Here is a 61,481-nt window from a genome sequence, read left to right as displayed (position 1 = left end):
AACAGATTTGTGCTTAGTTCACTACAACAGAGATGAAGATACACTAGGACTCCTCATATTTGCAAGCTTACATGTAGAAGATGTGCCAAAGGTTTCTAAGTAATGCTAGATGGTACTTGGGAATCACTGGATAGTCATCCCTGCAGCTAAATTCATGATACTGCTTTTGCTTAAACAACCACAGATTTTGACAAGTTCTATGCATACTGTTTTTCTTCATAAATTTATGAATCCGAGTTCTTTGCCTCCTCTTATTTTAAGCACTGCTAAGTCCATTAGAGTTTAATGGCTTAGATTTTGCTCAGTTATATCTGATTCATTTTCAACTGGGGAAGGAGGTAGTTGTGGACTGTAGAAATACGTACCTTCTAATCACTGGGTTATAGAAAGAACCCAGAGGGGAACGGCGGGCCCCCGGTTTCTGGACAGGGGCAAATGGCGAGCAAGCACAAACCCGGCACTTGCTTTATGAGCTCCCAAGATAACAAGTATCGCAGAGACTGTAGTACTACAAAAATCAGAACGTGGAGGTTGCTGAGTGATTCTCAGATAAAGTTTTTCTTGGAAAACCTGGTTTCCTCAGAATTTATGCAATGTTTGTGTCTCAGCATTTTCAGCTTTGCATCTGCCTTAGAAAGTACTTTTTGTTTGAATATACAGTTTGACACAAATGGTTTCAGCTGTAAGTTGACATTTCAATTTACTATTTCCTTTCACAATACTGAAGTGCTTCGATCTGACCATAAATGTCCGAAAGCTTTTTCCCCCACATCATTTTTTTCCATGAAAAATTTCTTTCCTTGACACTTTCTAATATTTTGTCTTTATCCCTGAATTTCAGATGACAATAGCATCAAAATACTCTAACTTTTCCACTGAGTTGAAACTCCATTTTCTAAACAGCTCTATCATCATCTTCCATCTCATAGGAATGAGAGCTCTTTGAGAGAGGACAGCAAGAGAAACTTCTCCTTTACCAACTCACTCCACATGTGTCTATGTGAGTGCCAAGGAGATGACAGCCACAAGAGAACACCCAGACCCCATTACAACTCCTGACTAAAACAAAGCCCAGGAAGACCAGTGTTAAGTGAGTGAAAGTCTTTGTGGGGTCCCTACCACCTCTCTCTAGTTTTTCCATCCTCGAGGCAACATCATTTCTTATTTCTAGGATCGTTTTACTAAAAAGAAAGGAATATTAACAATATGCCGCCTTCTGACTTGCTTGGCACTCTGAAGGTCACAATGCAGGAATAAAAGTTTCTTCAACATTCCACAGTTAAGTATTGTTTTATAGACATCATGTGGAGAGAGATTTCCTTCCTTTCCCTTCCATGCAGGTACTGAAGCGCTAGCTTCAACTTGGCCTTCTCTTGAGCTGCTCCAACACACCGAAAAATGTATCTGCAGCTAGCACAGTGTGGCCATATCTGAACAGGAACCCTCATCTTCCACGTATACTAACATCTTGAAATAAAATCCACCTCACCCTGAACGAGTGTGGTTAATGGGTCAATACCACATGTGCTGGGCCTGGACCCTGTGTTGAGCTTGGAAGGGGCAGGAAGCACTGTGCCTCATAGCCGATAATGGTGCGCATGCCGATGGAAACACCTCCAGGCAGCCAGGCTGCATGGGTGGCCCAGGCAGGGAGGTGCTGCCAATATTTTAACAAGTGGCTCCCACAAAATTGTTTCCCTTCAGCAGGTGATAAATTTATGCTTCAGAGATGTGATGTCTGCAGAAAAAAAAAAAAAAAAAAAAAAAAACCTAGGGATTCTGGAATCCATCGCTTTATTTAAAACAATGTAAAGAAAAAATACGCTTCTAGCTAAGGAAGAGGACATTGCTGCTTGGCAAGAAAACATACATTAAGATGCAGTTGGCCAGAAATGCACTGAGTCATGCCGAGCAGTGTTTGACCAGAGTAATTTATGGGGGTGGGGGATGCAAGAGGGGAGCTGAATGCATTGCCCAGGAGTCCCACAGCATCCTACTTCAGGAAAGATTATTGAAAATACCTAATGCTGAGCAGAGTATTATTACAACTCTGATAAACAGCCAATGTTAATAGGATGCAGGGCAAGGTGATGATGGAAAGTGAGGCTTTCACACCTTCTCTCTGTAGTCTAGCAGAGAAAACACAACTACAGGCTCCCAAACAAAAAGCTTCTGAAGGAGTATTTAGCAACTTCGTTACAGTCCCTTGTACAAACAAACTCCACATCGAGTCTCTGTAGGGGAAAACACTGAAACTCTAGGTCCTTCAAATGGGCCTCTATATGGGGATCCTGCTTTTTGCACAGTCTGTCAATGCAATCACAAGAGATTCCCAGCCTTCCATTTCATAGGTTTTCCATTTACACATAGGAAATGGCACCTTTTACTACTATCCTGTTTCTGAGCCATATTAATAAGTTCAAATGCTTTATGAATTACCAGTTTCAACACTGTTCTGCTTTTCAAATCACAACTGTTTTCATGTCAGCAAAAGAATTTCAAACCACAGGAAATTCTGGGGATGGAGTGCAAATATATGTTTAGAAAGGCCTATCAGGAAGCAAACTGAGTTGAAAAAATATGAAAACCTGTTACTTTATTCATACTGCACTTTTAATGTCATCGTTCTTTAAATACATAAATGAAGATGATTAATAATTTAGCAAGTGAAGGAATTTCTGTTCAGCTTCTGAAAATCCCTGAATAATTCATCTGTTCTGACATCAGATAGCCTTTGTAACACTGACACATCCACGCTGACTAAAATGCCGCAGAGAGACCAAAATGACTGACTCATTCTCTCACAACCCTCTCACATTACAGCTTATGAACAACAAAACCCTCTAAATCAGCAGCTCACAAAAAGACAGGAGGCAGCTCATGATCACCTGTTGTCTTTGCCAGAAAGATGATTAGAAAAGAGAAACAGGAGCATTTTGTTTGCTCCTTAAAAACAGTGTTAAAACTACGACACCTAGTCTGGAAGTGGATCAACTCCGTCCCCAGGTTTTAGCCATAGGGTATATGAAAAGTTTAAGAAATTCAAAAGATACGCAGCATGCAAAAGCCATTTTAAAAGCAGAATGTTGGTATTTATAAAACTAGAACTGAGCCTGAAAAATGCATAAACATATTTTCTTCTATCAAGCAACACTTATATATATATGTATAGAGACAATTTTTATGTTCTATAGTACATAACATGCATTGGCCTTGCCAATTCATCTGAAATTAAAATTTTTCAGCAGCATAATGATATTGAACTACTCCCTTCACCTCTTTCACCACTTTTGCAGTTCTGGATGTTGATTTGGGTTACAGACTATGCTGAGGGATACTGCAGAAAAAAATGTGTGGCAAACTAAATAAGTACAATCTCCTTAAGAATTAATATTTGTCATTTCTACTAGGACTCTTGGCATAAAACATTCCAGTATCAAAATTAGCAGGACCTTCCTAGCAAGTCTGCTACTTCACTGGCTTTAGTGTTTGGGCTTCAGCCCCTTACAAACATTTTGCAGCTAGTCCTTTACAGAGAAAGTACATTCAGGAAAGATCTGTTTCCAGCAAGGAAGGAAGTCTCATCTGTGTTAAGACTTCCACCACCACAGCAACACTCAGAAGAGCATGCAGAGAGACAAAGGAACACAGCTGTAGGTCAGTAGGCGTTACTCAGCTTGAGATTTTAGCAAGCAGTAGGATCCTGCAGTGAGACGTCCCTTGCCCATCCTTAAGCATCTACAGGATAGGTATCTCTGACTAAACTGGTTGTCTAACATCTCTTTGTAATCAACAGAGACTCCAAATTTCTGGAAAAGAGAGAGAGCAAACTGGAGCTCCCTGAACAGGCTCCTCAAGGTCTGCCCACCTGCACTGCCATAAGGATGACTTTATCCAGTATTTTGGGCTTTGAGTTTCCACAGACTTTGGAACAAGGACAGAGCATTCATTCATATTACAAACATTTTAGCCATTAGAATTTGCTGTCCTCCCTATGAGCACAATAGAAAGACGTTTAAGCCCTTAGCTGGAGCATGTACCACAGCTTTAGAAGAGGATCAAAGCAGCTCTTAAACATCATCAGCTACTTCATTCAGGGTATTTATACTTAGTAACTGTGATAGACTTCTGAGGGCAGAAAGAAGATTGACAAACACTTTTTATAAATTCTTTCTTATAAGTTCTGTAAAACAGAAAGTGAGAGTGAGGATTCCAGTATTTAGACTAAAGGATTTAAATGTCAATCCTATCCATGGCTGCAGCTAGAGAAGGCAAGGAAAAACTTTTTTCTAACTATGTAATGTATGTCTTTCTAGTGCTGAAGGATACTCACACCATTAGCTTCTACAGCATACTTCAATAGGATCAGTAAGGGAAGCAAGCATCTCTCCAGCAGAGGAAGAGAACTTAGGTTCGGATCTTCAGGGTGCCTTTCCAGCAAAGTTCTACATACAAGCCTCTGTGGGCATGGCAATATTTCAAACTACCAATAGGTCTCTTTTGCAGAACACAGCCCACATATGTGCCAGACAGCCACTGTTGGCTAACTTACACCCTCTCCTTGCATGACCACAAATTCCTATGTTACAGAGGCTGTAATGGAAACGTCTAGAAACAGGCCTTGCTACCTGCTGCTTCCCATGAGTTTCAATAGCCCAGCACCTCTCCTGCAATTAAACTAAAAGAAGAATTCCCAAAGACTATTGCCATGTAAGCCATATACATTGACAGGTATTTACACGTGGCTAGCATGGAGGGGTGTGAAGGCTATGCTGTTATATGACAGATGAGAAAAGTCAAATGACAGTTCTGTGTTTGTCTAAAATGCTGCTGTATCATCCACCTCCTTGAGTACCCAGTGAGACAGACAAGTTGCTGAGATGACGATGACTACAGCCTTCTTGAAGAAAACTGTGTTCCAGTCACTTTGTTGCTCTCTCAAGGAGTAAGCAGGCAAATGACCCAATTCTGCAGCTGTGGAGAGAATTTACATTTCAGAAAACCTACTCTGCTCTAGTAAGCTTGATTTTCTTCCATCGAGCTAATTATCTACCAAAAACTCAAGCAAGAACCTCTTGAATTACCAAAGACAATTCTTAGAGGACAACAGATATTTGAGTACTGCACTTCATACCCTAATACCATGTGGGTTCTACAGTTTTCTTTATTTTAATCCTTTTTGCAAAAAATGGATGCCTTTCCACCACATCCTTCAGTTTGCTTCCCTGTATCTATTATAGACCTAGACTCCGCATGTTGGAAAACTTCAGTTCAGCGTCTTAAATCGAATCTCACTTCAAACGACACAAAGTTACTTAAAAAATGTTAACCTGCCTTATTTTTATGATGTGTTTAAAATTAAATGTTCTCATATGGGTACAACAGGGCAAATAATGTCCTCCCATTTCAATAGCCTGCTTACTTTAAAATTTGAAACTAGATGCAAATTTAAACCCTTTTTAGTTTTTGTCCACCTGGAAAAAATTAAGAAGTTCTTAAGTGTGTATTGTAAAAGGAGCAAACGCTGAAGAGTGTGAATTCTAAGGTTTCAATATCTATTTTTAAATTGTTTTTCATGTAAGCTTTTAATTTAGATTTAATATGATTCTAGTTGCACTTTAAAGAAAAAAAAACGATTATTGAAGACATATTTCTGGAGGATTAGCTTACATAACTTTAACTTTTAAAATATTTTTTTAAATAATTTAGCTTTTTATAATTTATGCTACCAAATCTAGATGGCAAGAAATAAACTTACTGAGGATTATCCATTTTATAAGACCACACATCTCCTGCATAATTATTCCACATCAGGAAGTGTCTTCAGAAATGCATGATGAGTGATTAGTTATATTTTGTGTAATTAAAGCCAATTGAACATTTTGCCATTTGCTGTACAGCTCAGAAACAGGAAAAAAATATATTAGCATGCTAAATGAAATGAGCTGTACAGTATGGTTCTCAGGTCTGCTCCAGCTGCCTTTGCCACTTCAGCAGTACAAAAGAGCCAGAAAGACAGCAATCTTGCTGTCCTGGTGGAATATAGGATAATTCAAAGCAGCAATAGCAACTGTATGCCACCTTCCATTCTCCAGCTAGAAGGTGCAGTTTCAATACTGCATCCTCCCTTGCTACCAGATGTACTTTGAGCTCACAGGTAGCTAAGATTCACATATAACAGTTTTACAGCAGCCTGAAGATCTATAAAGTCATTTTTGCCTTGCTAATCTGGCACTGCTTGCTATAGTGGTTCTGGGCACTTAAGCACAGGAAGGTTTTATTTAACTGTAGTCTTAGGCTAACTGCAAGCTTTAGATCTGGATTGAGAAGGCATTAAAGTCACCTGGAATCCATCCCTTGCTCTTGCTGAGAGACACTCAGGCCTTCAACATTTTGCACACTTCTTGGAGACACCTCTCTCCTGGTAGGCAGAAATCACCTGGAATAGTTATTACAATATGCATAACAGGAAGGTCTGCACTAGCAGAGATGTTAATGAAATGAACTGTTTTTTTAATTTAATTAATTTATTTTTACATTCTCATAAGTACCTCTTCTGACTCCTTTTAGTGTGATGATGAAAATTCACAATACATTATACAGAGTACTCTCTTCAGGGGTTTTAGGATAGAAATTGCTTTCCCACTGTGTTTCACTCTGCTTAGTTTAAGTGATGTGTTTTGATTTTTACTGCAACCTTGATGTATAAAACCAGAGAAAACTCAACCAACCAACAACATAGTCTAACATTCAAGAGACACGGAGCAGTGAAACTGAAAAAATATAGTATCTAATTATGTATTCACATGTATGTACACAATTTACAATATATAGAAATAAAGTTTCTTAGTTGTGTGTAAAGAACGCTTTGAGTAGTATGAAGTAATCTTCTACACAGTTCTTCTAAGTGTCATCCCAAAAACAAACAATTCCCTCACTCAGATGACGGGATCCCATGATAAATGAGAAAGAATTGTATTAGATACAGATCATTTCAAGCAAGAAATTCTTGATTCTGAAGTTTTATTTGCTTCCCTTTTCTCCCCAGACCCTGATTTTACTGATTGCTTGTAAATCACTATCTGTTTCCACAAAAGTCTACAGAGTGAAGCTGACTGACTGGAAGAGGGTTGTGAAAAAATACAGTCTGTGTGGTATAAGCAGACTATCAAGGTTCGTAATTTTAATTTAGATAGTAAATAGCATAGGGTTTTTTTCTAATTTAAGAATATATTAGGGTTTGATTTGGGGAAGGAAGGAGAATTTTTTTCAATCAACACTAGGGTTTAGACTTGAAGATCTGTATTGCCTTCTAGGCAACACTAGGGAGGATTTTGATGCACCCTCCTGACATATCTGATGGCTATGTTCATTCTTGATAGATGCATATTCAAAGAACTACTCTTACCTGTGGTACTCTTGTCTGAGATATCAAGAATTTCGTATATGTTTTCTCAATACTTAACCCAGGGAAAAATTATCTTGTTACCAGGCTCATCCACACAGAGAATACTACAGTTAATCCACTTTTAGAAGTGTGTTCACTTCTACACCACATGAGTCTTTTTTGGATAAGCATGGCCTATGCGCATGTCTGTACCACATTTTCAGTAAATGCTACAACTTCCATGGGAACTAGAAAACGTCTGAGACTTTCAAAACATGATATATTTTGCTTAGAATATCCAGTCTGGATGATTTCCCAGACCACTAAACACTCTCTAGACTTGGGTAGCATTTTCTGCATGATCTCCTTCTGCATTTCCTGAAACTATCTAGAATATGGGATTGAAGTATCAGTAAAACCACAAGTCATTTGCAATGTACTTATAGCCAGGAAGGAAAAAGAATAAAGCATTCTAAATACAACTTAAAAGTGAATAACTTCTTATAGTATATCCAGGGCAGTTTTGCCAGCTTTGCACCTTCACTGCTATTTTCATCTGGTAGGACAGTTTTGAATTAATAATATTTAAACTGTGAAATTTAGTTAGTTCAGAGGAAACTCTGGGTACAAATACAAATTTTTGCATTTTTTTCTGTATTTTTTCAAGCAAACTCGGTCTGCACAGACTGTAGACCTTCAGCAGGTGCGAATCAGCACATCCCTACTGCAACCATCTTTACCAGCAGCTGGGATTCTGGCATGGATAAAGCTTTCCTGGTTGAATTAATAGTACTTTTTGTCATCTTCTCCCTCCCAGGCAGTCCTTCTCAAGAGCTCTGATGGTGGATGCTCAGATACTTTGTGATTACCATTGATAATGACAGGCCATGTGGTCACCATATTTCTTTCACCATTTATGTCTTCTTTTTGTTTCAAGGAACAAGTGCACCCAAGTCCCAATCCCATATTTCATCAATGTTGTCATTTAAAGTAGCAAAAGAGGCAACCCTTAATTCTCCTGAGAACCCTGAAATTCAAATGCATGCACTTTGGGAAACAGGAAAAGCCTTCTGGTAGGATTGCTTGTAAATAAAGTAATAGTCTTCCTGTAGAAATTACAGAACTTCCTTCATGGGCATCCTTAATAACAGGAAAGAAGCCCATCAGGAGCAACAAAGCTACAGTGCACCTTCATCTGGACATGACAATAAACCAGGAGACATCTTAAGATCCTTCTTGTCTTATTTTTCTGATCCAGTAATTTTACCAATTATCTTCCAGTGTATGAAAATACAACATCTCTTTTCTACACAATGTCATAACATTTATTACTAATTCAGCTCTTCCTGACATTGCAGTAACACATCCAGTCCTTATTTACAGTTAGTTGTAATACAAATCTGTGATCCATTTACAACATCTTTTCCAAAATTTCTAAAAACCATAAATCTATTAATTCAAACTTTCAAGGAGTCCAAAATGTTTTTCTGAAATAACCAGAATTAAGGATTTGCTAGAAAGCACCACACAATCAGATGTGAAACAGCAACTCAAAGCAGAATTGATAGTTAGCTGTGTGTGTGGTCACAGATATCATGACCCAGCAAATGACCCAGCCTTCCTCTAAGGAGGTTATATGTAGGAATCCCTGCACAGTTCTGGGTACTTCAACATCAAAAAGAGAAAAAATGTAATAATGGCTGCATGAAAGAAAAAAAAAAAAGACTGTTAGAGGAGCTGATTTGTGATGACAGATTAAAGAAATGACATTTATTGTCTGTACAGTGACCAACAGCCATATGTTAACTACTTCAACTACTTCAAGTATCTGAAGAGTGTAATCACCAATGAAAGGAATAAATAACCAGGCTGGAAAAAGAATACATACAATGAAAGTGCTAGGGGAAATGCGTAACAATAAGCTTTCTCACTTGAAGAGAAGCATCCAGGTCGGATGGGGCCTTGGGCAGCCCAATCTGGTGGATGGCAGACCTGCCCATGGCATTGGGTTGGAACTCGGTGAACTTTAACATCCCTTCCAACCCAAGCCATTCTGTGATTCTATGGTCTGAAGGAAAGTACCAGGAGCCTTATTGTTCCTAGCATCTTTGAGAGCAAACAGGAAAAATCACTGAAGAAAAAAAACCAAACATTATGGATTTATCTGAGGCTGTCTGGCAAGAGAGTTTGCCATTTACTATTGTTTGATAATTTCTTCCCTTATAATATTTATAAAACAGAATGCAAAACAGAGGTCATGATTCATTAAAATGAATTAGTAATTTATGTCGCTTAACCTGACTTGTCTAAAATGGTTAAGCAAACAACGCACAGCTCTTATGTGTACTTTCATCATAAAAACTCCCTGATGGTATTTTCTGTCAGATATTTCCAACATGTATAAAACTGCATTGCACTGCATATTAAAAAAAAAGACAACATTGTTTAGGAAGCGTACAATCTTGGAATTACTAACAGAAAACCACTGTCTTCCGCTCTTTTATTCTCATGTCTCTACCTAATGAATGTATAAATCACTGCGGTTTTTATCCAGAGGTCAGGGATACATTTTCCTTCAATAAATGTTATTTTGTACCTTTCCTTTGCTGCTCAGCTTTCTTGTTACAACAAGAAAAAATTCTTCCATGTTAAAAAGCTGGAATTCCCATTTATTTTCAAAAGAGAAACTCGATATTCCCACTACTCATGCACAAAGCCATATCATTATTTACTAATTCCCTTTTAGTCTTACTTCTGTGTTTTAGAGATGGATTAGAAGGTGAAACAGATAAAAATGTACTCAAGACAGACTCCAGGGAAAGTTCCCCAGCAAAGCCTTGTCCCACATATATATCTGTTTTGGAAATAATTAGACTCAAGCTCACCCACGTAAAGGGGCATGGACTTTAATGTACATCAGGTAGGTGCTCAGCAGTGTAGGAAAGAAGCTTATACTAAGAGCTGGCTCATTTGAGAAGAAAATCCCAGAAGTAAACCAGTGCCTCTCCTTGTGTGAACAGCGGGAAAGCCATGGCCTGCAGCTGAAAGATGGTACCAGCCACAAGAATTTTGCTAATGCTCCAATGTGGCCTTGAGCACGTGCTCACAGTTTCATCTAAGAAGCACAGACATCAAACCATAAGATATTTGTATGAATATCTAACATAAATGAGGAAATAATTTTTCCCTAAAGACATTTTTAACACACACTGGGAACTATTGCCTCAATACTATTATGAAGGTTAGAGCTCCCAATGTTTTCTACTCAAAGCATTTCTAAAGATGAGAGGCTTCTTTTCCAAATTAAAAGATCTGTGGTTTTCACAGTTTTCCTTTTTTCAGCTTTTTGCTTCCTTTCCTGTTGTCTTTCTTTTCCATGTTATCTTGGAAGGAAGGAATCTAAAAAGTAAAAGAATGGAAGGTAGAGAGGAAGAAAAAGGGAAAGGAAGACAAAGAAAGATTTACAGAGAAAAAATCCAGACACACAAAAAAAGGATCACTGAAAATGCATTTCAAAATCTCAGAGAAAGCAAAAAAAAACTCAGACAGCTCTCATCAGGATCCAACGGGGTACTTTCAGTTGACAATGAATGGATATAACCCATCCCCTAGTGAAAATGCTTACAACAAGCCATTAAAACTCCTGCAGCAATTAGTCAGCTAATGAGCCTTCCTGCCAACCTGGCATGAGCAACATGACCTACTGGATCTGGCTGCCTGCACAGTATAAACCCACAGCCTTAAAAGTAATAAGTGTTATTCATATGAGTCAGTGGAAATGAGACATCTACATGGGAAGTCTGTAGGGAGACCTCATTGCAGCCTTCCAGTGTTTAGAGGGAGATTATAAACATGAAGGAAATCAACTTTTTACACAAGGAGACGGTGACAGGACAAGGGGAAATGGTTTTAAACTAAGAGGGTAGATTTAGATTAGATATCAGGGAGAAGTTTTTCACTGAGAGGATGATGAGGTGATGGAACAGGTTGCCCAGAGAGGTTGTGGATGCCCCATCCGTGGAGGTGTTCAAGACCAGGTTGGATGGGGCCCTGGGCAGCCTGATCTAGCACTTGATCTAGTGACTGGCAAGCCTGCCTGCAACAGGGGGTTGGAACTTGACGATCCTTGAGGTCCCTTCCAACGCAGGCCATTCTATGATTCTATAACAGTTAGTCACGTAAATACCTTTGCAGATCAGGGTCTTATTTCAGTGAAGGGTACTATGGAGCATTTTTTGTCATGGAAATTGGGATTTGCCACAATACAAGAGACAGAAATTCCCACAGAAGTTCTCCAGCCAAACAGCTTTATTTGGAAATGACCACGAATGCAGCAGGAGTCACTTTTCTGAGCAAATGTGCAAATTTCCTCTTGGTTCACACGGAAACATTTACAAGAACTCCAAAATATGGAAAGATTTTTGCCATATCATGTGTTTTCATATTAGGAATTTTGTCCACAAATGCAGTCTTCCAAAAAAAAAGAAAAAAAAAAAAGTGTGATTCAAGGAAAATGGTATCCAAGTCAGAACACGAAGCAAGCTGACAGCACTGTGAACCCAAAACAGCCCCCAAGAAGATCTGTCTGCCAGCAGAGCCAGCAGCGGCGTCAGCCAGAGAAGTCAGCCACAAAACCAGACACGGCTGCTGGAAAAACACATTCCAGGTCCTACATAATGCTGCCAAGTCCACCCCATGATTATAGCCACGGACTTCGGAGAACCCAGAGGAAGAAGGTGAAAAGGAATAGGTTCAACATTGCCTAGATCAGGAAGAGGCAGAGCCAAGGCAACACTAAAATTACTGGTAAGTCCCATTTCACTTTGTTCCTGCACTATTTTAACGCAGATTCTAGCTATAGACTTTCAAAGCTTAAAGGAGATTTTGTCATTTTTGGCACAAAACTCAGCTTTCTTAGCAAACATGATAATGGCCTTACATTGCATGGCCTTTGCCCCAAAGGATTTCAAAGTGTTTTACAAACTTAAACTGCTATGTGGCCAATGTACACAGGAACCTCTTCATCTACCGCTGAAATGTGCTCAGCCTCAGGACAACCTGTCATAAATGCTTACCAAAGCACAGAAACTCTCTACAGTATTTTAGACTAAGGATGTGATGAATGCTCTATGCTACTGAATCTGAATGCGAAGGTGGAACATAATTATGCCAGCAGACATTCAATCACACACAGCACTTTAGCTCCTACTCCTTCTACTCTACACGTACAGTCCAGCTCCCACCACAGTGCCTTTCAGTGGTACAGTTTGATTACAAACTTTGTTTTTCCAGTCTCCCTCAGTAATGTCCCCAGCTACATGGCTGAATTCCCCTTCCTTTCTGACTGGGTGCATCTAGTGAACCCACACCACCAGTTCTCCCTTCATGTAGGTGTTCCACCACAATTTTCCACACGGATTTCACTTCTTCGGGGACATCAATATATCAAGGCCAGGTGAAGCCTTGCAGATCTCTTCCAGTACAGTTATTTGCTGCACAGTGCTAAATTGCCACACACTGTGCTTTCTTTCATTTGTTTCTCTGAAAAGGATAACTGCTGCTGGTTTTATTTCTTTCCTCCTCAAATAAAAGCATTTTAATAGTAGCACAAACTTTTGAGGCTCAGTAGCTACCTGTTCACAGTGGAAGAAATACTCCCAGTTACAATTTGCTTCCCTTTCCTAACTCTACAATAAAATTATCATTTTGACCCTAAAATCCTTATTAAGCCACTTAATTCTCATGGCCTTTCCAAGGTCAGGGGAATACCAGATTACTTAATCCTTAAAAAAAAAAAAAAGATTTATAGAGCAAAACAGATTTGTACCAAGTGCACATGGAGACTGTAGGGTTTTAAATAAAAATTTTCCGACGTAAAGCTATCACCAGCTCATGCAATACTGTCTGTGGCTGCCACTATAAAAGCATCAGCAGGATCCCAGATATTCTGAACATCACAGCTCTAAACAATGCTATCAGCCCTGGCAGAAGAGATGACATTTCTGAGCTCTAAGCACTACCACTAAAACATTTCTTGTGAGCAATGAAGTGGTGGAATAGGCACAATGTACCAATAAATAAAACCAAACACATTTTTAAATTTCACCTCCAAGGCAGGGATACGGCCACAGGTTTCTCTTCAACGGATGTTAGGGGGAAAAACTACTTTCTGATTCTAGTTGTTTTCAGTGCATGCATATCTATTTTTCATAATTACCTCCCTAATTATTTTCTCCAGCAGCAGGGCTGGCTCTTCCAGCTGTCCCTCACATTACATGTAATTCTGGCTTGTTCAGAGCCCCTGGACTTGTCTCAGAATAATCACCATGAGAAGGGCAAAGTGGGATCATCAGATTTTAAGCTTTTGAAAACAAATGATATCTTCCACACGTAAAATGTTTCTGATAATGTATAAGCAACAAATATTCATTGCCACTCTGACTCTAAAATTTTCAATATAATTAATACTCAGGGCCCAATCCCATCCATTTTGGTATAACTGAGTGTTTCACCTGGCACTGCAGAGCACACCTAAGCACAGTGGCTTTGTTCAGCTGAGAAACCATCAGTTCACAAGGAACAGGTAGCAAATCTGCTATGCTCTAGCACAAGCAATAAAAATTATGACAAAATTGACTACATTTGCTTTAGGAAATGTCTATAAATCAAGTAAATGCTAGCCCTGACAAACTGCTTTCAAAAGCTCACGCACCTCAGCAGGCTGTAAATAGAACTATTTACTGTACCTTTTAACTACAGCATTACACATCTTGTAAAAGCAAATATGTAATAGAGGTGAGCCTGTTGATCTCAACCTGGGCTGAATTTCAGCGCTCTTACTTTTCTTGTGAAGTGCCTTACATTCAGAAGGATAGGGGGATGCACTGGAACTGGTTCACATAGCCAGCCCTTCCAAAGCTCTAAATCACATCCAGTTACTCCTATGCTGAGATCAGGAGGTTATGCTGGGCTCAGAAACTTGCAACCAGTTTTTCTTAGGCCAGCAGTGCCAGACAGCATACAACATAGCATAAACGGGGCTCTGCTCTGACTTGAAGATGTCCAGAGATGGAGACGCTAACATTCCCTGCAGCAGTGTTTTCCAACAGCTAATCTTTTCCCTGTTGAAGACTCATGTCTTATTTCCAACATGACTTTGTCTGGCTCCAGTTTCAGGCCATTGGTTTTCATTATTCCTTGGACAAATAAACCTGTTTGTAATCATACCCACAGACATCCAGCCCTGACATTCCTATCCTGTCTTCCCTCAGCTCCCAGAGATCCGAATGGGGGGATATAGAGATCTGAAAAGGGGAAAGTCCAGCTAGAAAAGACACTGCAAAACAAATATATATAAATATATAATTTTAAAGACAACAGATTTCACAAAGGGATGCAGTGTTTCAAGGCTGCAGCCTTTCCTTGAACTTCTCACCACTAGCCCCTTGCAGGAGAACCCCCTCTGCAGAATCGCCACCCACAGCAACTAGTGGTGAAAATACTTTTCCAGCCTTTTTTGGTTTGGAGATCTCATTTCATTTCTTGGTTTGCCACATTTCAGGAAGAGACATACAATGCCAATCTCCTCCAGCACTTCTTTGTTGGACTGCTACTCTCTGCTGAGGTAGAAAACACACCAGCAGTTTAATGAGGAGTTCAGGGAAGTTAAAAGACCTTTCCATTTGTGTTCAAATCTCACACAAACAGCAGGCTGCAGCTGAAGTCTTTGCTGCCTATGGATAAGTGTATTATTTTAGAACATGGCCAGGACCTCCTTGTAGGAGGTCCTGCAGGAGTAGAGCCAACGAGTCATTATGAAAGGCAGCCTAAAGAACATTTGACACTGTTTTCTGCCTACGCTTAACAAGCACCTCGTAGTTTGGGCTGCAGTTTGCACGATTTTGGCTTATAGAAAATATGAAACACCTTAGTAGATGGATTTTACGTCTAGGAGATTCCATCTGAGGCACTGAACCCACCCAATTTTATTGCTTATGCTTTCAAAAGGTTGGGAAAAGCTTCAAAGTCACATCTGAAGAATTCATGAACTTATCCTAAAAAAATATCTGGAACTCTGGCATGCATGCAATTTTTTAAATATCAGCACAGACAAAAATCTTCAAATAAATCTTACCAGGCTTATTTTCTTAAGCAAAGATCAATGGACTTTATTAGTTGTCTTATATTTCATTTCCTTTGAACAAACAATCTTATTTACTACTTGTTGAGACACCATTTGGTAAGTCACATGCAGCCCTAGCCTGCCTGGCAGTTAAGGTACTGGGCTGGAAGAACCACCTGGTGACTGAGAGAGTTTGAATTAAACAAAACAAAGAGCGGAAGCTACTGATGGGGCAGAGCTACACAGGTGAAGAGATGGACATCTTCCATGTCTGAAGAGAAAATGGGACCACTGTTAGGAACACGCTTCTTTCTGAGGACTGGAGACTGCTTGCTTCCCTTTGTACCTCTGTTCTCATCACTTTACAAAGACACTCACAAAGGGACTCAGGCAAGCAATAGCAAGCACCACAATAGCCACTTTATATGTTGCATGGCCTTTGGTCTCCAATCCTGCAGCAGTGTACAGTCCACCCATGCTTTCTATGCCATGCATGGGAGTGTCAGGCAGGGAAGCCAGCAGAAAATCTTTCAGAGAATTGTTTTATAGCCTGTCCATTTGAGATTCTGATTTTGGGTAAAATAGTGTAAACAATCCTAAAAGAACAGACTAGAGCCTGGCTCTGGGTCCTACTGGTTTGGCCTAAAGGGACTACAGGCGCTTCTGAGTGCTGAGCTTCTCCCAAGGTGAGAGTAAAAGATGCCACCTTGAACCTATTTAATACAAAAGTTCCTCTTTATAAGGAGCCCAATTTCATTAAATTGTTTGTTTGTTTTTATTTTTCCTGTACCCTTTCTGAGGCAGGAGGCTAACCAGAGCCTGTAATGAGAGCACCTGCACAAGCCTACTGCCAACTTCAACCCTATCACATGCAACTTCATGGACTTAATGAAAGTGAACGTGCCACCCAAAATATTCCCCAGATTTCCATAAATAATAGTTTCAAAATGAAAACATTTATGTGAATAAGTTATTTGAGCTTTCAGCCTTCTGCTCCAGTTTCCCTGGATGTGTTACCAAAACTTATTACAGTTGAAGATAAACTGAAATGACTGTTAGGTTGTGGTAGTGAAATTAAAAGCAACTGAGCATATCTTGTAAAGTAAGGTCAATAATTTATGGAGCAATTTAGGTCAAGTATGCTTGACAATTCTCCACTGGAGTGCTAAGAATGTTACTTATTACACTCTTCACAACTAGTTGCCAGCTTACCTCGTTCCCACTTCTTTATTTACTTTTCCACCTGATGTCTCCCAGGAAACACAGTGTTTTCAGGTTTGGAGAGGGGATAAGAAAGCTTTTTTGTGCATGTACATAATATCTAAAGCAGAGCTGTAATGGAAACTGCGGTTAAAATATTTTCTAGTGGAGAAGGTCAACCTAAGTATAAAAGAAGGATGATCTCATATATCTGACAGTTCAGATACATGCAAATCTTAGCACCAATAAGTTATGTCATCTGTTAAATTCACATAAGCAGAATGCCTCTGTACTTTTTGCACTGTTATGACAAGACTGTGCAGAGCAGGGGTAAATATTCCATATGAAACTGTTATCTATAAAGAATTTCTTGCATCTATTCTTATCTTCAGATAAATCAGCTGAGAATTAAACACAGCATGGTTTTCTCTTCTGTCTTCAGAGACGTAAACTGTGCCACATTAAACAACATAGCAAGCATGAATTTATACTTGGACAGAATGACACTGAAAGTTATATCCTAGCATCTTGCTCAGTGAGATACCATCCATCCTGACCTTGGCTAGAGCTTCATATTTTACACACCATTACTGTCATAGTAAAAGACATAGCCAACAATAATTTGCTCATACAATTTACAATATATTGTCTTCCAGCCACACTGAGGCTTCCTTAACCATCAGCAGATGTGTTGCTTGTATTAGCTACATTTGAACAAAGCCGAATTTATTCAGCCCAAAAGTCTCTATGGCTGCTTGGCTGTATCTTCAGCTGAGTGCATAGCTAATTCAGTGTTCATACCACTGTAAATAATTAAAGCACAGCTGAAGACTTTCAGAACTTTTATCCCACAACCTGCTCCCTAAATCTCATGCATTTTCCCCTTTCCTGGTATCCAAATTCTAGAAGTCAGCCCTTGAAGAGGTTAATCAGCACTTAATCCTGTAGCTGCTTTGTGATGTTCAGCCCTCTAAATTGTTTATATGTGAACATCATCCAAAGCTTCTTTCACCATAGCACTACAAAGATTAAAGTCTACTCATTTTAATAACCAGTACCTGTATTTTATTACTGAGTCATCAAATCTTTTCTGAATCTATATATTTATATTAACATTCCCTAAAATAAACTAATGTAAAGGGCATAAAACACCATAGCTTCTTTTCCACATGAATAGAAGGGCTGTGGGGTTTATTAAGGTGTAAGTATGGACCTATATCTGCAGGCAAAGGCAATAAGAGGAAACTTGCAGGAAAAAAAGAGGCAACTCCTTAGTTTCAGGTTTAACTCACTGAAATAGCAGTACAAATGTATCCAGCACAGTGTAATAACATAGCCATCATTAATTTTGTTTTTCCAGGTACAGAGCCATCCTGACCCGGCAAAAACATTCGGCTAGGATCAACAAATAACTTAAATCTCTTGTCCATGAGCTCAGATTCATTTGGGCAGAAAATCTGCCTGGCTTCAGAGAGATTAGTAGGCTGAGAGCTACAACTACTATTTTTAACAGTAAATTAGGCAAAGAATTGCCTTCCCAGAAAGTTTCCTTAACAGCTGTCATTTTGTAGTAAAAGAATATGAAGGGTAAACAGCTCAGAATGCTGCAAGGTTTTACTTTAGTTACTGATTTTTGCCCCTTTGTTTTTCAGAATAAGAACTAAAGTGAGAGGAAGAAGGCAACTCTGAAGTATCTGGGGTTCATTTATCCAGCCCATAATTTCCTTTGCCTATTTCCCCTTTTCCTATCAGTAGCTCCTTCACATCTTGCCCAGTATAAACTCTCATCCTTTAATATCTTCATCCTGTCAGTTATTTCCCTTCCTACTACTCAAAATACCACCCCTTAACATCTGGTTATTAAACCTATTCTGGTAGCACAGGGCAGAACATGGTGTTTATAAAGTTTGTTGCCCACTTTCTCACTGTGGCTTCATGACCCAAAGATGTTGCTCTTAAGCCCAACATAGCCAGCCTGCAAGGAAGTAGTATAGCTAGAAAGGAGTCCTCTAATATTCACTAGAAAATGAGAATTTAGGTTCAGAATTTACCCTTCTTTGTAGTGCTTCCACAGGAGATAGCATTTCTCTAAGCTGATCCCTGGCTGCTCAGTTGGGCCCTTGAGTTCATTGCCAGAAAATACATAACCCCAAACAGCCTGAAGGTTGCTGGAAGTTCCTCCAAGGTCTGGATACAGGAACACAGCCTTCTAGAAAAGGCAGCTTTGCACATCCTCCTCTGGATGTTCTTTCTGTTCCCTGAACTCAGCAGAGTATTTCTGGATTTCATAATTCATTTCTTTCTGCTTCTTCCTTCAGCAGTCCTGAGGCATGTCAGGCATCCTGCCTCTGCAAAATCCAGGTGAATGTGCTTAAAATTAGAAGTTGGTCAAACTACTGCAGCTTGGATGTTTAATCCTTCCACGGCTTCTGTTTCAAGGATCACAATGCCTGTGCTGTCAAGTGTTGGCAATGCTTCCTCAGGACTTTTTGTTCTTCTGTAATAATACCCATCCTAGTTGGGGGGGGATTATGAAATGAAAAACCTTACCCCTTTTCCTAAGCTGGTTTTGCTTAGCTCCAATGTGCCTCCAAATTTTCTAAACTTCAGGGTAGTAATTGTCATCAAAACAGATAATTTTATTTTTATACAGCTCTTCATTGTTCTTCCAGACTGTCTGTAAAAAAAACATTGCTGAGTTTGATAATTCTGGAAACTGAAAACTACATATCCTAGCTTGAGCCAAGGCTGTTTGTGCTCCTGCTCTATAAGATCTTTATGTAATACAATCAAAATGTAAGGACTGTGTGAGTGATGGATCAATATTTCCACATTTTTGTGATTTTCAGCATATCTAGGAATGCCGTAAATCCTGTCATTGCTTCTCCTTCGAGCGTTTTCTAAATCATCACATTCTACTCTTCGGAGCCTGTTCTGTTTTAGCAGGAAAAATGAGATGTGTTCCCTGCAAAAGGTTAATCAATAAAATCTTTGCAATCTCCTCTCATCTGGCCAGGCTTGCTTTAATTTCAGTAACAATGCAAGTCAACTCACTAAAAGAGGCAGTTTAACCTTTCTGAAGCCTTTCTGCTTCATTTTGATGTTCTTTTGTTCATTATTGTTAAACTTTTTGAATGTATTATCAAAGTTTCTGATTTCCAGGAGTTTCCACAAAGCCCAAGTTCTTCAAGTTGTGTTACCTGATGAAAATCTGAGTTTTTAAAGGAGCACCAGTTTTTTCTCAAGGATGTGGAAGAAAACTGTAAATACATTCATAACATGTAGTAAAGATTCAAAGAACAGGATACAAATAGCTCCAGATATTCACTATTTCTAAAAATTCTCCTTTTCTTCCTAATCTTGTGATTCCTGGGGCCTGATTCATAATTTTGGAATGTTTTAGATTGGCAGAACTATTTGTGACCAAAAGTGTAACACGTTTTCTTTTTGGCCAGCTGACTATCTCAGGAGAGTTCTGGACTAGATTCTTCATATACTGCATTGCTTGAGCCAGTTACCTTCCCTTGCCATACTTAATACCGTACATATTTCCCCTCCCTTCCTTTCTGATGTGAGAATCTTAGTGTTCCCAGTACTTTTACGTCTATTTTTATGGCATCCAAATTGTTCAAATGGATAAAATGAAGAAGGCAACATTTTTAAAAATATGCTCTGCAATGTCAAGGTCCCATTTACATACACATATCTTCACTGGCAGTGCCCCTATCACTCATTCCCTCTTGCATGCCCCATCCTGTAACAACATCACTCTATGCATGTACTTATAGAGAAACATATCAGTAAGCTGGGTGCCCAGGCATAATATGGCATTGAGTACTTGGGGCAGTTAGGGGATAATCCTGCCAATTTCTTTGGCACTAACATCCAATCCCTCCCCACAGCCTGAAATTTGATGAAGCTGAACATTTTAGAGATCACTGAGGGAAGCTGCCAATACTACCCTTAAAATTAAAAGAATTGATTATATATTATTTCTCATATTCTGATTCTGAGAAAAGTAAGTTATACACACAGGAAAAGCTTTATGACTGCAACACATATTTTTCATTGGAACTTCCACTCTAATTTTTCTAATCTGCCACGATATGGGGGAACAAAAATTGATACAGTGCATAGAATCACACCAAGGTATTATGATTGATTTTATTTGGAATATTAGTGTAGCACAAATACTTACACTTTTTTCTGTCCTGGCACTGTAATATCTGAGGACTCAAGATATTATTGCATACTAGCTTTGAATCAAGGAGATTAAAAATAAGAGTAAATTATGGACACTAAAGGAGTGAAAGTCAGTAAATTAAATATAATTCAAAGGGAATCTTCCTCCTGTCATGGTCTAAATACTGCTGCGTAGGCAGCAGACTCAAGTGTGTTGTAGGTTTTCCAAATGAAAATGACTTTAGATGGATCTGAAGAATGAAAAGCTTAAAACAGTGCAAGCCATAAAGCATGACATTACCTCTAGAATAAGTTGGTAAATAACATTCAAAAATATACACTGAAGCAAACTGGGCATCATTGCAGGGATTTGTAGGATAGGGTAGGAGTGTCTATCCCAAAAAACCGAGGTGAACATACATCTCTTTGTAACATGAAGAAAAGTTCAGCTATGTCAGCTCTCTCCCATCATGCAGAGCCAGGAGCCATTGGAAAATCATAGAATGGTTTGGGTAGGAAGGGACATTAAAGATCATCTAGTTCCACCTCCCTGCCATGGGCAAGGCTGTTAAAACACCAGATCAGGCTGCCCAGGGCCCCATCCAACCTGGCCTTGAACACCTCCAGGGATGAGGCACCCACAACATCTCTGGGCAAGCTGTTCCAGCACCTCATCACCCTCTCAGTAAAGGATCTCTTCCTAACATCTAACCTAAATCTACCCTCTTAGTTTAAAGCCATTTCCCTTTGTCATATCACTATCAGACCATGCAAAAAGTCACTCCCACTCCTGCTTCAGTGTATTTGTCCTGCTCGTCGTCATTCCTAGCTTACAGCCACCATTGGAGGTAGAGGACAACAGAAAGAACCTTTAATCTGCACTGCTGATGTCATTTGAATGCTTTTATGATTTGAATACAGGTATTACACATTTGTATCGACACACTGCACCCCTGAGCAGTATTTTGCCAAAAAAGAAGTAATGGGAATGAGTACCAAACAGATTTTAGATTTTGCAACATCACATGCCTACATTTTTGCTACAAGTTGGAAACAGCTATTATTCCCATAGACATATTACATATTAAAAAATAAAAAAAAAAATTTTAACTCCCAAAATATTCTTTACAGAGAACTATTTTTAATTACAAAAATTCCTCAAAGTGAAATATCTTTCTGTAAGTAAATGAGAGGAGTATTGTGTTTTAAGAATTCCCAGCTCTAATTGTTAAATAAAAAAAATACATAAGAGTTTATTCTTTTTCTGTTCCTGGTTGAATGAAAAAAAATGTAAAAATACTTTTGTGCAGCTGTATTATAATACTGCATATTAGTAATTACACTGTTAGCAGATGCAAGCTTAGCTTTCCCATATGATTAGAGATATATATTACCAAATCATGCTTTGTTTACTTTTCTATCTAATATCTTTAATTGGCACTCTGAATAGAAGTGCTTCAGGTTCCAACTCAAATAACAGCATTTCTTGAAGCTGCAGCCATAAGCACTTTAATCACGTGCTATATGGAACCACTTCTAAATAGTGAGGAGAATAAGAGCTCTAACAACTAAGTAGAAGGCTGGGATCCAGGCAGTATTTCTTTGCAAACACAAACTAAATCTCACTCTCTATGTGACCTTGAGCAAGCTACTTGATCTTTTCGTGCCTTGTCAAGACAATTATTAAAAATTGGACTTCTCTGACCAACAGATGTTACTGTACATCGACACAAAGAATACTAGAGTAAGTGCATTACTGAAAACATTTATGATAACCAAATGATGTGGAACTGAATTTATTTCATATCCTGTGATTTGCATCTTCATAATTCTTACTGCACTCACTGGCAAAGCCATTTAAACCATGAGATCACTTGTTTTCCAGCAAATTAAGTCCCAGTACTTGCCAATCATTCTGCTTCACAGGTCAAGAAAAATAAAGTCCTTCTTTTCCTTGCATAGATCCTCAAGACTATTAGAATTACATCTATTTGTAAGAAATGCTTACAAAACTAACAACTTCCAAATGTTTCCTTTCCTTAAATGCATGTTTGTTTCAAATCACATGTTTTTAATCTGTGTAAACTGACCACATTTTATTTATCTCAAGCAAATGCTGTCCAAAAGATACCATAACTAATACAAGCTAAGCAAATATTTTTAAACGGCCTATCGACACAGAGTGTTGAGCAAGAGAAAAAAACACTAACTTCTCATGAGCTAGTAATGAAACCAGCAGCACCAGTAAATAAAATACAAATTATGGAGAGTACCACTACCAAAACATGCTATTTAAAATAGGCCTAGCCATAGTTAAGTCCAACTACATCACAGTACTAGCTTTCAAATATTTTGGAGTTAAAATTACCTTCTTCCTATACAGCATAGATTCATGCTATGCGATCTCAAGGTGATTATTCAAAAGTCAAATGCTTATTCAAAGATAATTTTAAATTCTAGCTGTGGTGAAAAGGAGGAAGGAGAGTGGTTCTGGAGTGGGACATCTTACCTTAGACCTCCTGCTGAAAACAAGCAAGATGAATCATGTCAGTGCCCATCTCATTGACAAAGGCAGTCTGAGCTAAGCTCCTAGTTGAATTTTTATCCTGCATTCGGGTAAGATCAATCCCAGCCAAAAAGGAGAATAGTCTGTTTAACAGTGCTGGACAAACAATGTCAAAATGAACCAAAGCCAATGAATCTATCTTACACCAAAGTATTTACCAGTCTCTCTTTTTAGGTGTGTTACTTGGTCATTAATGCTCGGAATAAAGGTCTTTGAAGCATTATAAAATTATAAGCTTTGTATTTAACTTATCAAAAAGCGTAACACTTTATGTAATTGCAACACTATATAAGAAAACGGGTACATAAAATGCTTTAGCAATGGTTCAACAGTTCGACTGTAAAAAGAGCAGCGTTGAAAGAGACAACATGCAGACCAGGGTAGAGAAAATACTAATCTTCAAACTCAGAAGTGCTATTCCATAATTGGTGTGACCTGTGATTGAAGTACATTAACACTACTTAGGTTTATGTCAGAGAAACACTCATTAGAGGCTACAGACTTACGATGGTCCCACTAAACTTACTGTCCTAGTAGACATTATAGATATTTTCTTGAGTTTCTTGCTCCCTGCTTCACAGTGCCATTTCCTATAGCTAGCCTCAGTTGCTTCCATACTACATGTCACTCTGCTCATACGTGTAAATAAAGTCACTCTGGTGCTGTCTTACCCTGTGTCTGCGCCAAGTGATGCTTGAAGCTACCTGAGTGCCTTAACAGCACAGTTACTCATTGCAAAAGTTGTAGAGCAAGAAACTGGATTTTACCTTTAGTGATTTCTACTCATACAAATAACGGTGTTCAAAACAGGTAAGAGACAGAGGAGAAAGCAAACCTGTTCTCCACCTCTGAGATTGTGAGGACAGGAAGAGAGAGCTCATAAGTAACAAATCTGTTAATGAAAACCCTTCCAATAGTAAAGACAGACAGTAAAATGTTAGAAAAAATGCTCCCAGAGATATTGCAGAACTAGAGGCCCTTAAGATCCAGGAGGACAGACATCTGAAGTACTGAGAACCCTGATGCAGTTTCATGTGGGATACACCTAAGTAAAAGTGACAATTATTTTCTGAGCTCCTAGCAACAAACCATTCAAAATGGAAAGCCAAAAAAAGCCCCTCAAACCCAAACCTTGCTTACATATTTGTATTTTCAAAACCCTAGGACAAAGCTTATCAATACTGTTAAAAACCCTACATGTTGTTTAAAAACTACAGCTTTAAAAAACAGTTCAGGTAAAATAGGGATAAACAAGACCCTCTCTAGTGTCTTATAATGACACCAGAAGGTTATCCAACAACAGCAATCATGCATTTACCTGCATGTGGCATTTTGTTGTATCACAGCAATAAACTAGTTTGCATCAAAAGGAATCTGAAGAAATTTTGATGAAGAAATTGCAAGAGATCTTCAGGACACATAAGCTGGTGTAGCTCTATTGGCATTCATTCTTCCAGTGAATTCATGGGGACTGGAAGTAGATGCAGACCTGTGAATGAAAGATGAAAGGGTGCTTATGAAACATCTTTGAGTACCTTTGTTGCAATTTTGCTTCCAGTCTGAATCTGGTGGGCAATTCAATGAATTTACCCAAAGAAAGTAAGAAACAATTTCTTTTCCTCTCCTACTGGAGTAACTTCAGCAATTTTGCCCTTGGCTCCTGCTGCAATGTCCTCAGTTTCTCTCTTATATTATTCTTTTAATTTTTAATTAAAAAATTAACAATGTCACGTGCTTGAAAGATGTCTTTATGAGACATATTCTGGCACACAGAACTGTTAAGGCTGACTTTTCTCTCAACCGATCATGTTTTACTGCCACTCTCCTAACCCTCAAAATGTATTTATAAAGAGTATTAACATCCCCTCTAAACCTTTATCAGTCAGTCTATATATCTTTTTTTTTTTATCCCGCTCTCCTGAAGCAGGCTTCTTTTTCCACTGATTATCTTGTCATCATACTCTGCACCTGTTCCACTTTGAATCTTTTGGTGTTTTTTCTTTTTTTTTTTTAAACCAGGCAGACGAAATGCAAGAATTCAGCTAAAGTCATATCAGTACTACATAGAATAAAATCCTCTCTATTTAATTCTTCTGCTAGCAGTATCTTGCCTGAGATTTATATTTACTCTTTTTCCCAGCTGTGTCACATCCTTGGCTCAGACAGAGACCTTTGTCTTTCACTGCTTTCAACTGCAGCTTCCTGCTTCACATAAAATTTAAGAGAAGCAATGGCAATGAATTGAAATGTGTTTAATAACTTCTTGTTTCACTTAATTTAGTCACAATGAAGATTAAAAGTAAAATAGCACTATAAATATCATGTTTAGATTAGAAGAATTTCTTATTCTTGAAATTCTAGTAACTCAAAAATTATGCCAACAATTGTAAACCAAAGGCAGGATGAAGAGCACACATCCGTGCCAGGGTCTGGGACTGCATTTCCAGAAGCTTCAGTTTTACTACTGTCTATTTCAAATCCTGACTGCAGTTTCAAAGATGTCATCATCTCACTGAAAATACTTAGACTATTTTAAGAGGTTCTCTGGCTGTTTATAGGGTTTCAGTTCTCAGCTCAGTTACTTCAAGAAGTGGGAGCACATGTCTGAGGACATCTTTGGACTTCTCAGACATGGGCTAGGCTATCTCTCAGTGCAAGTTCAACATCCTGTAAAGCCTGGCAATTACTAGCAATTACTTGAGCATAGAAAGGCATAGTCATGCTAACTTAACTCTGTCACAACCATTGAAACATGAGGTTCTTTGGGTTCTTTTTCCTATTCCTTGAAAAAATCATTGCAAAATGACTGAAACGCTACTTTTCTGAAAGAGTGGTCAGGCACTGGAATGGGCTGCCCAGGGAGGTGGTTGAGTCACCGTCCCTGGAGGTGTTCAAGAAACATTTAGATATAGCGTTGAGAGACATGGTTTAGTGGGCTTATTTGTGGTAGGTGGATGGTTGGACTGGATGATCTTGTAGGTCTTTTCCAACCTAGCTAATTCTATGATTCTATAATTTCCAGTTAGTTAATCTTTTCTCTAGCTGTTGTTGAAGATCTGCCTCATCCCATGCACATTGCAACCAGTAAAGCATCAGTAGAGCAGCAAGGCCAGGGATCAAGGTCTTTTCTAGATTATGAAACAAGATGGATTATCTGATTTCCTTTTAATACAGTCAATAAATGCTCTTAAATCTACATATAGAAGTATAGAATGGCCTGGGTTGCAAAGGACCTCAAAGATCATCGAGTTTCAACCCCCCTGCTGAGTGCAGGGTCCCCAACCACTAGACCAGGCTGCCCAGAGCCACGTCCAGCCTGGCCTTGAATGCCTCCACAACCCCCCTGGGGAACCTGTTTCAGAGCATCACCACCCTCTGTGTGAAAAACTTCCTCCTAATATCTAACCTACATCTCCCCTGTCTCAGTTTAAAACCATTCCCCCTTGTCCTATCGCTATCCACCCTCATGAACAAAGCGTATCTTGCATCTGAACTAGTTTTATTATTTAATTCCTGTTTAACTTCTCCAGCAAATGCACTATTTCCTCTATTATTTTACCAGCTTACTTTCCTGGAATACATACACATTACAAACCTACCCTTCCAGACCATGTTCTCAATGTGTTTTTATTTTAATTCAGTAACTTGCCATTGAACAGAACAACAGAGGACTGAGAACACAGTCTGGAATCCAAATTCTGCCCTCAGTCTGGATACAGCCTGAAGTACAGGACCAGAGTCAGGCTCCCTCCTGCTCTTCACTCATCACCTCTGACTTCCTGGGCGAGAGCTTTTACCACCAGTCCATCACACAAAAGGCAAATGAAAGCACATCAGATGACAGCAGTTACTCTGCTGACCAGGTCCAGTTTTCAAACCCATCTACAAGACTTCAGCCAGTATCAGATTGCCTAGAATTTGAATAGCAGCCCAGTTTTAAGCAGGAAAATGAATCCTCTCTTGTCAATCAGAAATATCATAAAATCACAGAATATCCCAAGTTGGAAGGGATCTTCAAGGATCAAGTCCAGCTCCAGACTCCACACAGAACTACCCCAAATTCAAACCCTATGTCTGAGAGCATTGTCCAAATGCTCCTTGAATTCTGGCAGCCTGGATCTGAGCCCATTGCCCTGGGCAGATTATTTTAGGGCCTGACCTCCCTCTGGTGAAGAACCTTTTCCCAGTCCCCATAATGACTCTCCCTGACGCAGCTCCACGCCGTTCACGTGGGTCTTGTCACTTTCTCCAGAGAGCAGAGCTCAGTGCTGACCCTCCACTCCCCTCATGAGGAGCTGCAGCCGCCATGAGGTCTCCTGTCAGCCTCCTCTGCTCTGGGCTGAACAAACCCGGGGACATCAGCCACTCCTCACACACCTTGCCCTCAGATCCTTCAACAACTTTGTAGCCCTCCTTTGGATGCTCTCTAATAGCTTTACGTCCTTCTTACATTGTGACACCTAAAACTGTACACAGTGCTTGAGGTGAGGCCATACCAGAGCAGAGATTATACTACATTCTGCCAGACACAACATTCAGAATTTTTCACCAGTGCAAGCTGCACCAGTGTGGCTGCAACCATAATTTAGATCCACGGCTATAACATTTGCAGGAAGAATTAATATGGCAACTAGAGAAATACTTGTCATATTTGACTATGACCACACCATTTTCCTGTACTAATTGTAAGTTCAGTCTATGAAAACATTTTCATTCAGAAGTACAGGGAACACAATGCACAATAAAGTGATCAGAAGAGATTAAAATAGACTCAGACTAACCATGAGTGCCTAAACAGTAACTGTTCAGGCTACCTGGGTTGATGTTTAACAAATCTTTGCACCTATGGGATTGGCAGGGAAGAATTAGGTATGTTGGCTTACTTCCTGAGTTTCGTGGCACGTTCCACAGTATTTCTGCTTTTTATTGTTCCACTGCAAGGGTTAAAGTGACACAAGCTGTAACAAGCTGGCCAGCTCCTGACATGAACAGAAACTGATTGATTATACGTATAGTACACTAACTCTCTGCAGATGATAATGGCCATCCATGTATCATGCATTCAGCAATCACCAACATCTTTAATACAGATGTAAACCTTTGTATTGATGCCAGTTAAGCTACAATGAAGAGAGAAAGAATGTCAGAGAACATTCATTTTCTTTCAAAGGGTCACTCCCAGCAATGCAGCATAGAGCTCCATGCCGTTTTGTGCTGCCGCTATTTCCCAGAAACATAATTCCTGGGAATATACTGTTCATAGTTTCAGAAATAAGGACACAATTAAACTGAGAATTACTGCTTACAGATAAAAGCCATCACAGCACAGCTTACTTCCTTTATGCAATAGTTGAAGTGGAGATGATGACCACCGTTTCTCACTGGACGAGCTGTGTTAATCATTAAATGAGTTTTCAGTTTTTTTCCATCTTCACTTAAATCCATTCTCAGGTATCGACTTAAAAACATTCTAGACATTTTCAAAGGTTCTAAATAATCTCAGATCCTCTTAGAATCAATGGGAGTCAAAGATGGATATCACAGAAGGATTCTGTAGAACAACTCAAGGAGAAATTACTGTAGGGAACAGTAGTTCTAAGTAGTATAGATGGAATGGAGGATAATGTGAAAAGGCAACAAGAAATGTGTCATAGCAACAGTAAAGCAAGAATGGTGAGATACCATATTATGACCTAAGAAATGTGGGTAAAATCTCATAAACATATACAAAACAGACTGGAAACACAGGGAAAAGGACATCAAGGGTACAGACATCAGAAAATGTCTGTATAGGTAAGTTGACAGGAAACACAGAGGGGAGAAAGATAATAGAATCAAATGATGCTCTCACTTTTCAATATAAACTGAGATTAGTATTCCTAAATGCAAGGTCTGCATCATGTTGATAAATCCCAATTTTGTGCCGAGCACAGAACATTGCTAGATATGGACTACCCAGACTTGATGTCAACTTCTTTTCTCCACTCTCAGCTCTTTTCCCTCTCGTGCCAACAGAAATGCACCTAAGAGCATCTTTTCAGGCATTTGCCTGAAAAATTAGGAAAACACAATCATTTCTCACCTGCTACAGTTACCTGATCTCCCAGCTTAACACTGGAGTCAGCAGACAGACTGAGTGTTGAAGCATGCAATAATTTATGCTCTTAATTTTCAGTTTTCTATTTCTGCTTCGTATCTGAAAGAGGACTAGTATGCTTGAAAGCTTGCCTGTGCTATTTCATCAGTTAGACTAATAAGAAATAAGAGAGAAAGCTTAGAATTATGATTTGGAGCAAAATTAACATGATTTTGAAACTAAAAGAGTTGCTTCCTTTAATAATTTGTTTCACAAAGTTACCTCTACTTCATCTCTGTGTTCCTGTATACTAGAAGCCAAGTGCAACAGCAGTTAGAATCAAATCACAGATATGGAACTGCTCAGAAAACAAATGACAAAGTAGAGTAGCTTAAAGGTCAAAAGCCCAAACATTCTTTGAGGAACATTTCCATCCTCTGATGTAGATGGGTGTAACTCTCAGACCTGAAGTCAATGATAGGAGTGGCTGATTGCATCAGGTGCATAAATGCGGTCCCCAAGAGGCCCAAGTATCCCATGACATCAAACTAAATATGAGAGAGTCCTGCTTTCTCTTTCACTCTCCGCCTGGTACTTCTTACTTACTTCCTTTCCCTCTTCAGCCTCCACCAAATGTGTATGTCACGTATTTTTCATTAGCTAATGTCCATCGGGGCTGCTTATTCTTCCAAGATCATTTCACACCATCCAATATGCCATCTCAAATAACGTGAAAGATACTTAGCAGATCTGCAGTTGTCTACGTAAGATTGTACTTGGCCAACATCTTCACAGGGTCCATTTAACACTGGGATGAGTGTGAGGTTCTTAGGTTTTTGCTTATACGAAGATTGAGAAAAAATGTTTGGCACTATTATTATTACACATATGTCATTCTGGCAGATCTGTGTATTATGATAATTAACAGTCTTGCATTTAGAAGACAAAGTGACTACCAATTCAGTTTGTTCAGCAGTTCTTGCTGTGTTAAAACACCAGGAAAAAAGGAAGTGAAAGAATAATTCAATGTGCTGGAAAAGAACAGGCAAGGACTCCAGAAAATAGTTCATTTAAGCATAAGTAATTCACTGGCACTTACACAGGAATTAATCTTTCTTCTTCCCATAAAGTAAAAAGGATGTAAAAAGAAAAGTATAGTAGATGAATCCTTCAAGAAATGTCAAACCTTCCATGAGTACAAGTCAGAAACTCAATTTAATTGGCATAATTAAGAACAAAAACATATTTTAGGACTTACCAGACTTCTCTATCTCTAAAGCTAATTCCTGTGTCTTCAAACTCCTTGAAAAACTATTGGGCCCCCAAACGTCCCATGCACAAATCAGTCAGAATTAAGAGGCTCTTGTGTCCTGAAGAAGTTGTTTCAGGAGGGTAAAATTTGACATTTCAAATCCTCATATAAAGCTTTTAAAGTAAATGAATTTGTATGACCTCTTCAAGAGCAGATGACTGAAAATGTGACCTCTTGCTATTTTTTTTTTTTTTTTTTTTTTTTTTTTAATATCTGCTACAGACATTTCAGGTCGCTGTGTTTCCTCCCCAGGAAACTGTCCCATTCAGACTGGAATTCTGGCATGTTTTTGGTTGCCTGTAGTTCTCTTCACATTCTTATCCCTTCCGCTCAGGTAAAGACTGATACAGCTTTCCTAAAGTTACAAAGTTTACCAGAAATCAGCTTAGCAGCCATCAAGAAAATATATATTGGTCCTATGTATGTAAGAAAACTGTTGATCTCATGGAAACTGATAATACTGCTGATGATGACAGCCAAACCAGATTCAGCTGATCACATGTGGGCATCAATGCAGGAATTTTTTGTCCACCTAGGTTTTCTAGACAGTGGAGAGAAAATGGAGCAAAATTTGTCTTGCATGAAAATAGAGAACTGTCTTGTATTGAAAACAGAGAACAACTCATGTGACCTTGATCTCAAGTGACTAGGTGAGATGCAGACTCCTGGAACAATTAAGATAGATGTAGACATCTCTAGAGCTTAAGACATAAGCTGATGGGAAATCCCCTTGGAGCTTCCATTGCTGTTCTTCAGTGGAAATCCTGCCCTCCCCAAAACAGCCAGCAGCAGGATCTGCTCCAAGGTCTGTGATGTTACAGCAAGGTGGAAGCTTGCTCCTCTGCACTGCTGTATTTTGGAGCATCAGTACAGTGCTCCTGTGACTACTATACAATTTGTTGAGCTCTCCTCGTAGATAATTTTTAGCACTACATGCTGAAATTGCAAGCCCAAATATAGCCTCTAAGTACCAGTATCATACCCTACTGTAACAGTCGTCCCTTCCACGATAACTTTCTTAGCCAAACAAAAGAGGCATCCAAAGCCAAAGAGAGCTCAGGTAAAATGTAGACACTAACATTCAAAACTGCAACATGTAGTACTTCTTGCCCACCCTCACACGTTTATTTTCTGCATGCCTAAAATCCACAGTTCCCTCTGCCTTTCAGATTACATTTCTAAACAACCACTGGGAAACACCACAGGATGAACAGCCTGAGCAGCTCAACACCTACACTAGGCCTGAACGCTGTGAAGATTCCCAAATCAGGCACTCCCTGTCCATCTCTTGAGACACTCAGCCCACTAAGCGTTCTCAAAAACATTAGAACTGCAGCAGCTGTTGCCATCCTCTTTCAAAACTGCTTAGTTTAACCAGCAGCATTTCCACTCCCTCTCTTGCTGCCAGCTATGGAGACCTACTCTTCCTTTTCACTAGCTCTTGCATTCATGTGACCCCTTAGAAAGTGAATTTAGCTCACTAAACTGGCAGAAATCTAACCCAACAAAATGAAACAAATCAAGAAAAAGTGAATAGTTTTCACCACTTTAGTGAACTAATGGATCGGACATATCCCAGAGATGACAGAAGGGAGACAAATGGAGCATGTGCCCAGGAACACGCCTGCCCCTTTCACCAGCAGCAAGCTTGTGGGTTGACAGTCGCCTCGTGAAACCTCACCCACAGGAGAGGAGAGGACCTATCAGAGAGGCCCGAGAGACTCAAGAGGATCAGGAGAAACAGAGTGATCTCTTCCCAACCCAGTTGCAGTGCTGAAGGGCCCAAGTCATTCAGAAAGCAGGGCTGGTTAAGATTGAGCCTGCCCAGAGGAACACTGCAGCACCATCTGCTTTCATGTCTGGTCCCCCCTCAGCACAGAAACGGAAGGAAAGGCAAGAAAGACCAGCAAGCTGTCAAAACCTCTCAGTTCCAGAAGAAGGGGTACTGCTGGACAAGTCATGCCTTTTAAAGGATAATGCTATAGTTGCATGTGAGTATAAAAAATGATTTGTCCTTTAATAAGAAAATTAAGGACTAATCACATCAAAGTCTGCTACAGCTATTTAGGGTATTAGGGACTGAGGTTTAAGGAAAGCCAATCTAATGCAATAAAACTGTAAGACTTGCAGCATTTTCTGGTCAGTATATACAACTGAGAAACATCAGAGAGCTAGAAGTCTGAGTTGACAAAGCAAGTAAATAATTTATCAGGGAGAAGAACCTGCCCCGTGTTAAATCTATGTATGGATATAATTGACCACATTTCATCTTAGGAGAAAAGAAAAGTTGTGGCCAACTTCAAAGGAAACTGAACAAAAGTATCTCTAATGATTAATGAATTAGCATCGTTGAGTAAACGAGCTATTCTGAATGTTTGCCCAGAGGCAGTCATGGGAAACTTTCCAGAACTATTGTCATTTTTCCTGGAACTCATTGACTTTAAGGACTCCACAGCTGCAAGAATTGTGTGAGCATTTCAAGACTGTCAATTTCACCACTGATTTTCTGAAAAATTCTTCCTGAACTGATTTTTATTGGTTTCAGCTGGGGAATCCATTGCACCCAGCCAGGAAATGCCACATGCCTCCTAAGCTACTGCTCTATTCTTCTTGCGCTGATGCTATCAGAGACTCAAATTCACTGCAGGGAGAACACTGGGGGCCAAATTTGCCTTCTGATGTATGCACGCAGCTCCCATTGAGCTAATGCAGAATTTTTTCGCCTTTGATGCCTCTTATAAAATGCAGTTTAAAGAAGCCTGGAAGTATTGCATTAGAACAGGGAGTTCACACTATTGGTGGTCCCCATTGTCATTAACACAGTTAGTGGCATTCCAGTGAAAAACACAGAACAACTCTTTTGTTTGTTTGTTTTATAAGCAGATCTTTCAGGGTGGGATCCGGCTTGCTCAAACCCCGCCAAAGTTGGAACTTCAGCATCTAAACCCGACACAGACCAGCAGCGATCCGCTCTGTCTCCTTTCCAGAACTGCCTAACATTCATCAGGCATCAATTCATCAGGCTCTTCCCTCCTCTGCCCAAAAACTCCCCAGGCAACTAATTTACAGTTACATATTCACTCCCAAAAGGAGTTAGAGAGGGTGTCTCATTCCCGGTCCCTCCTCACTTACTTCCATTCATGCAACATCATCCCTTCTCTTGTGCTAGCTGTGATGCTCCTGGGGCCATTGCTGTGGCAATTTATCTCACAAAACAGCAGAAAGTCACCCACTTTGTTACTGCCAGTTTAGCGAGTTGAATCAGCTTCCACAGGGTGCCAGTCCCACAGCAAGGCCAAGGTAAGTGGCTGGAGCATACAGACAGGGGGTGGAAGTCAGACTGTTTCTTGTAGTACCCACCCATTTGTTTCATGAACCTGGTAACTCAACTGGCAGTCTGTACTGAGAAGCTCAGTTTCTTAGAAGAGACAAGTTAACTCCAGCTGAGATACATGCTGCAACCTGCAAGCAGGAAACAACTCTGGATCTACCTCTCACCCCAGCAAAAACTGAAATATTAAATAAGCCAGGGCCACAGCTAATGGCAGTCACTGACTCTTGAAAAACCTACATCAGGCAATTTTGCTTGGTGTGGCTTTTTCTCTGATTCACAGTATAGATTTCTTTAATGGATTCAAGAGAAAAAAAAAGACAAATCAGAGTACATCAGTAAAGTAAGTTAAATACAAATGAATATAACTCCATACTTAAGGCAGTGTAAGCCAAGACATGCAGCCTGGAGCAGAACTGAAATCTGTGCCTGCCTGCTGTACTCAGCTCACCTCAGACTTCCACAAGACACACCCCAGCGTACTGCTATGCAGCACGGCATTGGTTCTGCATGGAGTCTCCAATTTTCAGTCCAGCCAGGAAGCTTTGATCATGGCTCCTTCCTGAATGCATTCTTACATGCTGGAATAGCCATGTGAGGGCCCTTGATGAGAATGAGTACTGAGAGCAGCAACAGAAACTCATTTAGTTGGATGTAACAAAACTTCTCTTCAGACAAATGCTCCATGGTGGTCCCATAGTAGGAGGCTGTGCAGAAGGCCTTGCTGAAGTAATAATAATACTGTAGTAATTTCATGCCTCCACCCACTTCCAGGCCTCTGATTAATACAGATGCTGGAAATTTAACAGCCTTGACTGGTATAAATGGATGCAGCTTCTCTGGCATCAGCGAAGCCGTGTTAATTTACCTTTCAAATTTGCTGAGGATCTGGTGTTCATTCTCCTATAATTAACTATTTTAAGAGGTTTTATTCTGAGTCCTATTTACAACTTAGAGCTTGTTCTTCAAGAAGTCCAACTTACTTCAAGTCACAAAAAACACCCCCTCTTTGCTATCCTGTCATTATAGTCTGTAGAAAGTCAATTCTATCTGTATAAAGTATTTAAACATTCTTGCTTTACAAAATAAGAAATCAAGGTCTGCATGTAAAAACCCTGTAGAAGTACTCTCTCCCAGATCTGCGTCTCTGTTTCAGACTAGAATATCCACAAGTCTGACATCCACAAATTACAGAGATACAGCATTAACATCTAGAGGACAGAACTCAGTGTGTGAACTTTTACATTACTTTCTGAAGTACTGCTAATTTGCACGTATTAATTCAGGTTCTTATGATCTCATTTCTTAAACAAACAGCTCCAGCACTTGTACAACTCCCATCAGTAACCTCTTCTTCTTTCCCATAAATATGCATACCCCATACTTAGCAGTGTAGGCAGCATTTCTCAGCAAGTCCAGCAATATTTCAGGCACAGATTGGGTCTAGAACTTCCCAGTCAGCATTAACACTGGGCAGAGGAGAAATGGCAGATTTCAGTACTGTCAGCTGAGACCACCAGCAAATCCACCAGGAATCTTAAGTAGAAGGGACTCTCAACTCTTGAGTTTAGACCTGAGTAGGGTGGTATGATGGATCATTTCTAAAAGAATTCAGAAAGCAGCATAAGCAAAGAGCTTGACATGACATTTAGGCAGAGACTCCAATCAGCTTGCTCCCTTGCAAGAAAGGGTGATATAGTCAAATATCTTACTTGCAAATCCAGTATTTAAACAATTGCCTGAAAATCTGAAATGTATGCAGAATGTTAAACCTGCTAAGCTGTTTAAGTTTGATGGGATGCATTGGGTGGGGCCAGTTCTCTAGTAACTAGGTATTAACTAAAATATATTAAAACACTGTTTAACAGCTATGTTATTTAACAAAGTACAATCACAACCAGGCTTGCCTTTTTTTTTCAGGCAGTGGAAAAAATGAACACATTCGGGAATTTCATTCCTTGCCTAGAATGCGACATTTCACACTGGAGCAGGATGGAAATCATGTGGATCATGGCCAAGCATGTGGGTTTGTTCTTTAAAAGATCTCTCATACTCACACTAACTCTGGAATGAAGGCAAAGCCCGCTTCAAACTACCATGTAGTACAGAATCTCCAGTGAAAATCTTCTCCTCTCTTCTTTTATACTTTATATACTCTTTGAAGTTCCTCACTGCTACACTAAGTCAAGTTCTCAAACCATCAGCACACTGTGAAAGAGAGTAGGAAGAAGCCACAAAAAAAAAAAAGCTTTGCTAAAATAAAGCTGATTCCTCTTCTTCTTCTTTTTTTTTTTATTTTTTGTTAATTCTTGTGATCTGACTAACATTTTAAAAAGTAAAAGATGCTTTACTTTAGTGAGGAGGTTTTCCAGAACTGCAGAACTGAAAAACAGATTTTTAATCCGTTACTTCAAAATTTCGGCAATAAATACTTTCAAAGTCGAACAAGTATAGGTGCTTTGATCTTTTTTACATGCTTTGTTTCCCCTTGTCTACCATCCCAGTATTCTCCCTCATATCCTAAGCTTTCTGTTAACAAAGAAGAAAATCATTGCACTATGCTTGGTAATGTGATGAGAGTTTTAAATCAGAACTGGTGAAGGCTAGACTCTGAAGTCCTCTAGGAAGCACTAAAGAAAAGCAAACTACACAAGAGGCTTAAAATATCAAAGATAAAATTACAATAAGGTTTTAGAAGACTGAAGTAGGATGGCTGTCAATGAACAATATATTTTCCAGGAAGGAAATAATGGGAAAAAGAACACTAATCTATAATTCTTATAAGATAAGACATACGACTTCATTGGCATGACAGAAGTGAGCTGTTAATAGGAGGCTGCAGTTTGTTCAAGCAAGATGGACAAGGAAACACATAGCAAGTACACACATTTCCTTGAAGATCCAGAGATAAATTTGCTGCTTTAAGGTCTTTGGACAATATTAAATGGGATAGAAGACTATTGGAGCTGTCCTGGATTAGAGCACAGCATAATATTACATGTGAAAATCCACATGGTAAGTCTTGCAGTGTTTATAACCAAAATTACCTTAACTGTACAATCTGAGGATACAGCTGATGAGAATTTAATTTCCCAACCTCCTGTTAAAAAAGGAATATTGCAAGGCCTGTCTTATCTAAGTTTTTCAAATGCTCAAATATTTCTCCAATCAGTGAAGTGATATAAGTACTTAGCAAGCGTTACTAATCGTAAACTGACATCACAGACTGGAGTGAATTACTCCTGGATGTGCCTCCCTGTACTTACTGACTAGAGAGAGAACCTGGACATCTGGCCTTGGTACTCAATGTCTAGATGTTTACATACATGAGCCAGCTTCTCCCCAGGAAGTTGTTAGATGTCTAGAAACATAAGGAAAATGAGGAAATAGTGGAGGACCTCAAACTATTCAAGTCTAGCAAGGAACGGACTGATTTTGCAAAATTATGATAGCTCTTTAAAGATAAGCTAGTGCAAAGTGAAAGGGATTAGCCAGTCAGCATGCACATGGCTCTTTTTGAATTGGCCAAGAATGCTCTGAACTTATAGCAAAGGAGGGTTGCTGTAGAGATTTAGATGTTAGAGATTTCTTTATCTCACAAGGCTAGTGAGGCCTTGCCTCCCTTCCCTCCACTACGGCCACAAATATCTTCACACTCCTGTTACCGAACTCCGGCGACCAACCCAGTGATGATCTCCCCTTCGTGATCTCTTCAAATGCCAGATCTCAACTTGTGAATCCTGTGCAAATTCACACTCCTCCTCACTGTTATCCTTGCCTAGTGTTTCCTAGTTCTGAATCGGAGCAATTTATCAAGAATTTTACAAAACATCTCAGACTGGCAGTGCTGTGTATGAGTAATGCCATGATCTTAATTACAACCAGCTCTGCTATTCAGAAAGCGCAATTACAGTACCATAAGCATCCTTCAGCTCCAATTTTTTTAATCAGCCCTAACTGATTGGAAGATGCTGGTGCTCTCTGTAGCATTTCCTCAGGTTTGAAAAGTAGCCACAAGTCAGCAGTCATTCTTCAATACTTGTGCAGAAAACATGTGGTTTCTTTGCCTTCCAAAAAATCCTCAGAGCCTCTTCTAAATTAGGTATAGATTAGGTAAAGCACATCGCCCAATAGTAAAAACAAAACAAAACATAATCCCTGACAGACAGAGGTCAACAATAACAACAGGCCCACAGCCACTCTCAGGTTTCTGCCAGGGACAGGGTTCAGCTTGCACTGTGTGGGTTACTTGCAGGTTCAGTGATGGCAGAGCATGCTCCTGAGCCAACCACTCTCTTTAGCAACAGGCTTGGCTGCAAAGCATTTCTTCTAGTCCTTCCCTGTGCACATACCGTAGTCTCTATGGCATATGCAGGACTGACATGTGACAGAGGTGATTTGGGGAGAGATCACAGGCACTGTGTGAATCTCAAATGAACACAGGCAACCCCCATTACCTCCCCTGAAATCAGGGGAAAAAACATCATGGCCACCTGCTTGTTTCATGAAGTGCTTTCATTTGATAAGAAGTTCTAGGGAACCCCTTGCTCAAACAATCGTCAGGCCAGAAACTAAAATTATATTCAAAGCCTCATGATATTTACAGTACAAGGTGATCCAAAGAAACATGCAGGTTTCAAAATGGTTAGAAGAGCTTTCATTTAAATCAAGAGTACTGCTCAGCCTTTTCTATCACAGTTTGCTAACCCCAGTGTTATTCAGCTTAAGGTTCTTGCCATCATGTGTTTTTGCCTCATAAACTACTATGCTGGGAGCCCCTGGCTGAGAAGCAGCCAATGAAGTAAAATAAGGCCACAGACTCATATCAACACAGACAGAACAGCCCCAGTACTGAACACAGCTGATATGCCCTACCCTTGAGCAGACTAGGGGTGATAGTAAGAAGGGCTCTGAATTATTCAGAAGGAAGCAAAAAAATAAATAAAATAAAAGGATGTTTGAACAGTCAAAGAGCTCCTTAGGTCATGAGATCTTCCTAGAAAGACACTAAGCAAGACCAAGCCAAGAAGCAAGAGGTGAATGAAATGGTTATTTTATCTCAGAGGAAAGTCAGCTGGAGGAAGACTGTTCAGGGAAAAAGTAAAAGCAGTAAGTAGGTACAAAGCATACTGAGAAAAGTAAACAGATCGGCATATGTCATTCAGCAGACATACCTACTTTGTTTTTCTGCTCACTGAATCATTAACACAAGTTAAAATGATGACAAATACTAAGACCCATTCTGCCTAAGAAAACCAACAATGTATTAACATAAGCCATGCCAAAAGAATACTGAATACCCCATAGGAATGCTATTGAATAAGAATGAATAAGAAATATTGAATTCTCAGAGATTATTATCTAGATGATGCCTCTATTATTCATGTCATGGCCAGAGCTGATCATCCCTATGGAATAGCCCTGCGTATCTCCCAGCCAATTTATTTCTTTCCTATTCCAAATTGTGAAGCTTTGTCTCAGTATTTTAAAAACATTTATCCACAAAAGACAGATGATGCATCTTCCTGAGGTATATGATCAGTCTTTCACTCATCTGTAAAATATTCATCATATTTTTGTTGTTATAGCAAAATTATTTTGGTACACTTTCGGATGCTGGTCTACAGTTTGCTACACATAAATATTGGAGACAAATAGCAACAGGATCAAACTGTATTGGCAGTTCAAATAGTCCATGGTTATGTAACTGCCAACAGTACTGGACCAGCAGCGCCAGATTGCTGTGTCCTACAATTTAAGATGGGGATGTAAATAGCAAAGGGTGTATAAGTAGACTGCCAGTTTGTTTCTGAATGTAAATGCTACAGAGCAAACTGTTGCAGTTTCTTTTCTGAGGATATTTGGACTTAAAACGAACCAATTTTTCATGAGTTCTCAGAAAGTATGTAGACAATCGAATGTCAGCCAAAGCTCCAGCACAAAGGTAGGCTGAAACAGAGGAAGAGAAGTATAATAGTAGCAATATTCCAGTATCCCAGTTACACTTATATCTGCTTTCATCTCTACCCAGATATTTTCCTGCACTTTATAAAGAAATGTCAAGCACATTCCTAATCTGGTGTTGAGTGTAATCCGACATTTGGAAAAGTTTGGTAACTAGAAGGTGAGGTCACATACACCCTTGAGAGCATCTGGATACTTCAAAGGATGAAGTTACCAAGCAAGCAGAAATTATTTTTGCAACTTGCACCACAATATCAACTCCACATCTTTCTCCATTATTCCTGGATGGAAAATAATCCTTATCCAAATACCAGCCTTCAAAGGAAGGCAGGCAGAGATTCTGAGCATATAACAGGGTGTTTCCACTGAGTACCCAAAAGATGAAAAAAAAAAAAAAAAAATTACTGGGTAAATTTCTAAAAGAGGGAGAAAGATTCTCCATGAAACACCCCAAACAATGAGTGGCATAGGAGCAGGAGAGTGACTTTATATGAGGGCAGAATAGCCCAGCTACTTTCAGTGAGATTATAAAAAACACAGTAGGATCCAAAGTCTGACCATAGCAGCGCTGTGGGCTCTTTAAGCCATCAGCAGGTTCCTGCCATCTATTCCCTGAATACAGGACCCTTTCATCTCCTGTTACCCAACTGTCTCCTCCCTGCTTTTGAGCGGCATCTCACCACAGACAGAAGGAAAGAGTGGAAGTGGGGAACACCTCATTGCCTCTCACCCATTAGTCTGGCCAGCACCATTCATGCACTCCCCAAGCTCTTCCGCAGAAGCACCTCACAGCACTGTGGGCCTTCCTCAGCCCCCTCCCATCAGAGGCCAGCTTCTCACAGGCTTCTTCAGCCCTTCTTAACTTCTCCTGTCTTCCACCCCTTTGTGCAAGATACCTGTATGACAGGATGGCAAGTAAATAATTCAGTCAGCACCATTTCTAGCCTATCTTCCATTTGAGATCAAGTCACTTCCCCTTACTTGAGTATTTCACAGCTTCATTCCCATTCCCTTCTTTCCTGCTCACAATTCCTCTTGTAGAGCAGGCAGCTTGAAACCTCATTTTTATTCTCTGGCAGACAAGCCAGCTTGCTTTGAAGAGCATCCCTCCACCATATTTAAACCAAACCCTTTAGCCTTCTGGGGACAAGTTGGTTTTGTGGGTAATTTGAGTAGTAGGAGCACAAACATAAATGTCAACTGAGTCAAGCTGCTCCTGAGATTTTCTCAGTAAGTATTGCTGCCCTAAATCACAGCTCCCTTTGTTTTAGGAGCTAATTTGCCCCCTCCTTACAACCAGGATGGAGTCATAAACCTGCAAAATAGATGGGACATTTCAAGAATCAGAGGGTTCCTAATTTGCTGATGAGAGGGATTGTGAAGAAGAATGGTACCACAGGCTTTTGATCAGATGAGATCAGCCCAATTAATACTGGCCTTTGTAATTTTACTTTCAGATCTATGCCTTTAGTAGAAGAGAATTACTTGCCAGGAAAGATATTCCCAGTTTTTGGGTTCAAGTTGGGCCCTTAGCTAATGTTTTTCTTCAAGTTCCATGGCCTGTCTCTGCTTTTTTCTTCTTTTTAAAGCTTATGAAAGCTATTATTAAATGTTTGTCTGAACGCACACATTAGATCTTGTGTGCTGCCTTTTAACAGAATGCTTTTAATTGAAAGGAAAACGCTGCCTCCTGCTAGGTTTGGGTGGGCTGCGATTATTTCCACACTAGCTGGTTTTGCCAGAAAGTCATATAACTCTTCTGTGCAGGCGTTCACATTCTGGTCCAGCTGCAAACAATATGCTGAGTCAGCAAAAAAGAAAGACGCTAAAGAAATCTCTCATTGAATTAAAAAACTGGTCTGTCCTCAAATCTGAAAATATGTGTAGGATTCCATTGGTCCTGGGGGATCATCATGCTGGTCATGCCAGCTACCAGTACTCACATGGGATCCATATACCCACAGCAACACTGCAAGGAGGCACAGGGATACATCATCCACACTCATACCTTTTTCATGTTAGCAGCAAAATAGAAATCCCTCCCTTATGCATGAATCATAATGCTCTGGTGAAAAATGTTTATTCTGTTTCTTAACTGCAAGGAAAACAAAATCCACCACACTAGCACAAAGAGCAAAGCATGCAGAAGTCCTGGATTTTGGCAAATTCAAACAAATGAAAATTGGAGGAAACTATTTCCTGAGTACTTCGGGTTTATTTGAAGCCAGCAAACTATGAAATAGCCTTAACAGTCTGTTATGTTTCAGTGTAACATGAGGATCTTGAATCTCTTGACTAGTAGAGCATGAGCTGGAGTTTCAGTTCACTGATGGGTGGTTTTTTTGGATTAGTCCAAGAAACGTATTTAAACAGTAGGCCCAGCAGTGATCCCTTTGAGTCATGAGCATTCTATGGTAAATATCTGAAAGTGGACATCGGATAATAAGACTAACATTTAAGCAATTCCTTATGATTTCCAAAGAGACTGTCGTTGGAACTAGGAGATGCTTATCATTTTCCATTTGGCCAGGTACCTACTAAGACCATCCTATGTTCTAACAGAGATCCAAGAGTTGAAAGGCACACTCAAGAACTATTTGCATTACTAAATCAGAGAAAAAACTTACCCTGACACCCTTTGAATTTGGGGGGTTTCCACATCCATGCTTGGAACAGCAATGTCAGTCTTCTAGCACAACAAATACTGCACAGAAGGTTCAGAATAGCGAGCCCATACAGAGGTAATCCTTTCACATGCTTCTTATGGCAGTAATAAGAGATGCCAGGTAAATTATACATTATTAACTAGAACTAAATGGAAAATATCTTTTTCATATGGAAAATGTTCTATGGAAGAAAATCTTTATTTGAATTTTTCCTTTGAAATCAATATTCAGTGGGGGAACTTTCTTTACAATTTTAGAGTGTTTAAATTATTTTTCCATTAAAAAAATCAATATGCTAAACTAAAATAGTTCAAAAGTATTTCATTCTGAAACATTGATTCAATATGAAAAACACTGTTTGATGTATTTGCTGTAGGGAAATTGAAATTTTCCAGAGGAAATAACACTATAAAATTTCAGTTTAAAATAACATTTTTGGTAAGAAAATTTTCTGCACTAAATACCGTGGCCAAAAGCAATTACAGCTTTTCCAAAAGTCCTTGAGATCTACAAGGGATTTTTGGAACCTTTATCCCACCTAACACGGTAATAATATAGCAAACTGAAAGGATTACACTGAAAGGGTGGTATCCCAGCAGCACCTGAACATAAACAATGTTTGTTTAGCTGACAACAGCTTCTCCATACGTGATTTTAAATCTGCAGAAAACTATAAATAAATAGCATTTTCACTGAAAGCATTGAATTAGCCAATGGGGTACTCAGCTTTGTAATGTGGAGCAATGTGGAGTGATAATGAACACCATGTGTGTGTGTGATAATGGAGGCTGTAGAAAATAGATCTGGCCAGCTGAGTGAAAAGGAAATGCTAGAGAAGAAAAAATCTGAAGTCCAAGCCAAAACAAGTGACCTAGAGAAGCAAGTAAGGGTTTGTATTTGGGGCAGGCTAGAGGCCTAAGAGAGATCAGCAATTCAGCAGGGTATTTTTAAGCATATGCTCAAGGCCCTCCTTATTCAGCAGGAAACTTAAGCATATGCTCAGAGGTTAAGCATCAGCTAAAGTCTCATTGATGTCAATGGGTCTTAAACACATGCCTAGAGATACATGTGTGCTGAAGTGCTTTTACAAACAAGAATGGACTGGGGATCAGGGCCTCAGTCCCCTGATATTTCATAGCAGGCTAACCCTGCAACCTCCTGGCTTTCCAAATTCTTCAGAGTAGATCTCATTTATTATACTCACAGGACCAGACTTAAGCGTGTAAGAACTTGCATTACTGTACATAACTGCCATTGGCCCTTTGGTACTGAAATAAATAGTAAAGTACAGATAAACTTATAAAACACCAGTCATTTTTATTGCAATTTGCCCAAATAATCCCCTTAGTGATAGAAATGAAAGCTTAAAATAAGCAGAAATGCAACTTTGGGGAAAGTCATTTGGTATTTCCATTCCTGGTGTCAGAAAAGAATGAACTTAAAGATAAAATTAAATCAAGTGATTCAGATTTACTTTTAAAATTATCTTTTTTTTTTTTTTTCAACCAGTGAATTTGTATTTCCTTGCACCTGAACATCCTGCTTCCCACTTGCATAGCTAGATGGGCATCACTGTACAATTGAACAGCCACGCTGCTTCTATGATAGTCCAGCTTTATGACTGCAAAAGCAATAATCTGCACTGATACAAGTTTAGAACCATAGAACAACTATTCTTTGAACACAAGATGGCAAAATACTATTATGAAGTAATATCCAAAAGTTTTAGATAAAATGTTAGATTCCAGTATGGCTTCTCCTTCTTTAAAAATGCATGAAAACATACAATAAAGCAGCAAGGGGAATTACATGGCTAAATTACTAACGATATTAAGTATTTTTTCTGTGCAGCTAAACACGGGACTTGAAATTATCAGTAAAAATCTTCCTGTGCATTTCAGTGAACCCAAACAACCACTTGGTCTTTACATTGCGTAATTCTCTGAGGATAAATAAGCAGCGGAGGAAATGGCCATAAAGACATGCTACAGGGCCAGCTGAAAACTCCTTTAGGTGGAATCTGTAAGTGGCAGCCATTTTTAAAATACCCTTAATGTGACAGGAGCAAATTGGGGTGCATCTGAGTGGCAGGACATTGTCAGATTATTGCTGTGTGCAACCAAAGCGATGCTGCAGTAGCAGTTACCTTGCCACAGACATTGCAACAAAAAGCAGTCTTCAACAAACCCAAAAGGCCAACTTCCTCATTAAAATTTATTAAAGGAGGCAGAAAAATTATGATTATGGCTGATCCCAGAAATTAGCTTTTAGCTTTACAGGTGTGTCTTCCTTTTGTCATGTTTTAAACTGGAGGATATCACTGTTTGGCATTTCCTGCAAATGCATGGAGGAAAAGCGACAGCAATATAGTATTTCTTCCATAGATGTTAAAAGACTCACGAAAGCGGCTAACATACAATTTCTGGTTAAAATTTGCTCACTTTTTTTGCTTTGTTTTGCCATATGAAGACAACCTGGTGAAAGCATTCCCACATTCCTCTTTGCACTTTTGCCATGACAGAACTTATCTGAGGCATGCAAATCTGTGTGCCAAAAGCATGTATCTTAGTGCAACTTCATTTCAAGTTTCTGCTTCTTTATTAAACATGGAAGAGCACCTCATTTGCCTTGCCCAAGCAAGCTGCGGGTTATCACTCCCATCCCTCCATATGATGCTGGCCTAGCACAAATACAAAACAGGTTCCTATGGAATCTCAAGTACTGTTTGTACATCCTACCACTGACCACAGCGGAACAACAGTGTGCCAATGATACAGGAAAAAAAATAATTATTTGCTTGCTCTGAGTCTCTGTCTGAATTACATCTAGCTCCAAAACTACTTTTTATAGTTATGAGGTGACAACTGAGAGCTAGCAGTCTGCTGAGTGAAAAAATGTTTGCATTTACCCCTTTTAGAGATATCTTATACACATATCTGCACATCCATGCACAACTGATACTCATACTGGATGAGGAGATGTACCTAATAAACTACAGTGCTTGCTCAGTGGCAAGAAAAGAAAATGAGTTATTTGGTGCAAATTAAGTGACATAAGATTCACTTATTAAGAGTGTTCAAATTGAGAATTTTTCAGCCAAGCCTACAGCTGTGCTTAAAGCAATGAGAAGTGGTGGTGAACGTTTTCTGTGAATACTTTTGCCTATTGTTTTCAATAAAGGAATCACTTCTTCTGAGCTGCTTGAAAGCCCTATGTTATTTTAAAACCAAAATCTTTACATTTGTCACATAATTACAGAAATGTTGTGGTTGGGAGATCTTCTGGAGGTCATCTAATCCAACTGCCTACCCAGAGCAGGACTATCACCAGCACCAGCTCAAGGCTGCTGCGATTTTGTTTAGCCAAGCCCTGAAACCCTCCTGGGCCAGATATTCCACCTATTCTCTGGGTAGCCTGCTCCAGTGCTGCACTACCCTTGAAAGAAAAAAGATTTTTCCAGCTTCCATTGTAACCCTCTAAGCCACTGTTGCATTGTTGTGTCCCCTTGTTTTGCAGCTTCAAACTGCTGAGAAGGGTTTGGCTTCACTATCTCAGCCACTTGCCCTCAAGCAGTTGCAGGCTACCGTACTGCCCCATAGCCGCCTTCCTCACTGGGCACTACAAGTGCAGCTCCTGTCACTCCATTCCAGAGGTGACCACCCCTGCCAAGAGATGGCAGAAACTGGAGTGCCTCAACACCTCTCTTATCATTGCTCCAGGGGCAGAAACTTTCAGCAGTAAGAAGTAGCAGAAAGCTAGGGCTATAATGGCCACGACTACACCTAACTAAGCCCCTTGAAGCACATTTTCAGATAGACTCTCTAAATTTCAAAGAATCTCATTATGCCATCATTTTCCCCCAAGAATAAATCATTTCAAGAAAATATAAAAACAGGCATATGAGCAGACGCAGCGTAAGCCTTATGACTGCTGCCCTTGATTTAAGAGGAACAGAAATCCCAGCAGAATTCTTTCCAGCAGGCGGGCATTTAATGGATCTTGTGAAAGTGTGAGCATGTGGAAAAAAAAAAAAAAAAAAAGGATGCTGATAAGTACTTTTGAAAGAGACAGTCAACACCAGAAAGTTTAAAGTAATTTTCTAGCCAAGTAATTACAACTGCTCTCTGTCATAATTCCCCCACATGTGGGAAAAAAAAAAAAAAAAAAAAGGCAAAACCAAATATCCAGTAATCTGCTGGTCTGAAGCATAGAAAACCTGCTGTACCATCCTTCTTGAGGAGGGTAAGAAGTGATGTTGGAACAAGATGGCTATGCTTTTCTAAGCACTAAAATCTTAATGATCCACATCGGTTCTTGGCCCCAACCACAAAGATCTTAAGTAGTTGGTATTAACCCTCATAAAGTAGTGTGGCTAGCTTTGGCCTTTCCAGCATTAATCCAGCATGTACTGCCCTTCTTAAGGTGGGGGAGAGAATTACAGAACAGAATAAGCTTACCCTAATAGCTTCAGTTCCACCCACATCTCAGTTCTACGAGCATAGGAACATTCAGACAATGTTTCTTTCTGACTGGAAACAACTTGTCCTTCATATTCCTTTAGGTAGTTCCCTGCTCAGCATCTTGCTCTCCAGAAGCTACCAGAGCTGCCCAGTTCACTCCACAGACTAGGCAGAGGGACCGAGATGGAATTTAAGTATCTGACTGTCCAAGTGTCCTGCTAACATGCGACAAATTGGCTCAGCTCTGCTCTGCTCACCGTAGCCAACATGCATCCTTGATGCATCCAAGGGGCTGTCTGTGCCTACAGGATTCTGGCAACCCCCCTGGGAGTGTGTTGTATACACCATACACCCTCTCCCTAGGCAGTTCCCGTTGAATATGCCAGGCCATTCAAAATGTTTCTTTTTCCCAGAACAGAAACATTTGACCTGATGAAGACAAATGAACTTTTGGCATGTCCTCACTTCAATCCTCCCAAGCCACACTTTGTTTTCTTATTCTTTACTATCGGTGGAGACATTTTAACAATCCACAGAAAAGGACTGGATGCATTTCGTTAGTTAAAAGCATTTCTGAATCTATGCTGCAAACAGGAAAAGGACCCAGTGCTCTACATTACCTCCTACAACCCCAACTACACAACAAGCTGCACCCAAGAAGCAAGATGGTCTTAGTCACATTGCCTATTTCTGTCACCTACATGAGATAGGGTAATAAGTAATCAGATGCCTTTTGTCTTATTTGCCCATTGCCTTAGCATGCACACAAATTCTAGAAAGGTAAAATATAATTTAACAAGCCAGTGCGTATTACAACAATATTAAGGAGACAATTTTCCCTCTAGCACTCCAGACAACTCTAAGACTCTATGAAACCGCCTACATGTGTTAGATTCCCAGCCATCAGCTGACACAAGATAACAAATTTTCTCCACAATTCTTCTGAAGAACTCTTCTGATTAGGGTTCGGTTTGGGGATTTTGGTCAAGTTAGACGCTAAGCCAGTTTGTACCGTCACAGTAGCATGGAGCAATTTCAAGACCACACAAACCATTCCACATGGACACTGAAGCTCATTCAAACAGTAGAGTATTGGAGTTAAGGTGAATTGCAGAAAACATCCCTTAACACCCAGTCCAAATTGGTCTCCCCTAAAAAAGAGATTTTGGAACATCTACGTAGCAGTGCCTGCTGTTCCCTTGGCTTGGAAATCCTGTTTCCCATGTACCCTTTCATGCAGCCTTGACAGTGTTACAAGGAGAGTTCTATAACCAGTTGTGTGAGGATCTCTTCTCAAGGAATAAACATTCTAATATACTTGCAGGGCTGAGGCTCAAAGGGAAAAAATTATAGATATGACAAGGTTACTCCCACTTTCCATGCCTCTTAGAGTCAGGGATTGCCATCACAGCTTGTAAAACATTTTTAAACAACACATTAAACTCCTTGCAGAAGAAAAAAAAAAAAAAAAAAGAAGAAAGTCTTGGAAGTTGAATTGCTGGTTTTGTAAGCATTCTATTACAAACTCAGAAACTGCACTGTTTTCAAGTTTTGGTTTTTGTGAGGAGAAAAAAAATGCTCTCTTTCAGAGGATATAAGTGCAGTGAAAACAAAGAAACGTGTTTCTCATAGGGGAAAAAAAAACACTCCTACAAAAAAAAAAAAGGATACATAAGGCAAAATTTTCAGGAGTATAAGACTGTCTGAAAGGAAACATCAAAGCTTACTACACTACTCTGCTAAACTCACATCTAACCCATCTGACTGCTCCTCCTTTCACCTACAGCCAAAGAAGCTATTCTTATGTGAATGTCAGTAAGAACATACTTGCACTAGGCCAGACACAGCATCTTGACCCAGACTAACACTCTTATATGGAGCTAAGGACATTGCTAAAGAAACACAGACTCTATTGTTAATCATTTCTTTTAGCAAACTTCCTTCACAGCCTGAGGTAAGCATTATATTAAACTGTGAAGAAATAACTAGAACTACTAAGCTGCAAGTGACTTTTAAATCAAGTGCATCAGTTACACAGTATTTAGCGCCATGCTGTAAAGGGTGGTAAACGGAGGTGTCATAAATATCTGACTTTATCATCTGTTGACTCATAATCCAGATGCCAATGGGATATAAATCATGCAAAGCATGTTTCCAGATTAGGAAAGTCTGACTGCTCGCTATTGTTCGAGCGAACTACATTATTTCTTTGTAGGATCAGGAGTGCCCTCCGATGGTTAATAACTATTAATGAGATAGAAGAGCTGAGTATGGAAAGTAGCAGATCCTAAATTGCATATTCAATACAAAATGTTCTCAGTTCCTGCACTAGACATTTTCAGTCTTCTGTATACTTAAAAATTTCAACAACTAATCTTGATTTATTGGAAATATTTTTTGAAGATTTCTCTTTCCATTACAGTTATTTGAACTGATATTAAAGGGTACTCACATATATTAAGGATGCGTTAGAGAATTATATATATACTTAATTTCAAAGGAAACAAGTTGCAAAAAGTTTCAGACACGAATTACAGGATTTGTCTAGTAGACACTGAGAAAGGCTCTGACAAATGCAGACACATGGAAATTCAGATTTTCAACTAAATGTCAGAGAACAGGATACAACTGGAAGAAAAAAGAAAAAACAGGCAAGATCTCTGAAGAAGCACATATGTGCCCAAATGCTTGTCTGTATTTATCCAGCTATATAAGCTAGCCTAACAAAATTTAACTCTCTCAACAGACCCTGCTTCACACGTACTTAGAACATTACACGTAGAACACAACTGTAAGAAAACAGGAAATCAATGACGTTTTTTTCCCACATCTTCAACTTTACCTGTCCTTTAGGTAGTCAGCATCCCTGTCGCTTACCATTTCATCAATCCTAATACCAACTGGTCTTTCCAAACAGAGGTAATAGTTAGAAGACAGCCACATGCTTGGAGCTTTCTGTGATGACAACCACTACATAAATATATGCAAGTCTCCCCCTTCAGTTGAACAAGTAGCAGGACTGGAGGTGACACTTCAGTGAGACAAAATCTCCCCAAATCTGCATCAACCACACAGCTTCCCTACTATACACTGGAAGAATAAATGTGAATATGCAATATCCAAGCCCTTGCAAGACTCATAAATTGCATATTAGAGTTTAATTCTAGTCTGACTACCTGAAGACTCCTAAGAATAGCCAAGCAACATAGAGAGAAATGCACATAACAAGTTGTAACTGCAAGCACTCACAGATTTCAGAGCAAAATCAATTCCTCAATCTTGCAAAGAAGGATAGCATCAAGGGAGCAGACAGTTGGGTGCATCCTCCCTGCTTCCCATTACCTCTGCTGACGCACACAAGGAACAGCCATTGCGCTCCTAGATCTGCTGAGCTGTTAGCAAAGCTCTGCTCTCTCAGGGCTACTTTATCTTATTTTTTTAATCTAAACCAAATGTCATTTTTTGATTTTCCCTCTGATGGTGAAAGCTGAAAATAATAGTTTCAGATGAAAGAGACCAGCAGCAAGCCTTCTCTGTACCAGATTTTACTCTAGTTTCAGACCTACTGCAGAACCTTAAGCATTTGGAAACAGGGCTTTGCTTGGGAGTTGCTAATTAAGTGTCCCGCTTCCACCTGAGATTACTATCAGCTGAGGCTCACCTGGGATTACCAGGGCGGAGAGTTCCATTACTGCCTTATTTGCCCATTGCCGTAGCATGCAAACAAATTCTAGAAAAGTAAAATATAGCTTAATAAGCCTATGCATATTACAACGATATTAAGGAGGCAAGTTTCCCTCCTGCACTCCAGGCAGCTCTAAGACTCTCTCGAGCTGCCTGGGCGGGAGGAGGCAGACGCTGCTCGGCCACCCCGAGCTGCCGGCGGGAGGGCCGGGCCGTGAGAAGAGCCGGAGCGCCCTCTGCTGGGGACTGAGGGAACGGCGCTCCGATCTGCACAGCGGCCGCCTGACGCAGCGTGTGGCGAGTATCGGGCGCACAGGGGTGGAGGGGGACAGGACCTCCTCTACACGGAGGTCCTGGGGCAGTGTCAGTACTCGCGGCACCTCGCACCGCTGTACACCGGCAGCGCATTGGTCACTGAGCATCTGGGGCCCTACATTGCCCGGTGCTACGGAGCCGTTAGGATAAGGCGGGAAAACATCCTCGGCGGGAGCTGCCCCCAGCGCCATTTTGAAGGTGCTGAGTTGCTGTGCAGTGTCGGGACTTTTGTGGCTGGCGACTCCTAGGATTTGCACTAAGTCCATATAAGTTCGCATCCTGCCTTGTGACCTAAACGCTTCTCCACTTTTGTTTCAGACTCTGTCCTGTCTTAGTCCTAAGCAAGGCGTTTGCCCCTGCTGTTGCCTGGGCACTTGGTCATACCTTTGTGAGGGGCACTGCAGCTGTGCAAAGAAATGTTTCTAATGCAAAACAAGTCTTGTTCTAAACTCAGTCAAAAAGCCAACCCCGGAAAAGTATTTGTGAACCAATGATCTGAACAGAAAGTAAGCTAGGTGAGCTGAAAAATGTAAAAATACTTTTTTTTTCACCTTAACACTTTTCCACCCACTTTGGCATAAATTAGCTAAAACTCCAAATAAGCATGCATTTACAAATTAAGTAATAATAACAACAGTTAACAATAAAAATGCGAAGCAAGCTATTCCGGGAACATAGCATGTTCTCAAGATGCTTTTCAGCCAGGAGATTAATGGGAATGGATCTCTTTAAGGTGGCATTCTGTTCCAAAAATTAGCGTTGTCTAGTGGAATCATTATAATACGTCACTAACACTATTTGACATCATAAGTACCAAGAGATCCCAGCTCTTTTCCAAGATCTCAGTGCCTCTAGTATCTACAGCTACCAGCTGGTAATAGCTATTATTAAGTACTGTTCCGGCTGTAACAAGCAGAATAAGCGCATTGCTGCTTAATAAAAACTGCCTCCAAAAAGAGGAGATAGAGGGCAAAAGGAATGAGCTAAGGGGAAATATCTGTAGCTTTCTGTGAGGAGCCTTCTGGCTGTTGTGCTGGGTTGTATAGGAGTAGTTCAGACGCAGCAGCTGGTTTATGAGTGTGCAAAATAGTATGGTAAAACAACACAGTCTATTGGGTCCTTCTTGTGTGCATAGCCTTTGGGAATCAAGAAGTGCTTGTAGTATGGGCAACATCAAAAAGAAAATACCAGAGCTAGAGCCCAGGGAAGAGAGTTGCAAATTCTTCAAGTTGTACTATTGCAAAATCTTCATATTTTGAAATTTTCCTGGATTTCTATAGAAAAAAAAGTACTACTTCTTGTCACTACATAGCATGGGAAGAGCAAAAATTATGCCACTTAACTGTTCTAAGGGATCTGGGAGTTACCAGCCAGGCAGTAATTCCTGTGTGAACAGAAACAAACAATTCCTGTGTGAACAAATGGTGTAGCTCTTTACTCCAAAGTTTGACTGGACTTACTGTTTATAGGTGAGGCCATGCAGATTCCACAGTCCCCAACTTTGCCATAAATAAAGTCAGAAGTGCAGTATTGTAGTTCTGTTTTGCATTTCATTTCACTGATGGAATCTTTGGCTTTGCTGACAATTCGGGTCAAACAGGAATCAAACACGTAAGATATGAAAAATATTGAATTAAACAGCCAACAACCATGGAGCAAAAGGTGCATTGTGTCTTTAGCCTGGGGCTCTGGGCTCGATGAACTTTAATTTGTCAATAGTTCATCAGTGCTATGAAGGAAAAGCATCACTAATAAAAGAATACAAAAGTAACACTCTTGTTGCTTTATGGACAAATCAACCTAGCCAATTCAACACCTTGAATGAAGGGAGACTGACATGCAAACCACGATCTACACATCTTTACCCTTCAGGCATGCTGAGGTGATGGCAAGATCAAAGAGGCTTTTGAAATGCCAAGTTCTGAGAAAGGAAATCGGGAAATATAACTCCAGAGTTAGCTGGAGGGGGCAGGGATGAGGGTCATGTTAGAAGGTGTTAACCACTGTAGAAAGAGAGACTCTTATCCCAGATGGTGCAGACATTTCACTGTTGAAATATAACTGCGACCAGCCTATCTTATAAGGTAATGAAATCTGTCACAACGTGAACATCAAAAGTGGTCACAGACTATAAAGGAACGGTGTTTGCGGGAGCAGTAGGGACGAGAAATGTCAGACACTCGAGGCTGTGTCTTTGAGATGCTGTAGTCAAGAGGATCAGTAAGGACAGGAAGGAAGAGATTGTCTTGCTGACAGCTGCCCGAGGATAGGAGCGGAGGACAAGTAAGATATTGCTTCCTTTGTAATGAATCCAAGATGTACCTCCCTGGCCTGACATTTGCCAAGTAAACTGAGTTAGTTATTCAGACAAGTCCTTTTGCTCCACTCCAGCTTTCCTATACATTCTTAGTACATTCTGTTTTAATTAGAGCAGTTGAGTCTTTGATTGTTTGCAAATTTCATGCAGACTTTTCCTTAGCGGTGCTTCTAAGAAAGAGGAGCTATAGAAAGATGCCTGGAGCCTGTCATAGTTGGGATGTTTGGTCAAAGGGGCATGGACCATGGGGACCTTTCTCACAAAAGATGGCACCTGCAGAACTGAAGTCTGGCAAACACTTAGGAAACACCTGGATGATCAGCCCTTTTTCCACTTCTTTATCTTCTAATTTTTTTTTATAAGATTTGAGCGTAACGGAAGCCAAATCAGAAAGATGAATGTCAGTCAGCTTTCATGAAAGTTGGTGCAGCAAAGTAGGAATGATTTGTGCTAAGCCTTCATTTATTCTGGAAAATGCTGAACGCACACAGTAGTGTTAGGAAAATAAAGGGAGGGAGACTGGAAAATGCAAGTGACAGTACAAAGCCACAGCCAGCAGAGTGCAGCATCACACTGGATGGACCCTGCACGGACACAGCGGTGGTGAACTATTTTCCCACTGATTAAATAGTAGGTATCAGGTGCAATAAGCAAATATCCCAGGAAGAGAATGATACCTTTCCATGCATGCGTTTTGAATAATACTTAGATACTCCTAAGTGATAAACTGTGATTCCACATAAACGTTTTGAGCACAGAAAGTAGGAGAAAGAATCTGGGATTTACTGAGCAAGGGAAAGGGAAGTGAAAGTAAGAGACTAGAAGATCTAAGCCAGATGTAGTAAGTTGACTGGTAGCCTGGTGATAAGGTTGGACATTGAAGTCAAATGAACTTGCAGGAGTGATGGGACAGAAAATGAAAGAAGCAGTAGTACAAACAAAGAGAATGGGATTAGTTCCTGGAGCCAAATAGGAAAGAAAAAGAAAAAAATGTGCTGGAAGAGATGATACAGGAGGGACCTAACAAGGAAAGTGCAAGGAAAGAGTGTGCTGTTAACCAGTAAAGATCATCTCTCTACAGGCCTTAGAATGTGTATCTGACACTATGCTGCTTCCTGCAAGTCTCTGTGAAACTCCATGTCTGACCTCCTACAATATTGCACTACAAAGGCTGAAAACATGCCATTGCTGTCTGTCATTTTAGTAGAAAACAGCAGGAAGAAGTCTACACTATGGATTTAGAGGTTCCAAACCAACTGTCCTACCTTGGAGATAATAGTATGTTGCCACATGATAGAACTTCTGACTTCGTTTCTGTTTTAATTTGCTTTTTAAAAACCATACAAAATTGCAGACAAAATGTTATGGAGGTTTTTTGGTGGTTTTTTTGTTTTGTTTTGGTTTGGTTTGGTTTTTTTGTTTGTTTTTAAATCTTAAGGTCTTTGAATCAAATATAGGCAAATAGCAGGATTTAAGATTGCTTTTACTCAGTCCTATGTATTAATGATGGGGTCTTGAAATATATGGCCACCTGGTATGTATTCACTTGAACAGTTTATCCTCTGTATGGAAAAAAAATTGTTTTAGGAGTGATCAGCTTTATACAGTTATGGAAAGTGTTTTCTCTCCTTCAGACTCCATTTGTTTCCTCCCTCAGACCTCATTTAATGCAGAAGTATAAATGATATAAAGGCATGAGGCATGGGTTTATCGTGGTTAAAGGTACTGGTCAAACTCTAAAGAACAGTGCTTTACTTCAGCACCTTTGCAATTCTGTAGGCTCACTGTGATATTTGGGAACTTACTTTGTGAAACGTTTGCTAGTCACTGCTCACTTTTGTTTTCTAAGTGGTGATCATATCATCTTCACACTTGACTTGAGGACCTATGGTCTGCAATGTGTAGGACTACCAAAGGCTAAAATTGAAGTACCATGCTTGAAAAAAGAACCACACCCACCCAAGTACTCAGGATGCTGAGAATGGGGAAGGTGACACTTCTGATCTTAACTTCTGTGCATCATAAATCCCTGATTTATAAAACAGTGATGAGACCATTACTTTTCCTTGAAGGGGTGTTCTAGAAATTAAATAACATTCTGATAACACTCAACTACAGTAGAGGAGAGTTCCACAGTCCATCCTGCACAGTACACAGATCAGAAGTCCAAATGGGAAGCGTATTTTATGATCTTATAAATAAAACTATATTGTAATATGTACGCACACAAAAACAAATTAACATTGCATGACCAATGTTGGCTTATTCTTTCTTTTAGGTATATCTTCCATCTATCTTCTTCATCTTAATTTTATATTTCACTATGTTGTGTATTACGTGCTTATAAGATTGTGTATACATTTATATCCTGTGTACATATGGGATCTATTTGACCTAACATCAGACATCTAGATTTGCTCCAATCAGTAGAGATTTTATTCTAAAGTAGGTGTCTGGGACAGTCAAGATGCCTCTCTCTTCACACTGACTACTGTGAGATCCAGTCTTGGTAGCTGTTTCATCATGGGGAATATTTTTGAGAACTAGAGATTATGGATAATAGCTTAAAAAAATATGATGATATTTCACATTACTAGTAACAACCATCTTACTTTATTAATGATAGGTGCAAAATGCACTGCTACCTAGGTTAACAGGTCAGGCAAGAGGAGACCAAACTAATCAGTGGATTAAATTTCCAGACTGTGTTTTCTGACCAAATAATAATTGCTCAAGTAAAATCCAACTTTGATCTCAAAACTTCTGTTTAATTTTAGATTTCTACCTTATCTCTCCCAGATCCTTTTTTCCTTCTAATACTTTTCCCTTTTTTCTAATACTTTTGCCACGTATCCAGTTATTAGTTTAACAGACAGATCTTAATCTGGACTGTAAACTCTGGCCTAAGGGCTCTTTTTTTACATCTGATCTCAGACATGACCTCAACACCTATCATCTGAGACACTTCTGGGGCTGGAATCTACATGCTTCAATAGACAATAAATACTCATTATACCAATGTCATAACGTTTCCAGTAAAGTAGAAATGAAGCACTATATGCTACAGATACACACCTGAATTTAGGCACTGTGTCCAGAAGATGTAAGCAATACTGGTAAAATGCATTTTATCCACAGTGAACTGTGGCATGCAGGCACCATAGGAATGGGAACAGTGACTGAGGAACTGAAGTCCACTTTCAATAGCAGCACAAGGTTCGAGCCACCACATGTGGTTGTTATTCCATTCTAAGAGAAGAAGTAACCACTGCTCTTTACCAGCTGGAAGGTGTGGTATTAGTGACTAGCCCCTTCCCACTCCACTTCTGCTGTGAGGGAGAGAGAGCCTTTAGAGATGATTTTGCACATATCTGATTGGCCACACTGATTGAGAACTGTGTATATAGCCCCCGACAAAGCTTACAGGTGGTAGATAGCCACTCCCTCCTTTTCCCTGTCCTCTCAATTACATGTACAGTGTGGTTAGTGAATTCTCTGTAAAAGAAAATAGTTCTCCTTTTGATGTTATTAAAGTGAAATCACTCCACATCTGAGATTAAGCAGTATATATTACTTGAGATCATGCCATGAGTTCATCAACAATTAATTATATCAAGATAAGAAAGAAAGATAGTTGCACTGAAAGAGACTGAGCACAAAAAAGAAAATTCATACTTTGGAGACCTGGGAGGGAGAAATAGGGGAGGACGATCTTCTTTCAACCAGCGTGGGAATGAGAATGATGTTCAGAGGATTTACTGAAGGAAAGAACATTGTGGAGCTTTGTTCTGTCTTCTGAAGTATAGCTAGAGGCTCACCACCACGGCTGTGGGAACGTACCCAAGAGGGAAATATGTCTTATTCAACCCTGGAAAATCAAGAGCATGCTTCTCAGAGATTATGTAAGACAGGACAAAATGAAGCCAAGCAGGGAGGCTGATGTAGGCTAGTTTAGCAATAGGGATCAGTATATTAGTTTAAGGACCAATATATTAGTTTAGCAAAAAGAATCAGTGAGTGCTAGTTCTAACACTTTCCATTTTAATTTTACTTGGTGTGAACAGCCTTGTTCTTCTCAATGATTCTGCTTCACGGGAGCACTGGAATCACAACACTTACTTTTATCTTTGTATCCACCAGGTGCAAGGACTTTTTGCTTGGATTTCACACAAGTTGTTTTGAATTTGAGTGCACTAAGGCAGAAAGTTGCTCATTATGGCCTAACCAGCAATGGAAATTTGCCAAACTGGTAAAAACAGCTAGAGGTCAACCAAAGTCTCTGTGATGAAGCTGATGATGGAAAAATGGGGAGAAAGTAAGTGGTCATATGACCACCTTAGATGCAACTGCGCATGCACAGAGAGATATTAGCATATATTAATGAGTTCGTAGAATCATAGAATCATAGAATGGCCTGGGTTGAAAAGGACCTCAAAGATCATCCAGTTTCAACCCCCCTGCTGTGTGCAGGGTTGCCAACCACTAGGCCAGGCTGCCCAGAGCTACATCCAGCCTTGCCTGGAATATCTCCATAGGCGGGACATCCACAACCTCCTTGGGCAACCTGTTCCAGTTTGTCACCACTCCCTGTGTGAAAAACTTCCTCCTAATATCTAACCTACATCTCTCCTGTCTCAGTTTAAAACCATTCCCCCTTGTCCTATCACTATCCACCCTCATGAACAATTGTTCCCCCTCCTGTTTATACGCTCCCTTCAAGTATTGGAAGGCCACAATGAGGTCTCCCCAGAGCCTTCTCTTCTCCAAGCTAAACAAGCCCAGTTCCCTCAACCTTTCTTCATAGGAGAGGTGCTCCAGCCCTCTGATCATAAAGTTCTTGGAAAAGAATGCATATGTGTGGCAATGTACTGTATATGTATGTCTTAACTGTTTAAAGGTAGAACTTGAACTCTGCAAGCATGCGCTTGATCTGTCAAATGGCCCAGTACATACTGTAAGGAGTAAAGGAATGTCACTTTCTAACACCACACTGGAGTCAGAAAGTTTTCTTCCTGGATTTTGGCTGACAAGGTGATGAGCTGTGTGAGAAACCAAACACTTTTTTTCAGGACACTGGCAGTTTTCCGAACCTCTCTGAGGCAGCTCATTTTTTTCTGGGATTTCCCTCTTGGATAAGAAGTGGCTGACCTTAGTTCAGAGTACTGCAAACATGCAGCTAGAAGGATAACAAGGAAAGCTCCTTTCTACATTAAGGCCAAGGAAAGAAGTCTGCTTATTGCTCAACACCTTTAAGCAGGGGAGTACCAGGAACCACAGCTCCTAGCAGCTCAGCTGACTGCTCAGCCAAGCCAGCCTTGTAAGCCACGAGAAGGTCCTCCCACATGGGTGCTTACCTGGACAGCTGCCAGCGTCTGTGACAGCTCCTAGTCACCTCAAAGCCAGTCCCTGAAGAGAGGAGGGTTCACTGGCCTCCGTGCGCTCAGTCCCTCTAGAAGCCAGTGCAGCCAAGTGGCTCCTTCTTGGCTCATCTTGGGGTATTTTGAAACCAAATGTGTTGCAGTGTCTGGTGTGAGCTAATGAGACCCTGTGACAGAGATTCTATGGAAGAAACAGAGCGGCAAAGTAAGTTTTTTACTGCAAAAGTTCCAGGAATTACTTCTAGTAACATTTAGCCCCCGAAGTAATCACATATTCATCATCCTTTGTTCTGTGCTGGCTTCTACAGCAAGACCAAGCACTCATTGCCCGTTCAACTCTGTTGAGTGACCTCGAGGAGTAACACAGAACAATCCACTTCCTAGAGAGGAACCGCAGCCGAGGAGGGAGTATACCCATGCTCTCATGAGGTACTGCTAGCTGTGTGCTGAATTCACCCCTGCCGGGTCAAAGTTTGCAATATTTGTTACCAATGTCTATAACCTATGTAAGAACTAGCCCTATGTGGGAGCTCTGGAAATGATTACAGGAACTGTGGAAGAGCTGTCCTAAGACATTTTCCTGTGCTGAATATGAAGATCAGTCTCCAGTATTACAGGGTGCACCACTGACTCACACCAGAGCATGGCTCACTTCACTTGTTTCAGAGGAGCAGAAGAGCAGAAAGCAAGGGTTCAACTAACTGTTATGCACACACTTCCCGCCCCCCCACCCCTTGAATTTTCTCTGCTCACACTTTCCAGTGTCTCCATTGTCTTCTCTAGCTCCAATTCTAACAGTCTCAGGTGTGCTTCTGCGCAGTTTCACAATGTTGTGCTTTTCCTTAAATCAGTGGTAGTTTGGAGAGGCTGCGATAGAAGTAGATGGTATCTAGTGGACATCCTGTTTCAGTAACTGGATATTCCTGCTCTCAACATCCAGGCATGGTTCTGGATTAGACATTTTCAGCACAAGGTTGATTCCACATCTGTTCCTTCTTGCCCAAGGTGTTTTCCAAGATAAAAGCGTTGTTATCAAAGAGCCCTTCCCAGAGTAAGAGGATGCCTATTCATGTTTCTCATCACCTTGTAAATGAAGGTTACATGAGGTGAGATCCTTGCAGAATCACAGTGGGAAATGTGATAAGGGCAACCTGTGGATGGCCACGGCCAGCAGGCACAAGAGGCGGGGTGGGCCCTCCACCCTGATGATACACAGGGTGCAGTGTCTTGGAACATCCCAGGCTGTTTCCATCACACCCTCCCTGACCAGACTAAAGAATTCCCGTTCCAGAAGTGAAAGAGGTCCATGGAACTTAAGGCTGTGCTGTGCTGTACAAGTCAAAAACAGTATTGTGTGTGCAAGTACATTCTACTTCCTTGTGAATTTTTTGCAGTGTCCTCATATTTGCACTGAGCTGTGGAGGGCAGGACCAGGACTTGTTTAGAAATGGTGTGGCTGTGAACTATGATTGGCAAGGAAAGAAGATAGGGTCAGAGAGATGCCAACAAGCTAAGTGGTGGTAGGTGCACACGTGCATGCAAGCCTGGCCATTCAGAAAGAAAGTGACTGGCCAGGGCTGTCTTTGTTGTTGACATGGCTGACTTCCTAGCAGTTTGCTGGTATTTGATGGTGCTGGTGTTGCTATTTGGCTAGCAGTTTCAGAGCAGGGCTGCTGGATCAGGATGAAGGGGCATGACTGACTCCAGAACAGGTGTTTGCTTTCTACCTGTGATTAGCTATTTAAGTTCTCATAAACTCAGTGGAGATCTAGTCACTACAGGGAGTAATGTGCCCTAAGGAGCAACTCAGAAGAGCGGCTGTGGCAGAGGGCACTCAGTTGCCCAGAGACATCCAAGCAAGACACATGAGGCTGGCAGGTAGGACAGAAGACTTGCAGGAGATCATGTTTTCTAGAGGGACTCCTAGAGACCACCAGCCAGCACCTTTGTTTGGGTAGTGAATCACAGCTCGTGAGTCTGCTCTGGGGTGATTGAGTCATTCTCCAAGTTCCACTGACTGTCCTAACCAAATTTCCATTGGCTGCAATGAAAGCTTAGCCAAACAAGAGCAAGTGTAGGCATCTGTGAGTGAACACCTACATCTAAGTGTCTTGGCTTCAACCTGGATCCCAGTCAGGCTGTTTTCATGAGGTGGTGGAGGGGGATATGAAAAGGAGGAGAGGAAGTGCCACCCAAGATTTTGCCACTGGGGATTTCCTAGGGACAGGATAGGCACCGCACAGCATAGTCATCCAAGGAAACGAGGAGATACCACAGCTATTTTAATTCAAGTCACGTATGGGAGCACAGGGACAGTGGATCATAGCCACCATAGAAGAAAACTCAGGTTCATTTACTTTCCAGCCATCTGAGGAAACAAACAGACCAAATGAGTCCAGATTCCATCCCGCGGACTTTGGGTACCCAGGAAACCGCGGCGTGACATCAGCCAGCAGCAAGGAGGCAGTGGCTCACACAGTCTGTAGTGCTGCGGGAAGCTGACACTTCTTCATGTGGTGTC

General features: G+C 40.2%; 1 long non-coding RNA gene across 1 annotated transcript; it reads right to left on the bottom strand.

The window, feature by feature from the left end:
* On the bottom strand, window positions 23,299-56,274 carry LOC110397129. The gene is made up of 3 exons (XR_002437559.1): window positions 50,928-56,274; window positions 24,776-24,946; window positions 23,299-23,892 (listed from the first exon to the last, which is right to left on the bottom strand). It is a non-coding gene; the product is annotated as an uncharacterized LOC110397129 (long non-coding RNA).

This window comes from Numida meleagris, chromosome 3 (genome assembly GCF_002078875.1).
Source record: "Numida meleagris isolate 19003 breed g44 Domestic line chromosome 3, NumMel1.0, whole genome shotgun sequence".
Classification (NCBI taxonomy): domain Eukaryota; kingdom Metazoa; phylum Chordata; class Aves; order Galliformes; family Numididae; genus Numida; species Numida meleagris.
The sequence above is the reverse complement of the archived record's forward strand: the minus strand, read 5'-3'. Positions and strand labels throughout refer to the sequence as shown.